Genomic DNA, 72089 nt, shown 5'->3' with positions numbered 1-72089 from the left:
TTAGGCAAATAGAAAGCTCAAATGAACTTGCGGTCCAATAACGAGGAAGAGTGTAAATAAGATGAACTTGAACATTGTTGTGAAAACAAAGAGGTACTTAACGTGAATTCATGGCAAACTATACGTCTAAAGTAGACTGACCTAGTTGAAAAAATGAACCAAATAATTCATGAGAGAATTGTTGCCATGATGAAGCACTCTAGTCTATCTAATGGCTTTCAGGCAATGATTCTGATGGAAACATTGACTATAGACCGTGGGATCCCAAAGTCAAGACAAATTGCTCAAATTTTGTACATTGTATTCAATGAGTTGACAATGCACAAAGGAACCCATTGCCCGATCAAATTTCGACAGGTAGCTTGTGCCGATTTGACTAGTTCTCTCGATGGCCCAACTCAACATACCCAATTAGCTACATGACAAGAAGCTAATCTTGTTATTCAAATCTTATCAACAATATCTTATTGACAAGAATCTAATCTTACCGACCACTTTAGAAGAGATCATCAATGATGATCTTATGAGTCTGGTCCTACCACATTGATTCAAGAAACTGTCTCATCCACCCGACCACTTTAGAAGAGATCACTAATGATGATCGGATGAGTCTAGTCATACCACATTGATTCGAGAAACTCTCATCCACCCGACCACTTTAGAAGAGATCATCAATGATGATCGGATGAGTCTGGTCCTACCACATTGATTCAAGAAAATCCACCCGAAAGATATTCACCTGACATTTTTTACACATATAGTTGAACCTTCCACCTACAAAGAAGTTATGACAACATCTTATGTAAAATTGCAACTAGCTTTAAGTCTAAGGTGAAATCCATTTGGGAAAATAACACATGGGACCTAGTCCCTAATATAAGCCTAGGTTAATTGCAAACGGTAACTTTAAACAAAAACACTAAGTCGATTTTGATGAGATTTTTTTCACCAGTGGTGAATTCGATTCTTACTCCAATTAGTAGTTGTCGAGGATTTAGAGCTTCTTCAACTAGATCTTGTAATGACCTTTCTCCATGGTGATCTCGATGAGGAAATTTATATGGAGCAACTAGAAGGTTTGGCGTCACTTAGTTCAGAATATCTAGTCAGCCAACTCAAGAAGAGTTTATATCTTCAGATATTTGATTGGTAAACAAGACTTAAGAATTTGATTTGGCTTGACAAACCCTCGATTAGAAACAATTGACTTGGTCAGTTTTATAAATTTTGATAGTTAGTTGGAAATCAATCTCCACCTATTTCTTCTAATTCATAAGTGCAACAATCTTGTATAGATCCAAACTTCAAGAGTAAACGATGACCTCAATGATTAAAGCATAACTAAAGAAGCACCATAGTTGACTAGCTGACACCTTTTGGCAGATCGTTCTAAATTTGGCCTTGACCCTGTTTATTTATAGTTAGGGATCTACCTCTTTGCGAAGAATCCAATCCATCATTTAGTATCCAAGTGTATAGAATTTTAATATCACTTTGTTTCAGAATGTGTCATCAACAAGATTCTAACACTCAATAACATATCTGATGCCATGACCAAAAGTCTTCCAATAGATCAATTATGAACTTTTGTGTACTCAAATGGGTTTGAAGCTAATTCCAACATTGAGGAGTTGAGTCGACTACATATTATATGCCCATTATGGGGGAGTATTAAATTGAAGTGTGTGAATGGTAATGGACACATACATATTGTGCGGGCTATTAATGTAAATAGCCAAAAGGGTTAACTTAACCCTAAAATGTATCCTTGATATATCGTTTTGAAGATTGAATTCGTTATGTAGAGAAAGTAATTCTATGTGCGTACGTTGTGTTACACTCACTCACTCACTCTTTCTCACACTCTCATTGTTCATGCTCCCATTATGCCTCTAATTAAACATTCTAACCTAAAATCACCTACTACAAGAGATAATTTCTCTTCTCTTTCACAACATGGAGTTCCTCCTTATTTGGCGAGGTTCCACTTGTAGGTCCACATTTTATGCATGAGAGAAAAGTTGGTGTAGGCTAACCAATTTTTGTGTATGTATGTGTAGGTATGCATACTTACAAACGTGTTTGTATTTATGTATGTCTATTGGAGAGTAAGAAGGAAAGTTGAGGAAAGTTGCAAGAGGGGTAATTGGGGAAAGTGTGAAGCATTATCCTAGCTCATGTGATTGAGCCTAGGGTTGGTGTTGGATTGCAGGTTTGGCAATGATTTCAATTGTCAACGTCGAGTAACAATGACAATTGGTAGATTTCCACTTGGTGCTAAGGTACCCGATTCAGAAAGTATCTCTCGATTCTCATTTCAAACCGCAACTATGTATAGTTACGGTTTAAGAATTTCTTTGGAAATAACGATTTAATGTTGTAGTTTAGATCAAATTCATCAAATATTTTAAGGGGTTTACAAAATATTTCTGTTATGCAAAATGTGAGCAATTAAGATAAAGAATGAATTGAATTAAAAGAAGTATAAAGGAAAAGATCCTTGAGTTTTCGTATGACTCATTTACAACCTCATCGCCTTTTGTCATCGTAACTCTCTTAAGCACCCTCATTATTTTCTATCTCTTGGTAATCCATGTGTCGACAAAGACTTGGCGCTCCAATCCCAATTTCTACAAACTTGATAATGTGCTATCTTGTTTATTTCATAGCATTTGGAGCTCTTATACTTGATATGATAAAAATAGTGGCATATCCGCGTTGTTTTCATCACTCTAGCATTATAACTCACATAGGGAAAAAGTCACATTTTCCCTTCATTGGGCCTAAAAAGGTTTAAAGCCCTTAACCGTATCATTCAAGTGGTTAACTCTTACCATTTGAGCTATCTTCAATTTTTACACAATTTACATGTCCTTCCAATTATGTCGTTTCTAACCTATTGTAAACTTGAATTCCGATGCTTTTGTCCCATCATAGAGGCCTAATCATGTGAGAGCTTTAAACATGTCCAGTTTTTGGCAGGAAAATAGGAAATTTCATAATCTCTATGCATACCTAGGAAACAAAGTAACAAGAGAGATTCAATACCTTGTGCGGAATAGTGAACAAGCCCCTTATTATAGGAGTAGAGTGGGGAATTTTTTGGAAAATTTCCCTCACTTACAATAAATCACCCATATTTAAGTAAAGAATAACAATTCCAATACATTGGATACTTCGAATATATACATATACACATGCACACATGTGTATGGTAGTACCACATCACAGAGGCATACATATAGATATCTCATTGTTAGAGCTTTACAATTTATATGCATTATAAATTTGTCCCCCAAGTTTCATTTTATGCATGACCCATTTTTCGGTGTGCTATGTTCACATGACATGTTTTTTGAACTCTAGCACGTGCACCACCGCAAACTTGGAGGCTCCCTAATCTACAACAATATCTTTATGACACAGTTGGTGTAAGATTGCGTTATAATTTTATTCAGCTTCAGGTGGAAGTGATGTGCCACAAGCATAGGCGCCCATGGATGTGGATTGTTGATGTGGTGAACAAGCCCCTTATTATAGGAGTAGAGTGGGGAATTTTTTGGAAAATTTCCCTCACTTACAATAAATCACCCATATTTAAGTAAAGAATAACAATTCCAATACATTGGATACTTCGAATATATACATATACACATGCACACATGTGTATGGTAGTACCACATCACAGAGGCATACATATAGATATCTCATTGTTAGAGCTTTACAATTTATATGCATTATAAATTTGTCCCCCAAGTTTCATTTTATGCATGACCCATTTTTCGGTGTGCTATGTTCACATGACATGTTTTTTGAACTCTAGCACGTGCACCACCGCAAACTTGGAGGCTCCCTAATCTACAACAATATCTTTATGACACAGTTGGTGTAAGATTGCGTTATAATTTTATTCAGCTTCAGGTGGAAGTGATGTGCCACAAGCATAGGCGCCCATGGATGTGGATTGTTGATGTGGTGATGATGATTGCTCAACTGGGCTAGTGGGAACCCATATCCCTCCAAACAAAACCAAGTGATGTGGTTGTTGATGTGCTTCATTGCAACTCGAGCTTACTATTGGCCGCCTTGTATGAAGTCGGAATTTCTTCATATATTGATAGAAAAAAGGATACATTACTTATTGCCAGTATTGTTATGTTTCAACCATTGTTGGTTGCTAGATTTAGTGTGTAAGATTAGTGATGCATAAAAAATGATATTAAAACATATATTTGACATAGAAAAGTTATGAGATATATGGACTAGATGGAAGTCCATGACAACTTGTGCTTATTAACCAATGTTTTGATCAACCAAGCTAGAAGCTACTAGTCTAAATAGTGGAGTAGTAATCAAAATCATACCAAAGAGACGTTGTAAATTGAGGCTATGAAATGACTCATTTCCTCATAGAAGGACATTGTGTACCCTAAAGGCAACATGTTGGGAACATTCTAAAGTAGGTTATGACATGTCAGTCTTAGTTAACAAAGGCATTAGATATTCTATTAGGAACATGTAAGTGGCCACAATATAAACCATGAGCTAGTTGTTTGCAAAAGATGGAAAGTTCTAGTTCCTTGAATACATTGACCTAATTATATGTTGCTCAATATAATTGTGATACACCAGAAGATTACTTTTAATTTAACCCAAGTTTCCTTGAAAGTTTGAATAGACAGGCTTCACAGAAGTAATCGTGATGAGGTCGCAAGTCCTTTAATGTTGCCTTCATGTTGAGGGCCAACAAAATAGACATTTAATTTTTCTTTTAAAAATCTAGTGTATGATTTCAAAGGAACTAAATTTGATTTGAATGATCAATTTATAAGAATTACCTGAATGTTGCCTTCATGTTGAGGGCCAACAACATAGACATTTAATTTTTCTTTTAAAAATCTAGTGTATGATTTCAAAGGAACTAAATTTGATTTGAATGATCAATTTATAAGAATTACCTGAAGGTGGCTCTTTACTTCATCATTTGTCAATCCTTCCACATTCATGAGCTCGCGTATTTGTTTTGGGGTAGCTACTATTGACAAACAAAAAGCAAAGGAGGGCAAAAATATAAAATTATGAAACAAAATGATCAATTGTACATACAATAGAAATAGCTTACCATATATGTGTGTGTAGTGTGTGTGTGTGTGTGTGTGTGTGTGTGTGTGTGTGTGTGTGTGTGTGTGTGTGTGTGTGTGTTGAGCACAAGGTGTAGTAAAGGGATACATTAATGTCTATTTGTGCATTTGTATCATTGAACAATAATAAGCTTTATATGTAGTTTGTTTGGAGCACTGCTTTAATGTTTTGGATAGTCGTTTTGAACTCAATCACATTGTGGTCACTCACTCAAGGGGCTAATTTCTAGGTACTTGGTGATGCAATAGAGTGAACCATTCATTATTCGGTCATTGCATCTTGTTGTGCATGTGGCACATTGAGCTAGATTCAATACCAATTGCACACACTTTATTGCATGCATGGAGGCTATGATCCATGGTCAATTAAGATCATTGCAACCTTGCACACTAGCTGTATAATTAATGTTGAGTTATAATTATAATTGTACATCACTATGACATGTGGTCACATGAAATATAAATTAATGTTTTAAATGCATATATACTTGTATGTTTATTCAATTATGACAGGAGACACAAAAAATAATTGATGTTGGGTCGCATGAGGTGTGACATTCACTTATTGGGTATTGTTTGTAAAACTATTCAAAATTAAGTGCTTTTATAACTTGAGTAGGCTTGTGAAGAATTTTATTTTAGTTCTCAACTAGTCTGTGGCTATATTTAAAAACTTGAATTTTATCTATATATAATCTAAGGCGTCAATTATAAACGGTAATAGTGTTATAAGTACAATTAATTGATTAGGTTGTCAGAACTAAGCATATTACATATTGCCTTTTGTCAATCAAATATTATATACATATCATGGTCATTAGTCATGGATGAAGAGGTTAAGCATATTACATATTGCCTTTTGTCAATCCAATATGATATGCATATCATGGTCATTAGTCATGGATGAAGAGACTTGACTAGGACATTAAAGTCTAGTCAGGTGGTCAACATCACCAATATATCGACTTATATCTAGTGAAATCTAAGCTTAATGCTACTAGAATTAATGGAAGAGGGTAAATTTGATTAGAGAGGAAGGTGTAACAATTATATCGTCACGATGTGAGCATCAAGAATGAGGAGAAGTCATGTGGAAATTAATCACGTAATGGAAGGGTAACCAAAATTCATTGTTTATGCAACACTTTGGAGAAATATTAGGTCCGAACGAAACTTAAAGAGGTTAAGACGGCAACACGCGGAGTCATATTATATAGCTTGAGATGGTCGTGCAAAATTAGTGTTTGGAGAACTTGAGGTCATATGAAGTATAAGTTGGATACTCAACACAAGGGTGTGTTGTGTGTGTGGGGGGGAAGGGGGGGCACATCCTAATTTGGCGACACATCCTTCTTTGGGATAAATCAATCCTAGTAGTAGTTGTACCAACTTATTAGACCAATATGAGTCTTAGCACTAACATAACTCCTACTACTACTCTTCGTACTAGACTAATATGTCTCCTACCACTAACACTACTACTACTACTACTACTACTACTACTACTACTACTACAGTTAGTATAACCACATGGAGGCCCATTAGAAGAATGAAAAGAGAAGGGCAAAATGGAGTGAAAGAGGAGAGGGATGCATACATTGAGGGCCACCAAGCCTATGGAGAGCATGCAAGAAGAGTTGATGCAGCTCAGGGGACCAACATCTCCGAGGCTTGCGGTTGACTCCGGCCCCGCCCCCGCCCCCGCCCCCGACAACGCCGCCATTGGGAGCAGCAGCCCCTCCTTCTGTAGGGCCACCTACCGCCGCCGCTACCGCCATGGTCATCGCGGTAGTTGCATGTTGACATGAGCTAGATGATATTGGTAATGCTAATGGGCTACTACTAGACTTCATGATATTCAAATTAGATAAGAATGAGCTTGACATATTGATTGTAGGATGTCTTGGCTTCAATATCATGATGGACCCATCACCATCACCATCACCATCACCATCGACATCACGATGACGATGACGACGATGACGATGATCATCCTCATCATGACTGATATTACTGTTGTTATTATAGTCTGTGTTATCATTATGGGTGCTATTAGCATCATTATCTGCATCATATAATTGCATGTAGTTGATGGATGATGGTGCATTGCTATTAGTGGCATTAAGCTTAGCTGTGGTGGCTGATATGGCTGATGCAGCATATATTAATTAGAGAATTATAATTGTTTTAGCAAAAAAACATCAGAAAAACAAAACCAGCCCCAGCATCATCAGAATTTAAGCATACAACAACTAATTCAATACCAAGAATATGAATGAAAAATAGCTGCTACATTTGCTAGCTGTATATATTTTACCACCATCAAGAAGCCGCATGCACATCGGGAGCTCACGCCGGAAAGCTTCGATCTTGAGCCGCTCCATGTGGAGCGCACGCAGGCACCACTCCATGTTATCGTCGTTTACGATTGCGCCGTGATGGTAATTAGTGTTATTGCTCATCATGGTGTCATGGTAATCACTGCTTATACCTATATGATTATTAATAGTAGTAGTAGTATGATGGTCATTACCCAACATATGGCCAATGTTGTTATTGGTGTTGTGATTCAGGAGTTTAGTGGGGAGAAATTCGTGATGGTTATGGTGAGTACGGGTACTCGATGCATTAGTATTATTATCGTAATTAATCGTTACATAATTGGCATCGGGCGAGGGCATGGAACGTCGGATATGTTCGAACGAAGAAGAAGCGGATTCATGATGGTTCCTAGATATTACTGCATTAGGCCTAGGATTAGTGTCTTCATTGAGATCCTTGCAGTGATCTTCCCTAACAAACCCTAGGGTTAGGCCAAGGTCACCCTGCATGGCCATGCTTCTCGTTCCAAATTGTAAGCTTGTTTGTTAAATGCAGGAATTGTATGTAATCAATGCAAGAAGCAATGCGATATTGGAGTTGATCCCCACTCCCCTCCCCCTCTTTTCTTTTCTTTTCTTTTCTTCTCTTTTAGTTTCTTTTGTTTGCTTCATCAACCAACAATTCTTGTTGTGTGTGTTTTGTAGTGTGACCCTAGAATGAATGATGACCACAATAATGGTGGGTCATGAGCACCCAAGGGACTCTCTCTCTCCCTCTCTCTTTCTAAAAGATACTTTGGGAGTATACATAAACCTTTTCTTCTCTTAGACCCCTCTAAGTATGTGTGTGTGGCACTACACTTAGTTAAGCCCCCCAAGAGATACTCAATTGAGCTCATAATCTTCAACAATGATTTGCCTCAAATGAAGTTGAGAAAATTAAGAACAAAAACAAGAAGAAGAAATTGTTATTTGATGGAATTTCGAGTTTTTTTATTTAACGGTATGTAGTGAATATGCAATGAAATGAGCTATAGAAAATGGAAAGGACGGGTGTGCATGTGTGTTGGAGAGGGGGGGGAGGGGGAGGGATATTCTTTGTGCAACGCATTAAAGGATCTGTAGATTGTACACTAGAACTTTGTTCGCGAGTTACAATGTGTTAAAAGTGGAAGTTTGGCGAGTGGGAATAATTGGGGGACACACCTAATCATGTCTCCCTGCAAATTGGTGGGCACCTGGAGTCTGGAGCAACTTTTACGCTACCTTGGATTTCTAAGGTTCTTGAATCATTAATAAAAAGAAAGAGAGTCCCCCCTAGAGCCCCATGTATATCTCCTTGATGTGATTGGTGAAACAACATGGGTGCACGAGTGTGTTTTCTCAAACCAAACCACATACTTTGATATCCATATAACATATCCAACATTTTGAACACACCCATTACATTTCTTTCCCCTTTTTCCACTTTTATTATCATCATAGAATAAATCAAGGTTCCTTCACGCTCGATTTTGACCACTCCCTTGCAAACAACTTATGCTTATCATTTGAATGATCCTCGGTGATTCCACCAACATCATTTCAAAAACTATCCCTAGTTGAGTGCCCACATGCTCTATCTTCTACATTATGTGGCCATTAGAATATATATTTATGTGCACTAAATGGGTCACATTTACAAAAATCGATTGATTCGTCCACGAATTTTCTTGGTCACATTTACAAAAATCGATTGATTCGTTTGTCAATTAGATTATCCTCCCTAAACCCCTTTTTTGACTATATCATCATACCACAAGTAACCACTTCACACCCTCATAATAATGAAAAGTATCTTTAGACAATACCGTCCACGTTTCCACTATGGCCACATGGTACAAGGCATGTAAAATCATGGTTTCCTTGAGCTCGGAAGATTACAAAATATATCAAGACGGGCAATGCACATGGCTTGAAAGTATCGCACCATTTCTTGTTTGTACAACATCAATGTGCAAGTACTTGAGTATGGGTCTTTTATATAGCAACAATTCGGACGCTTATGTCATATTCTCTCATACACTATCACTAGCCTAGTGCGTGAGGGACCCTACTTAATCTTTTGGCACATAGATAATCATAAAGGAATCTAGGAATGTGACAATCTTCTATCCCTAGTGTAAAAGAAATGGCTATTCATTTCATTATTACATCTATGTCCACTTTACGAGAATGTTCTAGTATCGTGGTTCTTAATACACATAAAGATTTGATGCTTATACACCAAGTTATTCTCACATAAACATTTGTTGTATAAATGTGTGTTATGCATGTAGATACCTTTGAGGTAAATCGATGATAAAATTATGAATCCTGCTTGAATATGCGTTTTTCCTTTCCATGACGGTTACACTAACCTAATTAGGGGTCACCTGACATTGTGATACCAACATGCATCTTATAAACATAGATGGTAAAGGATCCTCAAGATTGTTTAAGGGAAACCAAACATGTTGGCGTGAGGATGTAGATAAACATGGGAAATAAGACCTAGGCTCCAATATATCAATAAGGTACTACTTTGCAAGGCTATGCCATTTCAAACATCTATATACATTATAACTTTGAGTGAATATTGAGATTGATCCACAATACCAATAGACCAAGAATCAAGAATATTGTAGACATGGGCATGAGATGGTAATATGCCATGAGCTTCGAGATGCCATAAGTGATAACATGGTATTTACCGAACCCGTTATCAAGTCTAATGTGGTTTGTGTAGGGTGTTCCTCACAAGTTGTGGATAACTCAACCTAAAAAGAGGTAAGTTAATGGAATAGTGGACACAATCCCCTTTTTGTGGGTGGAGCAAGAAGAAGATAAAGTGTGTTTCCATGACATAATTGTCATGTGTTGATTTTTGGGGCATAAACAATATCCATCATGTCAAGACCATTCTCTTCTCCAAAATCTTTTAGATTAGAATAGAATTCAAGGGATGAAGAGTGTGACATGTCAAATACTAGTGCAAGAATAAAGGTATCTTCATGATTAGTTTGTGTTAACGACACTATATATTTGAGGGGTTTCTAGATAATTTGACGCGTATTCAACAACCATATACACATGAACTACGGTATGTACATTACCTCCATAGCAATAAAGGTCAATGTAGAATGAAGTTTTAGATACCACTATTCTAATTATACACCATGTAATGAATCACTGGTGAATATGAAAACTTGGTGACCATTAAGATACCATTGCTAATCCAAACACCTAAAGTTTAATGTTGGTATGTGAGCTTAAAGAATGTCTAGTTGATGGTCTAAAACAATATTATATATTATGATGTTAGGCATGATTGTGATGAATGGAAAGGAGATTCTATTTCTTCTATGTGTCTAGATATGCAACTACATTCGTCAACAGGTAAAGTTAAATATGGTGTTGATACAGTCATCATCGAATTCTAGCTGCACATGGTAGAAATGTTTTATCTGAATATTCATCTAGTAGCAAATATCCATGTTGGCATCTAAATGTTAGTGTTAAGAAAAATATTCATAGTACATATCCATCAACTATATGCAGAGATCTTACTTTTCTACAATCAAATTTTCCTCTACACTATTGTACATATACATGTACATGTGTGTGTACAATTTGGAACGTTCACTTTCAAATGTCTTTGTGGTATACATTTTACATATGTACGTGTGAAAGCATTTATTCATTTGTAGGTGTGTGTATCTCTTAACGATACTGCTAGATAATATGGTTTCGACATTTTCCATACGAAGAGCTTTATACAATCGGCTCCGTCACCAAGGTGAGCCCAAACATTTTTCTGAAGAGTGAGCAACTCCCTTAGATTTTGCACTTGTTGTACCTGCTCCTCCAACTTCTTCTGGCCGGGCTCTACGCATGGTTGAGTGCCAATGGAATTGTTCTAAATTCTTAACATTGTTTTGTTTGAAACCCCTTGATTGAAGGTTTCCAAGCAAATATAAAGAGTCTAAAAGGTTAGATTAGAAAATGACAGTTTTGTTAATGTGTAAGAGTGAGTTAGTACACATTTGTAGACAAATAACACTATCCATTTTTTCCGGAAAAATCAAGCTGACAGTAAGCGCATTCCCTCTACTCTATTATTACTACTATAGGATCACTAGACAACATTATAGTGGATAGAAAAAATTATTATGTTATGACTACCATGTCACATTGTAGGACTTGTATTAATTAAGCTAGCAACTACATACTTTGAGACTAAATTAGCAACTATAATTTCTAATTGTTCCTTTCATGTGAGATGTAATCAATCATATAATAGTGTTTTCTTACAAATCTAAAAATGCTAGATGCATGCATTAGTAACTCCTAGGTTACAAGTAAACAGATACACACATTCACAAGTGTTTATCATACATCTAAATAATTTTTGTAAATCATTTAAAAGATCGAGAAACATGCGTATTTTGGTTACACAATTTAAGTTCCTTGCAATGCTAACTCAAAAATGCCGTCAACAATTGTGCATAAAATAAACATTCTAAAAAATTTCTTGAAGGTTGAGGGCACCACCTTCCTAGTCATGTCCTTTTAAACTTGGTTATATTGATAATTGCATGCATGTGACAATACTACCTTCAACACACATATATGTGAGGGTGTTTAAACACATTTAATCATCCTCCAACCATATGGTACATTGCTTGCCATATGCACACGCTCACTACGTGGTTACTCATGATGAGGACATCCTAACCTCACTGAGGGCACCTCAATGGCATATTGGTCTTAGGTTGACCATCAAATGCTTTATGTATGTGCTTAATTGCTAGCTCAAGGTCATTCCATGTTTAACGTACATGCTTACTAAAGTCTAATCAGCACATGTAGTCAATCACTGCATTTATATCCCCATTCCATCGTAGTCCAATATTTTGCCTTATATCACTAATTATTGTCTCCTCATTCCCAATTTGTTTTGCCTTCTCACATCACCTTCATCAACAAACATCTCCACTCAATATCTGATTTGAGACACAAAGCTCATGGCATTTGGAAATCGTAGGTTAGTGACCCGTGATGAAAACGCCTACATGAAGCATGGGAGTACAAAAATTTGGACACATTATGTGTACTTTTTCGCATGTTTCATTAATGAAACTAGAGCTTGTGAAAAAACTCTTGGACCTCTACTGCATTATTACATGTCCAAGATGATCAATGAAATATATTATGGAGTTAACATACAGTATACGATAATCTAAATGTGTCAACAAGGACTGAATGAATATTTAGGTGACAAGTTATCAGTGCATGTATGCACTTAAAAGTTTATTATGAGTGATAAGTTTATTGGCTAGGGATGGCTTGTGTAGCATACTCAATTTGATTTATGAATGTTGTACATGGTATACTAGATAGGAACAAAAGTTGAATAACTTTTCCATTAAGAAACTTCATATTTCAAAATGAAAAGCTATATACTCACTTTCATGCCAACTATCATCATGCATGCTCACATTCACTCACACTCACTCTCATTCTCACTCATCATGCAAGCCTTATTGTATCTATTATCCAAACAAAGCCTCTACAAAAGCATTGATTTTTTATTTGAGTTAACTAGAAAATTGTTTTAAATTGAAAGTCAAAACATTTTAATTTCTATGCTTGATATGTGTGTGCAAAATTAGATTCCATATCTTGAATTTATATTTGAAAGATTACAACATTGATTTATAGATGCCATATTAACAATTTGTTGAGACTACCAAAAAGTTCACAACACATTTGGCAAAGAAGTAGATTCAAAATCCATGCATACGAAGACTATGTAAGATGGTAGATGTATTCATGTGTGAGGGAGTGTTGGTGATTGAGAATACTCCACCTTTTGGTAGTTGGCAAGGAAAGACTTTGTTGAAACATAAGGCCACATAAAATCCAAACTACACTTGTGGATAATGATATTTACTGGGTAATGAAGGAAAACTAGCCACATGCCACATCTTTAGGGTGATTCTTAAAGGGAAACATGAGTTTTCAATAATCAACTCTCAACAAAACTACATTAGGTTGAGACTAAGGTCAAGTTTTGTTTTGTAGCTTGTGCAATAGCCAACACATGTTGTTGGATGTTTGTCATGTAGCATCTATAGAGACAATCCTATATAAGCCCTTGAAGTAAAACCTTGTTGTTTCTTAGGCCATTGTCAGAGGCATGTGTGATTATCATTCATATGTCCAGCTCCTTAATGGATTTTTTTCTTGATATTATACTATGATATTCTCATCTTCATATGCCTTGTTAGATACTACTTCCTAGCTAATTTGTCCACATGTACACACAAACACACCCCAACGTACATTTCTACATTTTCTTTCAATCTTTATTAGAACTCATTGCTTTTACATTTTGTAAGACATCAAGATCATTGAAATTGAAACTATATAACTAGTGAAATATTATTGTTATGCCCATTGAATAGTAAAATATGCATTGTTGCTTTAGAAATTATATGGTCAATATGTTCTTTTCTCCTCTCTTTCAACGATTAAGTAGGATCAAAACGATGTTGTGATTTAGTAGTTACGTCACTTCTCTCTCTACTATTATGGACATTATGGTCTCAGAAGTAAGTTTTAAGTATCAAAATAAGACTCCACTACACCACCTTCCAACACATGCAAGCAAGGTGAACCATTGGAGGATGGCAAATATATTCTATTACTATGCAACATGGCTATTTGAATGCTTGGATAATACCTATTTACACACATGCTTATGTACGCGACCTCCTCTCTCTCTCTCTCTCTCTCTCTGAAATATATAGTTTGGTGGGTTGTAAAGAATCAATGGTGATTCTTGTGTAGCGGAAGAGATGTGTGTTATGTGTATTTGTGAGAGGAAAGAGGAGAGGAGAGAAACACAAGATGGATAAGAGACAAAAATGAAGTACTCAAGAAGAAGGATATGTATATTAACAAGGACAATATGATAAATGAAAATGTAGCATTACAAGGAATCACAACCAACTTAGTATGAAGTATGAGGAGGGTGCTTTATATAGAGTCACCCTCTCTCTTCATTAACTTACAACAACCACTCTCTCTCTTGGGGAATGTGAAGACTCACAGTCATGGGGAATATGTAACTCATTAGTTATGTGTCATAGAATATGATTCTATGACACATAGTTAATGTGTAGAGAGTAGTGGTGTGACTCTTGACCTTTGAGTAATCATAGATTCTCAAAAGGTGTGTTCACACGTTGTGCTATGTTGAGCTTGATTCTCAACACACCCCCTCAAGCTCAACTCGGGTTGGTTCCTTTCGATTGATGTCCGCTTCAGTTGGTATCCGGTTCGAACGATCTCCGGTGTCCGCTTCGGCTCGTACCTGGTTCGGACGGTATCTGATTCTCGCTTGTACTCCCCCTCAAGCTTGGCAAGTCAGGGATCGTCAATCCAAGGTCTAACATGAATTGTCGAAGCTTGTCAGCTCCTAAGGCTTTGGTGAAGATGTCGGTCATCTGAAGATTCGTGTTGATGTGTTGAAGGTCGACATCTCCGGCATGTACGCGCTCTCGAAAGAAGTGATAGTGTACTTCGATATGCTTTGTGTGTGCGTGGAACACCAGGTTCCGAGCCAGATATATACTACTCATGTTGTCGCAGTAAATGGGAGTCGGATCCTTGATGGGGACACCCAGATCCTTCAAAATCCTCTTGAGCCATACGGCTTCACATGCAGCTACGGTTGCACCCTTGTATTTGGCCTCCGTACTTGAAAGTGCGACGGTAGGTTCCTTCTTACTACTCCAAGATATTGCTCCGCTACCGAGCGAGAAGACAAATCCGGAGGTTGATCGTCGATCGGCTTTGTAGCCTACCGAGTCCACGTCTGTGTACCCTTCGAGTCGTATTGGTGTGGTCGATGCGTAGAGAACGTCATAATCCATTGTGCCGCTTACGTATCATAATACTCGCTTAGCGCAATCAAAATGGATATCTCGCGGAGTTTGCATGAATTGGCTAAGGAGTCCGACTGGATAGCTAGGGTCGGGTCGAGTGATCGTGAGATAGATGAGGCTCCCGATCAGTTGACGATATTGGGTCGGTTCGCACTCATCTGTGTCGGAGTCATCAACTAGTTTGAGGTTTCGATCGAGAGGCGTAGCAACCTATTTGCACTCCGTCATCCCGAACTTGTATAACGAGTTGAGGATGTAGTGCCGTTGAGAGATCATAATGCCGGTCGGAATCCGAATTACTTCGATGCCAAGGAAGTAATGGAGCTCCTTCATGTCCGTTATCTCGAATTTTCCGGAGAGGAGGGACTTGACCTTGTTGATGTCGACTAGACTTTCACCTCCAATCACCAGATCATCCATGTATAGGATGATGACAATTAAGCTTCTAGAGTTGTGTCGTACGTAGAGGGAGTTGTCGGATTTCGACATTCGAAAGCCGATTTGATGAAGATATTGTGTAATCTTCGAATGCCAAGCACGCGGTGCTTGCTTGAGGCCGTAGAGTGGCTTCTTGAGTTGGCATACGGCTTTTGGATAAATGCGCGATTCGAAGTCGAGTGGTTGTACCATGTACACCTCCTCGTCTAATTCGCCTTGAAGAAAGCCGTTCTTGACGTCCATTTGGTGGAGGTGCCACCCTTTTGCCGCTACAAGTGCGATCACGGTCCACACCGTTGTCATCTTTGCCACCAAGGCAAAGGTCTCTTCATAGTCAACTCCATGTGTTTGTGTGTATCCTTTCGCTACGAGTCGAGCTTTGTAGTGGTTGAAGGAGTCATCAGCATTATACTTCACCTTGTAGATCCATCTACTTCCGATCGCCTTCCTGTGCGGTGAGTGGGGAACGATATCCCATGTGTCATTCATGCGTAGTGCCTGCATCTCCTTGTTCATTGCTTCGATCCATCGCAGGTCCTTCACGGCTTTGGAAAAGGTTTCCGGCTCCCATACTGTTGCAACCTTCATCATAAAGGCGTAATGGTATGCCATATACTCATCGTAGCCAAAGCGGCTTACGGGGTTCTTTTCACGGGTGGATCGGCGTAGCTTCCCGTTTGCGGATTCTAAGGCTTTCTTCACTCCATTTGTCTAGATGTCAAGGCATTCGAACTCACTATCGAGGGAGTGAGTCGATTCGTTGCCATCAAAATGAGCATCTTAATACTCCGGCATTTTGGAGCCTTCCCTTTGTCCAACTTTGGACTTGGTCAAGATGTGCTTTGATTGCTCAAAGGCTCTTGTGGTTCGCTCAGTCGGGTCGTGATCGGACTTTCTTCGAACATGCGTGTAAGGCGATCTTCATCCTCTATCTCTTGTTCGGCAGATTCCGGGTCGAGCGGAATCGGAGTCGAAGTTGTCTCTGGTGCGTACCAGGATGTGGACTCGTCAAAAACGACGTCTCGACTTACTCGAGATTTTCGAGTTGAGGGGTTGTAGCACTTGTACCCCTTTTCCTCCAGTGAGTATCCTACGAGGATACATTTCTCCGACTTCGGGTCAAGCTTTTGACGCTTCTCGTTGGGGATGTGCACGTACACAATGGAGCCGAATATCCGAACATGCAATAGGTCTAGCTTCTTTCCGAAGAACTTCTTGTGTGGAGTAAGTTCGTGCACACCCAATGTCGTACACCGATTCATGAGATAGACGGTCGTGTTAGCTACTTCCGCCCAATAAGATTTTGGCATGTGCTTTTTCGTTAAGCATAGCCCGTGCCACTTCGAGGATGTGCCGATTCTTGCATTCGGCCACTCCGTTTTATTGTGGTGTATGTCAACATGAAAACTCTCGTCGTATTCCTTTTTTCCGTAGAAACGCGAAAATTTGTCGGAGAAGTACTCATTGCCTCCATCCGACCGAAGACATCGTACATGTCGGCCCGTGGATTTCTCGACTTCATTCTTAAATTTTTGGAAGTGTCCGAACACTTCGCTCTTTTGTCGCATCGGGTAGATCCAAGTGTGCCTAGAGAAGTCGTCGATGAAGGTCACGTAGTATCGGCATCATCCGAATGTCGTCGTTTGAGCCGGACCCCATACATCAGAATGAATTACGTCGAGTACGCCTTTGCTCACGTTCCGCTCCTTCGGAAATGGGTGCCGATGTTGCTTGCCGAATTGGCAAGCGGCACACACGCCTTCAATCTCTTTCTCCATGAATGTCAAGAGCCCAATGACGACTCCTTTTGATTGCATTGCCTTGAGATTTTGGAGGTTGATATGGCCAATCTGCTTGTGCCATAACTCTATGTCGGAATCGGCTTTCATGCCCTTTGCGAACATGGCCCATTTCATCTCGTGTGAGTCGAGAATGAACATTCAGCCCTCTCTTCGTCCCAGTGCGATGAGTCGGCCCTCTTTTTCGATGAAGCAACCGCCTTGATTAAATCGTACTTGCATTCCTTGCTCTACAATTTGGCCGACGGAGACCAAATTCTTCATGATAGTTGGTACATGCAAGACATTTTTAATATAAGTTTGCTTACCTTCTTCTCCGAACAGAACATTGCCGATGTGTTGAATCGGGTGCGTAGTATCGTCTCCGGTTTCGACATACCCAGGTTGGTCCGACTCTCGAAGTTCTCAGAACCATTCTTGATGCGACATCATATGGTTCGAGGCACCGGAATCGACGAACCATACGTCTTCCGAACTGGAGGCATTAGTAGAAGTAGAGGCCGACATAGAATTCGCTCTATGTCTCATCACGAACATTCTGTCGCGATCGTCATAGTCGGAGTTGATGGCATAGTTGGTGAGTTGTTGGCTAGTGGAAGCCGACTCGCGTATCTTCTTACGGCATTCTTCTTCGTGGTGGCCGACTTTCCCGCAATATCCGCATTCGATTGAGGTTTGTCAACTTGGACCGGAATGGTGGCTCCCCCTTCTTCCGAAGGTTCCCCGATGGCCTCTATCTTGTTTCTGTAATTGAGAGTTGTTTTCGTAACCCGAGCCTCGTCCGCCTCATCCTTGGCCGAATCGGCCTCTTCTTGCACGGTTGTGTCATCTTCCTCCGTCCGAATACATGTAGAGCATGTGGCCTTCCAAGGCGTTGCTCCTCATTCGAACATGGTTTTCTTCGACCAACAACATAGATTGAAGATCGAAGAAGGAGGGTGGATTCTCCCATGCTAGTACGACGGTCCGCATCGCGACGAATCGTGGTGCAAGACCGCCGAGGCATATTTGCACCATCTCATCATCATTCACATTGATGCTTATCGAGCCAAGCGAGTCGCAAAGCTCATTGATCTTCAAGGTGTAGCTTGTAATGGACATATCCCTTTTGTTGAATGTTGTTCAACTCTTGGCGAAGTTGAAGCTTTCTTGCGGTAGTGTTGGCGGCGAAAATCTTTTGTAGATTCTCCCATGCTTCCTTCAGTGTCTTAGCTTCTCGAATGTACCCGAGCATGTGGTCGTGAACACATGTCGCCAAGCAATACATCACTCAGCTTACCGCTTGCTCCCACATTGCATAGTCGGCGTCTTCCGGCTTGGGTCGGTTTTCTTGTGCTCCGTTGATGTAACCCCAATAGCCTTGGCCAACAAGGTATTGGTGCATCTTGTACTCCCAAGATGCGAAGTTGTTTCGGTCCAACTTCTCTCTAGGGAGAGCGCTCCCCATTTGAGTATTTATTGTCGATGTAGATTTCTTCCTTCTTTTCGTTTCCTTCTCTCTCGAACATGAGCTATGTAGTCGCACTACAATAGCAATGAGCCAATTCTTCTTGAACGTTGGCGTAGAGCACAACACACGATCACGATGAGGCGAGTGGGCTTGATCGAGCTACCAAATCGCTTTGATACCATGTAATAAATCAATGGTGATTCTTGTGTAGCGGAAGAGATGTGTGTTATGTGTATGTGTGAGAGGAAAGAGGAGAGGAGAGAAACGCAAGATGGATAAGAGACAAAAATGAAGTACTCAAGAAGAAGGAGATGTATATTAACAAGGACAATATGATAAATGAAAATGTAGCATTACAAGGAGTCACAACCGACTTAGTATGAAGTATGAGGAGGGTGCTTTATATAGAGTCGCCCTCTCTCTTCATTAACTTACAACAACCACTCTCTCTCTCTTGGGGAATGTGAAGACTCATAGTCATGGGGAATATGTAACTCATTAGTTATGTGTCATAGAATATGATTCTATGACACATAGTTAATGTGTAAAGAGTAGTGGTGTGACTCTTGACCTTTGAGTAATCATAGATTCTCAAAAGGTGTGGTCACACATTGTGCTATGTTGAGCTTGATTCTCAACATGGGTTTTGAAATATACAGTTTTCTCTTGAGCTATAACCGTGTAATTGTCTTCCTCTCTCTCTCTCTCTCTCTCTCTCTCTCTCTCTCTCTCTCTCTCTCTCTCTCTCTCTTCTGTGCGCTTGTATCTCTCCTGCCATCTTTTTCTACGTTCTATATCTCGTTGGAAAGCTCTTTCAGAGAGATTTCTAACAAATGTTTATTTGCTCAATTTCGTTACCGTGATGAGAAGTTATGAGCATTTTTGTCTACAACCCTCTTTCCCCCGCAGTTCCTCAAACTCAAGGTAGATTTTGAAACCCTAAATTGATTGAAAGGTGCGTTCTACTTATTCTATCTTTTTATTAATAGAAAATATGCCAAGAGTAAAAGTGAATGATGATGTGATTGAAAACCCAAACCATCAAATTCATACTTTGTCAATGGAAAAGATGGCAGCTATGTATATCTCATTGCAAGAGACAGCGATGCATATGCAAAGAGAAATGTATGCTTGTAAGGAGAGAATTAACTCTTCAACATACAATGGAAATGCAAAAGTTAGAGATTTAAGTTTTGCGTGAAGAACTACATGCAATGAAGAACATGACTTTCAAATGCAAGATAATCGGAAGCCTGAAATAGAAAGAAAAATGTTGAGTCTTGAAGCAGAAAAAGAGATTTTAGTGAAGGAAAATGCCAAAATAAAATCTACAATTGAAGGGAAGGAAGATGTGATGTGACAAGGTGGAAAGATGTTCTCTTGAAAGAAACACCAAAAATTACGCAAAGGCATTCTAATACCATGGATGTGTTAGATGCTAAGGAGCAATATGAATCGAAAGAAGAAAGAATAATATTGTCATTAGAGGTATGCAAGAGAATGCATTATCTCTAGGAGAGAATATTACAAAATTCTTTGAAGATCACTTTGTTATGCGAGATGTTATTGTATATGCCGCACATAGGATTGGCAAAAAACAACTAGAGGGAAAGTCATCTCGAGCTATTGTTTGTACAATCCTTGATGAATGTAAAAGGGCAATGATTCTAGATAGTAGTAAGGTGTACTTAAAAGGAAAAAGTCTTTTTGTAACAGAGGATAGAACTCCACAAGAGCAACAACGTAGAAGGCAAGCATATGCATCTAGGAAAGCAAATCAAAATGCATAGCAAGCAACGACCTATGGGACTATAAGTGCTTCATGATTGAAAGTAATGTTTTGGAACTGTAGAGGATATCCATGGAATAAGGGTTTAGGACTCAATGATGTAGCTCAAGGTATGCATATTATATTTTTGGCTGAAACATGGGGGCATGAGGCAAAACGTATACCTAAGATAGACGGTTACCTCATAAAATCGATATGGCCTCACTCCAAAGGGAATATTGGGCATGTCGGGATAGCATGTATCTACCATGAGAGCTTAATAGATCATTCTATCAAAGTATGCGAATATGATGACTATAAGACATACATATGGATAGAGGTTAATTTGGGGAAAGAGAAGTTGTATATAGTTGCACATTACATTCCTCACAAAAACTCAAACTATTATAGTAGGTTTGGGTTAGATTATGACGATCCTTTTACAGAATTATGCCATGATATACTTTTATATGAGAATCTTGGTAAAGTTTTAATTATGGGAGACTTCAACGCAAGAGTTGGAAATTTCCAAAATGTGGAGACATTTGAATTGTCTATTGCGTGACTCAGAGCATTGTGTCGTGTCAGATTATGGAAAACTTTTGATTAATATGCTAAATTGCACAACCTTGATTGTCCAAAATGGTATAAAGCCATTCCCATTGTCAAAGTTAATATGTGGAAGCTTTGACAAAACAGTTTATCCAGATAGCAACAGAAAATAGAGACAAGGTTTAATGGAATCTTGAATCACAAAGAGTGGGAGAAATAGAGAGAGTAACAATAGAAACTTAATTCAAAAATTATAACGCTCTGTACATACAATGTGCTCAATCAGCAATTTTATACAAGTCCATAAAAGGACTGACAGAAGTACTAAGCAGTACTTCAATACTCATACGAGCGACGAACACTGACTCCCAAAAATATGCCTAAGTACTAGGCTAGATTCGTAGGCCTCTAACAGCCTATCGGTTGCAATCTGATCCGGCTCTTGGTTCCGGATACCGATCCAACTCTGGCTTATTCAGTTGATCCAGATCCAGTTGAGCTTGTCTGCTCAACACTCCCCCTCAAGCTCAACGTGAGGTCGAATCATAGTGTCACTGTTTGTGTCTGTTGGTCCTTGCCTCTGGCTCGACCTGGCATCCTCCCGCTTGGCTCGCACTCCTCGTCTGGTCCAGTCTTGCTTTCCTCGACTCATTCGGTTTCACGCTCCTCGACCTTCTCGGTCGGCTTGTTTGCTCATAAGGCCCTTCTCAGCTCCTTCGTTGTTGCGACTTTGGAGCTCTTCGACCCATCGGTCCCTCCGTATCGGTGTCGACTTCTGCTGCCTCCTCGTCTATTTGGCCTTGAGTTGATCCGGCTCATCTGAATCAACCACCTCTTCCGAACCGTTGTCGTGTGATTTTTCACACACGATAAGAAAATTAATGAAATAATTATTTTAGGTTAGCTTAAATGTCTTAGTACGAAAGATGGACGTCTTCAAGAGCTTCCAAACACATTTTACTACATATGAAACGGGTAACTAAGTATCAAGCTAGGTGACTATAAAGTTTGAGAAAATAAGGAAAACAAAACTGTGAGATATCCCACATAGTTAGGACAACATCGAATCCAACAGTATATAACTAGAGCCAAAACAAATTACTTCATATTTTTGTGTTTGGAGCATTGAATGACCAAGGTGAGCACAGCTGAACTGTGTGGATGGTTTGCTCGGAGCCGATTTTGGGTCACGGCTTGATCAGCCACGACGCACGGCTCGGTCGGGGCTTGCGCGCGCACGGAGGCGAAGCAAGGCTCCATCGAGATGTGTGCGCGCACAGAGGTTTTCCATGAGGAGAATTTATTTGGTGTTGATGTTGACTCCACATATGATAAAGGCGACAAATATATCAAAAATTCCTCAGAATCGGTAAGAGATGTGGACTTAGGACATAAGAACCCAAAACTTGACGAATTTTGATAGTGAAAGACAAGAAATCAAATGTGCTAAAACAAGGATAAAGCATCTTCCAAACTAGATGGCAATTGTAAAGGTTAGTGAAGATCGACATCTAAGTTATTGTGATGAAGTATGTTCACATATTGCATGTGAAGTATGATGGCATGGTCACAACATTGATCACTTGTGTAGAGATATTTTGTTTTTGTTGAGTTATCTTGTTGCATTACTTACAAAACAAAGAGATGCAATTTGGGAAAAGTCAATACTACGAATTTGGATTGTGTTGTTTGCTAAACACCATGTAGAGAAGGGCAAAAAGCCAACCGCGAATTCTCTATTTGGAAGGCCCTATAATTGTTAATAGGCACATATGACTCTAATCCTTTCCTCTTGAACCCATCCATTTTATATATGTACTTCATATTGAAGTGCAAGTATAGTAAAACCTTTTGCCAACTGAATTAAAATGTGCAATCCCTTCAGTATACTACCAATGTAAGGTCTACTATTAATGACAAACCAATATACCAAGGTGAATACATTACTCTAGACTCTATATAGACCACGCAAAGCAACCCCATCAACTAGTTTCATCCAAAGCCTCCACCAAAGATCACCCATTGCCAAAGTTTTCCATGTCACAAATTAGTGTTGCATATTTGTTTTCTAGTACTTGTTACATGTACAATATAACAATTGATAGCTAGTGGTGATGAATAGCCTCTAGATGACTGTGGTTCCATGTCACAAATTAGTGTTGCATATTTGTTTTCTAGTATGAGGAGTCTTGTTAGTACATGTACAATGTAACAATTGATAGCTAGTGGTGATGAATAGCCTCTATATGACTAGAGTGCCAAGAAGGATGCCAAGCCACCCATATTAAGTAAATGATGATTGTTTTTAATGCTTGATACCCAAACTACAAGATGGATAAAAAGGACTCTCTAAGCTTGCTAAATTGCTGAGATGAGCATAAGGTCTTCATGAGGCTTGTAACCAGATTGTGAGATATGAGAACAAGGTATTGTCAAAACTCCCAAAACTTTGAAAATACTTAAATGCCTGTTTCACGTAGGATTCCCCTACTCACACCCAATACCAGTAAAACATCCAATACGTTGATATTCAAGTGGCACACAAAAATCTTACATATTCTTAATGGGACGAATTTTAAGGCCTAAAAAAGCTTCTTAGACATGACATCAATCTCAATATATAAGAAATATGCAAGCATTATCCATTCATGTTTTGGGGTTACATTTTCTTCATTACATTTAACGCATACACTTTAGCATGAGTTCATTAAGGTAAAGAGAGAGTAGTTGATTTCTGTGGAATGAGAATGTGAATACTGGAGTACAGGAGCATCTTGAAATAGCATTGATATGTGGAGAGACAAATAACCAGAGTACTACAAACTCTAAAGTGGGATTATATCTAGAAGTGATGTCCAAGGTTTATGACATGTTATAATTTTTATTCCGTGCTCCAATAGTTCCCAACCAGAAAATTGCTTGTTTGGGCAACATGTACTGTTTGAATGTGAATGGCTTTGAAGACTGTCCTGTTCCACTTTGAAGCTTTTCACATTGCAGGATCAAACCTCCATTTATCATATGTTCTTAGGTCAGCATCACTAGCAACATTCTGCTTGTACAAAAGGCACTCTTTCTTTGTACTATTGTATGATCTCTGGTCCCTCATAAGAAACTGGCTGTACAATAAAATTAACTGGGTGATCAATATCTTCCAACCATGCATAGGCTTGTCGTGTATTCTTTTTCTTATACTTTGTGAATGCTCCTGTTGCAATTACAAAATGAGTTGTAAGTAATGCACCATACTGTGGATTGGATTAGCAGTTCATCATTCATGAGGATTATTAGCACATCATAAGCTGTCATTTCATTTACTCGTGCAAGATGAAACATAGGCAAATAAAGAGCTATTTACCTGATTGAGGAGAGCATAAACTGGCTTTGTAGTATGTGCAATGCCTATCTTCTTCTTCAGAATATGGTGGTGCTAGGATATCGAGTACTGCACATGACGTCACAGCTCTAAAAGAATGCATATTTCCACCACTTGTAGGATATAGAATAGTCGATCCACAAGGGGCTTTCATCACCTTATCTGTTACTAGCTTGGCTAATCTAGCTGCTAAGTCAAACGTAGACTCTTAAGCGTGATTGAAAATGTCAGGAGCATTATATTAATCAAGCAAAAGAAGATTCCAAAAATGGAACTTACAGTGTGAAGAATCCGGTCGAGATAAAGTCGGATGTTCAGACCAGTCATAAGCCTTGACATGCATTGACCCGTACAAGAGTTTACTTAACACAGTCATACCTGGGTGATTATGTAGTGGTATCACTGCAGTGGGAGGTAAGCAAAATACTCCTATCTACATTACAAAGATTAAAATTAACACTAACCATTCTAAAATTTTAACACAACTTTTTTGCCGAAAACATTGAATATTTGAATCCTTACCAAGAAATATTCACACTCAAATATTTGAATGTAGGAGATTGGTGGATTTGCTTTGCCCTGTTGACCTCCTATTCTATTCAAAAACTGCGCATTCTCAAATCGCTCCGTGATCAAGGCTTCATTTAATCCAATATCCGATGGTTTGATGTTGTCTACATGTACCAATATCAGAAATTAAAGATCATGAAATTCATAAAACTCGAAGAAAAGCTAATGTTAATGCTGCATACAGCTTTCAATAGAGATCTCAGATAGTGAAAATTGTAAAGATACACTCTCCCTTTCTGTGCATTTTCAAACAATTATTTACAGAGCGAAACACATTCACATACAAAAAAATATGCAAATGTGTAGAGTAATCGCATGAACAAGGCTATGAATCCAGAATTGGAGTTTAACCTCAGTCTTATGCTGCAAAAAATAGTTACGAATTAATAGGTATTCCCCCTAAAGTGGACAAATTAAATATCTTTGATGAAACATAAGGAGTGCAAAACCAAAGAAATAAATCAAAAGGAATGTAAAACTAAAGACATTAGCCCCAATTTATTTTTGCAAATAAGTTCACTACATATTTACCTTGGACTCCATAGTATCCAAGTCTATGTCTACAATGTCCTCAATTAATCATGAGTGGAAAAATAACGAAATTAGCCTCACAACAAAGGTGCAAAAAAAAGTTCGCCACACATTCCCTCTGGATACCAATGATCTAAACAACTATAAGTGTAATGGATTCCAAGTCTCTCTACAATGCCTAATTTGAAAACCCACAATCAATTGGGATTTGGAAGGTCTTCTTTCCAAATTAACTGCTGTCAACTCCTTAAATTCGCCATCATTTTCTCTACTCCTTTCTCTAATTATCCTCTTTCATGATGTTATCATCGCATAATAACAAAAAGTATTCAAAGATGGAGAGCTTTGAATCATCCTCGAATGAAACAGAAGATCCATGAATCACTAGGGTTAATACATAAATTATGGCTCCACTTAAATTACTGTTCTATTTGACCCACACACCTTGCTTCCTTGCTTGATGAATCACTAGGGTTGATGGATAAACCAATCCTCCACTTAAACTACTTCTCCACTAAAGTTTCGATGAAGATGTGCAATGTAAGAACGTTCTCAAATTCCTGGATGTCTTTTAACTATCTTCATGAAAACCTCCAGCTTGTAAACCTAACGTGTTCCAGCTACAAAATGTTCGACTTCCATATCCAGGAATGCACACAAAATCTGGATCTATCCACCGTCATTTGTATCTCACCGTTGAATATAGAACCTATCTACCATCTTTCTCTTCAAATGCCATTTAGGCCATGTATGACTCTTCTTCAACCCATTGGTCCTTCCAGCAACCATACTGATTGAGTGAGTTGATCTTATTCTACCTTTGTTCTCAAGAAAACCTTTCTGCCTCATATCATGTGTCTGAATGGTATCAGCAACAAAATGTTGAACTTCAAGAATTGAAACAGTGAAATCTCTTGCTCCTTTTGAGCTCCATTATTTATCTTCCTTACACTTGACAGGCTTTCCGTTACTCTTTTGAGATGAATCTATCTTCTCCTTGGAAGAGAACAAAGCCAAGACACATGTTCAACCTTTTGACAAAGCTAGGCTCTCCTTCTCTTGCTTCCATCACAAGGTTGCCAAATGTACTATACACTTCTCTTGCTTCATTCAAAACAGGTAAGCTTGCAAAGGATGCACTAATTACATTTTATCTTCTCAATATTCCATCTTCACAAGCCACAGACTCTTGCGCATTGCTATTGGAGTCAAGAAGACAAGTTAGCAATGCCATTGCCATGTCTTCATCACAAATCAATACACCTGATCTTCTTCTTCTTTTATCGATGCACCAGTGAAACTCTTCCATAAATGCAAGTTTTGTGATGTATTTTGGACTAGTCTGTCTTCTGCAATGCACCTTTAGGAAGCTTCTTCGAAAGGAACGATGGGGGACCATAATGTGCTTAAAACTATTGCCTTTACTGATCCAACCATTACGTAAAGCCGATACCTAATGAGGATTTACTTCCAGAGCTGTGATCTCACCATTTTTTTTCGTAACAATAGAGAAATCGACCAATTGAGGTGAGGTCTTTGTAGTAGCTCCTGAGATGGACGCCGTCTGTTTCCTCCAAGTTCGGTTGCATCTTCCAGAAATAAACTTTAGAGTTTCATATGTTTGTCATATTTGATAAGGAAACAATGCAATCTTTTCCTTTTATCTCGGACTCCAAGCACTAATAATATCATGATCATGACAAGGTAAACACGGTTCCATTCTGGACCAACTTCTACTATATACAGAACACAGGTTCATATGTATAGCAGTTAATCATATTCTAAATATTTCTAACGGTTCAAAATATCAACAAAAACAAGTAGCCTTTGGTTTTTACGCACAAAACCAGTACTTGTCGTTCTTGTTGAAAGAAGAAGATACTAGACATGCCTTTCAAGTTTAAATCTGCACGGATGAGGTGAAGATCATTTGATAAAGAATTTACATCGATGGATGGATTAAATACGTCGAGCAAACGCTTCAGAAATCAAAGTAAAAAAAGCATTTTTCCAGCATTACGAAGCAACGACATTAAACACGAGAATCTCTCCATACCTAGAAGAGATCGAACCATGTCGAGACCTTCTGCTGAGAAAGAGCCTTTAACCTGTGTGAAGGTTGATTTACAAGCGTTGTAAAGACACTGGATCGCATTGCTACACTCAGGCTTTTCATCATCCAATGGATTCGTCTGATATTCAGATTCCAGAGAAGAAGAAGAAGCCATGGCAGTTGGAATAGTAAAGGTAGCAGACTGTGCGTTCTGCATCAGTTTCTCCTTACCGCACATGATCAGGAAAGACCGGGTGGTAGGGCAAGAATCTGCAAGTTTTTCCTTCTAATTAGATGGATTTTAGCGGGGGGTTAGGGGGTTAGGGTTTCTGCGATGGCAGGAACTGCGAGAATTAAAGTTGCACGATGGGGAAAAGGGAAATTTAGGGTTCTCCGAAGCAGAGACGTGAGGCTAGGGTTTTCGTCCGATGATGAAGAGGAAAAGGGCTGATCCAAGGAAATTAGGGTTCGGTGTGTTGAATGACGACGGCAGCTGCGGCAGCAGAAAGGAAGAAGAAAGGACGACGAAAATTTTGAAGAGAAAAGACAAAGAGGCCGAAAATAAGTATGTAATTAATTAATTAGTTAATTAATAAGAACAAAAATAACGTAATTCATGAAAAGGAACTTTATGTATGTATATGGTTCTTTCTACTCTACTACATATGTAAAAAGAAGTTAACCAAAAAAAAGGAACAAAATACATAATATATTGTAGTGAAACTCATGAATCAATGAGAGGCACGTGCGAAGCGGGTGTCCGGCACGTGCCAGTTTCTTATGAGTTGGCCAAACAAAAATCAGCGTGCGCCCACCAGAAACCTCTATACTTCTTCTTCTTCTTCTTCTTCTTCTTTTGCCAAAACCAGCGGCCACTCCAGAGTCCAAACAAACAAAAAAACCACAACCCATTAGTATCTACATATGTATGTTATATGTACATCTCGTATTTATATGTACGTATTTATATGTGTATGTATGTATCTTTGTTAGCTTTTGCATGATTACCCCTCACTACATTTGCACGAGGTTGGGATGATCTCGTGTGTATTGGGACATGATGCTCCCATGTACCATGTTGCCTGTTGTTCTCCCTAATCCACCTAATAGGAAGAAGACTTTAGGATTTTATGGGGAATAAGGATAGTTTCATTGTTTATGAGGCTTCGAACATAAAATTTCTTCGCCATAGGAGTGTATGTGTGTAGGGCCTTAGGGGAAGGTATGAGAGGAAAGTGTGGGAAGGTCATGACTAGCACCTAGGCTCGGGGCGAACCTAGGTTTGACAAATCAATGTTATGTTGATTTTCTGCCACCCCACTCTTGGAAACGCATTTTTTGTATTGGTGCATCACTAACCATTGCCTCAATGGGGCAATAGGGCCATTGCTTGCTCATATTATAGCTACGCCAAAATAGTCCTTAGCTAGGGACGAAATATCGCTTAATCATGAAGACACTTTACCATATTTCCAAGCACTTGATGAAAGAATGAAAGAACGAGAAATCGCCAACACAATTTAGCTTTTACTAGTCCACTTAATTAGATACAAGCTTTAGGCATAGGGCTCAAGGTGGAGAAAGTGATTTAAGGAGAGACATAATGACTCGAGCTTTAGTTCTAGGGAGTATGTTTAATTGAAAAATAACCTTTGTAAAAGGTTCATAGTTTCACTTTTACACTTCAAAGTTCATAGTTTCACTTTTACACTTCCTCCATCATTTAACTTAATTACAACTCTATCCTTTTTAAATATTGAAGGGTATAAAGGTTTATAAGTAATTACTTTCTAACGCATTTACAGTGTTGTATCTCTCACTATTGCCCTTCTTCTATTAGGAATCTTGACTATACCCACTAGCCAAAGCATAAGATGTGAGATGTCCAGTGGATACTTAATTAACTCCATCCCCCCACCCCCCAAGAAAAAAAAAACTTAATGGGTACTACACAATCTTGGGTGCACTAATGGAGCAGGTATACCACCTTAGGTTATAAGATATGTTATAGCAAAGCCACATTTTACTTTAGACCTGTTGAGGATGTCATGGTCCTCCTCTTTGGTCATGAGTGTCACTTCTCAACACATATAGAGGACAATTATCGCCATCTATTTTTGAATAATGTGAGAAAACTTTGTCATTCTAAATACTATCCTCTTTGTCATAGGTTTAGGGTTCGGGGACTCATGCCATAATCCTAGGTAATGGCAATTTTTGGGGTAGCATAACAGCTCGAAATGTGTGCATCACAAATGTTCGACTTATGACTTTTGTTTGAATATCCCATTGCGGGCCATGAAAAATTCTTGAGGCTAAGCATCACAAACACCTTGCACAAATTGTATATTTATGTCATGCATTGATGTAATAATGGACATTTATGCCCATGGATGGGCATTGCATGTATGGCAATATATATTCTCTTGGACAATGTATCCAGAGGCTCACTCTAGTTTTGTGGTATGGTGAATGGTCACGGGGGGTTGTGAGATTATTTTCGACCCCGAGCTCAAGTTCATGGTTTCCCAAGCAAAAAAGTAAAGGTTCTTTCAAGAATTTATCATGCCTCTCTATTGCCAATATTGGGTGAAGCAAAACATGGTCTAAACTAGAATGACTATAGAATAGAGGAGGGTAGATAAATAAATTTAGGCTCCTTTAACTCAATGGCCCCAAGATTTATGGCCCTTTTGGTGGGTTTTTACAAAGTCGTCATTGAATCATAGAACCTCATAATATCATGCAAGGATGCTTGAGGTTTTGGCATTGGAAAATGATCGGGAAGTTTTTCAGGATGGGGTCATTCAACTTGTGAATTAATTGATTCATGTGTTTTTCATCTGTCATCTTGTCGTTGGTGCCACAAATGTTGTCTAGTCTTTTAATCTAATGGATAGAGTTCCCAAATGTCTAGTTTGCCTCTTGTCTAGAGAGAAGAATAGGTTTATGGGATTCAACTTAATTTTCGTTCTCGCAAAGTTGGTCAATGTTTATTCTTTGACATAAATTATGTCATTCTGGATTTCATCATAAAGTGTGCAAAACCAAACTTTTTCTTGATTGTCTAATTCTAGGCCAATAGCAATAACTCTTGTTCCAACTGGGAGTGGTTCCTCAACTTGCGTAATACGTTTGAATCATTCTATATGGTCACCATCATTGTCGATGTCATGTTGTGGCATGTGAGAAGCGACAAAGAAGCTCAAATGTTCAGTTTCACATTAGGTTGAGATTTGAGTCGAACTAACAATTGAGGGAAAATATGAGAATGTGAATATAGTTCCATTGGTAAGAGCTAAGCATTGCAATAACAAGATCAATAATTTGATATAAACTAAAGGTGGCAGACAAGGAACAATGATATACAATGAACGAGAGATGGCAAGGAAGTATGTGATAAATTGGGACTCAATGATGTACATTTTGCCAAAATCTAGCACCCATGCAAAGATAAATCACATATATGCTCAAACGTAGAAGAGATGGTGCATGTTAAAAGAGGAAAAGCAATGTTGAAGGAGGCAACATATCTCTATGATATTTTGGAAAGCTCCAAAATATTATAGCTCATTTTTGGGTTTACATGCTTGGGTAATCAAAATGCCTAGGCTTTGTCAATGAATCACGATGAGTGGTAGGAGGCCTATGATGACCGGAAGGGAATGTTGCCATCATCATTTGTAGTCTCACCATGCTGAAAGTGAAGGATTCCCCTCTACCACTGTCTCAATATTACCTCTTCTCTCTTCCTAAGCTTGACACCCTATGTAAAAGGGTTTCCTTAATCATGTACTTCCATCCCAAATATTTTATAACCACTATTCAATTTATGACTCTATCTCTTTTTCCATAATGAACGTTACACTCCATGTTGTTACGGTGTGCTATCTACAAATAAAATTATGAGTGGTACAATCAATAATGCAATTTGTGCCAATGGAACTTAAAAACTTTATTATTAAGCAAGTATACAACGAAAATCTATCCATCCTCCCAACCATTGATGTAGAATACTTAACATACAATACGCATCAAATATGTATGCTAAGCATAGTACGTAAAATTCGTGATCGTCTGCCATATCATTCATTTTCATACGTTGGAAAACGAACACGAATGATATTCAAATATTCGTGTGTTTTGGTATTTTGGTAAGGTGGAGTGGTTCTACTCAACACCAAAGTGTTTATTCAAGCCAATGGTTAGACTTTAGAAAAATATAGGGGATCGGTATAGCTTGTATGTTTAGCCTTATGGCGGTTTTCTAATACTAATGTAGTATCTTTTTTTGGAAAAAAAATAAATATTCGTGTGTTTTTTTTTTCCTTTTTTTTTTTTCTTTTTTCTCTCTTTCCCCCCCTTTTCCCCCTTTTCCTCTGCACATCAACGTAACGTTACGCTCTCCTCTCCTCTCCCACCTAGCCTCGAACGATCTGCATACCAATGAGATTTAGGTATATTTAGGGTTAATAATAGGGTTTAAAGTTCTATAATGAAATTTCTGTAATGAAATTATTCTATAAAGCTTGTAATTGCTTTAATTTGTCTATAATTTCTATCATTTTGAAGTAATTCGTGTAATGTCTATACACACACACAAAGCTATGTAGTACAAAATTTATATGCACAAAAATTACAATAAATAGATTTATGAAAAAAAGCATATTGTTATTAAAAACGTAATGTGTTTTTTTTGCAATTTTTAAAATTTTTTTACCGTGAAAAAATATTTACCTTATAGTAAATCATTTATCCAAAAGTATGGTATTTATCATTCTTCGAGGGTGCTTATCATTCTCGAATGATTGAATCATTCTCGAACACGAATGCACGAAAAAATGGTACGTATGGTTCATACTATGATGCTAAGTATTCTAATATTTTTTTGAAAAATACATAGAATACGTATTTTACATATAAAATACATAAAATATTTAGAATACTTGTAAAATACGCTCAATACTTCTTAAAATCTAAAGCTTTTTTGAAAAACCATAAAATTTAAAAGTTTTAAACATTGAATATGTCAAATTTTTAGAATACATTGAATATGAGAAATTTTGAAAAATGGGAACTCTAAAATGTAGAATATGTGTAGAATACTTTAAAGTTTAGAGTATTCTAAAACGTATTCTAAATGTGGAATATGGTTTTTAATAGGTATGCTACTTGCAATTAACCCTAGCTATGGGCTTGGTTTCGGCTCAAACCAAACCGTTAAGCCATGTTTAACAATTTTGTTGAGATATCAAAATCAACTAAGTTTAATCATTTAGCCAACCATGTAGCTTAGTAGTTACATATAGATTCTAGTTAGAGTGTTGACTATAAAGGCTTAAATAGAATTTTGTTCCTTGTACTTAAGTGAGGTATTTTCTAGATCCCCCACTACCAAGTATGTACATTTAATGTAGGACTTACACCCTTGTACCTATATTCTTCTCACACATGTGCACCTTTGCACATGAGATGTATTTATACCTCATTGTGAGTATTTTTGTTGATGATGCTTATTAATAGTGAAAAAGGTCTTCTAGCCACAATTTGTGTTAATGATCCCCCATTGTGTTTGTCTCTCTCACTCTCTCACGCGCGCGCACACACATACACACATACACACATTCGTATGTCACATAGTCTTCCGTTGCTTAATCGCATATGTGATTAATTACTTGATACTAATTAACCCTTAGTTAAGTACCTAATTATTTTCAAGTTTATTGGTTCCAATATAATTAAATGGTTGGGTTTGGTTCTAAAACTTGGGTTTATTGATTTAATGGTTTATTAATTAACTTTTTTTATTTCCTTAATACTTTATTAATTTAATGCTTTAATAAATATTTTTAGGGAATTGGTAAATTCACAGTTTTTTTTGTATTTTCATAGTTTTTTTTTGAGTTCAGAAATATGACTACAAATGATAGTCAGATTCCATTCCCCCCAAAAATGGTTTGATTTTTGTTTTCTATAAATGGTTCAGTTCAATTCAATTTGGTTTCAACAGAAAGAAATTGAACCAAACTAAAACCAGCCCCCCCTCTCTAAATACACATCATTGCCTCGACTTGACGAGGATAATAACAACATCCATATTCAAGTGTACATGCATGTTTAATACATTAGTAGAAATTCTTTTTGCAAAAGGAAGGCAATTCTGATTCAAATATGTTCTTTACAATTCCTCCTTGAATATATTCTTTACAATTCCTCTTCCCACCTCTAGCCACACTATTTAGGTGTGGATCATGGCACAAATTGTTAGTATTTCTAGCTACACTATTTAGGTGTGTTGATGGGTCATAGATACCCAAATGTTATTATTAAATATTGTATGAAAAGGCTCACACTTATATGTATTTTCATATGTATACTCACTTTCAAAAGTGAGAAAATGGGTAGATTTTTGTTAGTGAGAGGAACAAAATATTGGAGAGCTCATACTTTTCTCTTGGCATTCTCCATCAATGCACCAACATTTTTGGACATTATTGCCTTCGTCACTAGCCATGTGGTGTGAGTCCAACCAAAATTGGGGCCATTTGGTGAGACAATTAGAGATCGTTTTAACCAATTCCGAGTAATGGTTTCATTTTATCCAAGCAAATTAGTAGTGTTTTCTCAACCCTAGCCCTAGTGAATACATTAAGTGGTACCACCATACATTTTCCTACTGCCTTAGATATTGGTGCCAACTCTTGATTCAAGGATCGAGATTTTGCTTTGACACACAAAATAACTTTAGAAAAGCTTCCTTGTCTAGCTTTATTACTAGCTATAGATAGACAAGCTATTGCTTCGGGCAATATAGTGGAAGTGTCTGAACTAGTTTGAGCGGTCTTAGAAGAATTAGCATGTGTAATAGTCTCGAACATTCGGTTGTCCTTGGTTTGCCCTAATTTGAGATGCATAATCCAAAGATTAATTGGAAAAACCAAGAAATTTGTAGTAGAAAATGAGTTAATGCACAGGTTCAACCCATAGATACTATTACGAGCATAGCCATAAATGATCCCATGGTAAGTTGTATCGTAGTATTCTTTACATGACGATAAAGTGTGAGGGTTAATTGAGAGTGTAAAGAAGGGAGGATTACTTTTAATCCTAGGAATTGAGACAACCCACAAGGGCCAAGTGTGAACTTGCCTAGGGGCCTTAGGTTTGGCTATAAATATGAGCCCTAACTATCCTCATTAGTCACATCATTTGACTATGCCAAGACTGTGATCGTGTGGTGAACGAACTCTTGTAGCAAGCACGCTAGTACCAGGTACGACTCAATGCCATGGCGGTGGTGTGGGACGCCGATCAAGGCTCAAGTCCGTCTCGATCCCTTCGCTCGGGATGGTCGGGTGGATCGACACCCTTCTTTCTCTCTTCCTCTATCTACTTATCTCATATTTCCTTATTTCCTGCTACATTAGGATTAAGCTCTAACATTTGGTATCCGAGCATTTTTTTAATGTTTTTTTTGTTGTGATTTGTTTTGGATTTTGATTGATCGATGTTCTTTCGAGCTTGATCTAAAAACGCATCAACAAAGGAACTTTGGTACTTCCTTCCTTTTCTTTTTTTCTATTCTTTTTCTTCCCAATCATGTTTAAGTCGATATGTAATACGTTCAACCATTCAATTATGTTGTAGTGGTAATAGTTTGGTTGTATAAAACGTACATATGCTACGTATGCGTATGAGGTCAATACCTCAATTGCCATATATTTGATATGCAATTTGTGTAATATGCGTTAGAGGTCAATACCTCAATTGCGTATTATGTAGACGTACATATGTTATGTATGCTTATGAGGTCAATACCTCAATTGCCATGTATTTGATATGCAATTTGTGTCATATGCGTAAGAGGTCAATACCTCGATTCCATATTACTTTCATCTTATTTTTTTTATGTTGTGTGTGTAGAGGCTATATGCCTCGATTATGTTTCTCGATTACATCATTTGTTGGTTTATGTTTTGTTGATGATTCTTATATATATACACGTCTAATCGTATAAATGTCATAAACATATATATGTGTATATTAGGAATTTATTACATGATATTAGTATATTGAAGGTTGTCCTTTTAGGGTAAGGATATTGGAAGCCATCTTCACATTTTTTGTAGAGATCGATGCCGGCCACAACCGGTTCTAGATTCATGTATGAGAGGTGCAAACATTTAAACCGATAGAAAACATAAGAAACACAAATACAAAGACAAGGTATTTTAACGTGGAAACCCTAATAGGGAAAAACCACGGGAGTTCCCGAAGTTTGAACTGTTTCACTTTGATATGAGAGGAATACAATGAGATTCGCATGCAACAACCTCGAGCTCGTCTTCTTCGTCTGATGGAGGCTACAACAGAGATGTAACAATCGAAACTTGGCACACATATACAGAGAGACTTTACCAAATCCCAAACCAACCACCCATTCTAGTGCCTTCTACACCCCGACCTACCATGGGGACACTTTTCACGACCTCTAGGGTCGCGAAGGTCATAAAGAAATTACAACATAGGAAGGACTCCATGGAACACACAGAATTGCGAGCAGAACACATCATAAATGTGCGAGAGTGTCTAGCTACATTTCTAATTCTAATCTTCAAGTGTGCCCTCACTGAGGGTTTTCCACCACAATGGACTATGAACACAGTGACCCCCAAACATGAAGGGGGGAACCCCATGGACCCAAATACATATAGGACCATTATGGTAGGTCATACCCTTGCTAAATTATATGGTGCAGTAATGGAGGCAAAGCTTAGCGATTATATGGAGACCCTAAATCTTCACGCACCAGAACAGGCTAGCTTTAGGCGAGCCTTTTCCACTATTGATCATATCTTCACACTTAGATGCTTAATTGACCAGACTAAGGCTCGCAAGAAGAAATTATATTGCTCTTTTGTGGACTTCCACAAAGTCTTTGACATGGTCCCTAGATAGCGGTTGTTTGATAGGCTTAAAAGCTTGAGGATACCAGATGACATGGTTTGGGCCATCTACGCACTATATGAACAAGTGTCTGGGTGTGTCTTATGCCCATTTGGTCTATCCAATTGTTTCACTAGCACAATGCACTATTGGTGTAAACCAAAGTTGCCCCCTATCATTGACTCTTTTTGGGATCTACATTGATGAGATCACAGATTTTATTGCTCGTAAGGGAGGCAACGGAGTAGTCCTTGGGGATACGCAGTTTCATATCTTGCTTTATGCAGATGACATAGTTTTGCTCTCTGAATCCGAACACGACCTACAAAGGCACCTTAATGCCTTAGATGACTTTTGCGCACGAGGATTGATAGTGAACCAAGGGAAAACTAAAGTCCTTATCTTCCACGCATCGGCCCAAGTTAGAGCTAAGTGTCACCTAACTATCTCCCATAGCCCAATTGAGGTGGTTGGATCATATGTCTATCTTAGAGTCACTTTCAGTGCCTGCTCAAGTAAATTTTCGACAGGCAGTGAAGGATAGACTTACGAGAGGACATGCATCCCTCTCACTCCTAGAGAGACAATGCCATGAAGCATACTTTCAAGAGCCACAGACTAAAGGGTGGCTCTTTGACTCATTAGTGACCCCCTCCCTCATGTATGCATAAGTGGTTTGGGCTCCAAGACTACCATCTTTCATGTGGACGCAATTAGAGAGACCATTGGTGATGATGTTATCACGCCAACTCCGAAGCAAATCGACAGTACCACATGACATTATTAGGGCTGAGTTCACTTTACCCCCGACGTTAGTAGATGCCCTTTTTCAACTTGTAGTCTTTATTCACAAGATACATAGCCAACCACATGATAGAATATCTCATCAAGCCTTTAAGGCTTCTCGATCACTGTATGAGTCTAATTATACTAGCTCATGGTATGGCATGATAGTGAGTTGGCTTCTTGCGAATGGTTTAGACATTAATAACCTACCTCCCCTTGGGTACAACCACGCGATTGATAACACTTTAATCTCTCATGAGGACCGCAATTGACAATCGGCAATGGTTCGGTTTGAATCGAACCGAACCGCTAAACTGCGGTTTAACGACTTAACGGTTTCAACGGTTCGGTTCAGTTTCAACAGTAAAAAACCGCGGTTTAAACGGTTAAACGGTTTAACAGTTTTTAAAAAAATAAAATAAAAATAAATTTACAAAATTGTTTTTAAACAATCTTTTCATTTTGAGACCTTATTCTCACATTTTAGAAACATCTTCAAAAATTTCAAAAATTTCAAAAATTAAAAATTTGACCTATGTTGAAAAACCAAAACCGAACCACAAAACCGCGGTTTTTACGGTTTAATGGTTTAACAGTTTGAAAAAATTTAACAGTTCGGTTTAACGGTTTCGTGGTTCATTTCGGTTTGGTTCAGGTTTCAAAAAATTTAAACGGTTCGGTTTGGACCCTCTCAAACCAAACTGAACCGTTGCCGATTGTTAACCGCAATAAAGTAATACGCCAAGAAATATCGCAAATTTACACTCGGTATAAATGGATCACCCCACTAGAGCCACTCCCATCTAAAATGTTGTACTATAAGGAACAATCCATGCACTTCTCTAAGTTAGGTTTTATTACGGGGCCAAAATATCTAGATGTATTCTTACCACATGCACTAAGGGTTGCCATTGGACAACTTAGATTATCATCTCACCAACTTGAAATTGAGAATGGTCGTACTAATGGAATCCCTAGGAGGAAAGGATATGTAGGTTATGCCACATAGAGATAAAGGATGAGTACCACTTTACATGCAAGTGTCCAACCTACACTGAGATAAGGGCAAAATACCAAGACATACTTGGTTCCTCTCCCACCCTCCCCAAACTATTAGATACTCTAGATATAAAGAAATTAGGCAGATACATCCCAGAGCTAAAACAACACAGAGAGAATAAGTTACAAAATGTTGACAATAACGTTGACAATAATGTTGCTAATATTCACCAACATGTAACAAATGAAGTTTTTCAAGAATAGGGGGAGACAACGAATTTTGACACACCTGCACCACTCAGCCTTTTCCTTGATGAAGCAGAAAACCAAAGAAGAACCAAACGACCTCGGATGCCGAGTTTCAAAGCAACTCGATGTGGTGTAGAAGCAATAAAGAAAATAAGGGAACGTGAGCTACACCGCCTAGAAGCCATGGTTGGGGCACTCTCTACACTGGGACCATGGGTCACACCCACACCAAAACCCTTTGACCTCCCACTTCTTTTCGAGAGGCTTGGGTGGAAATGAAATTAGGCTTAGTGCAAAGGCACTTCCTTTATCGAATATACCACGTTTTGTAAACTACTAGAACTCTCTTAGCTTAAGTTCTATTTTTATTTTATTTTATTTTTAGTTCTGATGATTGGATAAATACCCGTTTTGTTGTAAACCAACTGTCTCATGGGTCAATTTTGGCCTTAGAAGACATTAATATATCTTTCTTCTTTCTTTCTATCTCTCACGCTATCTAACTGTTACACAGTCAAGAACACTCTACACTTACGAACTACAACTACATAGTTTTGCCCTAGTTATATTTATACTTATATAACTTTGGGTGTATTCACAAATCTGGCCCAAGTAGGCGCAACCGAAACATATTTACATATGTATCCTTTTTTGGATGTCGATTCGGACACTATCCTGGTTACCAATCCAGATCCGAACCCGGTCTCTCTTTTCCTTAGGATCCTATTGATCCGGCTCGTGATCTCCTTCCCATCTAGAGGGATCTTGTTTCCCAACAAACTCCCCCTTCACTCCAGCATGGGGTGTTGCATCAACCCAACCCGACTTCGAAACGCGTCCAGTCTATCTTCCGACAACACCTTCGTCAACATGTCTGACCCGTTCTCTACTATGTGCACCTTCACTAGAACAAAGTCATTTTCTTCTACCCTCTCTCTAAGACAATGGTATCTTCGTTGGATGTGCTTAATCTTCGAGTGGTAGGCAACATTCTTCGCAAGATGGATGACACTTTGGTTATCGTGGTAGAGTCAGAATTCTTCTTGCCGAATCTCCAACCCTTCGATGAACTCCTTCATCCAAGTTATCTCCTTGCCAGCTTCTATTGTAGCCATATACTCGGCTTCTGTGGTCAACAGCGCCACGGCCTTTTGCAGCCTCGACTGCCACAAGACAACTCCCCCTGCATTAGTCATTACATACCCGGACGTGGATTGGCTGGTATCTACATCAACTGACATGTCCGAGTCGGTAAAGCCTTCCAATAAGGGGTTACCTGAACCGAATCGGAGGCACGTGCTTGAGGTGCCTTTCAAGTACCGAAGTATCCACTTGACCGTTGCCTAGTGCTCTTTGCCAGGATTGCTCATGAATTGGCTGACATCTCCAACAACATATCCGATGTCCAGTTTGGTGCAAACCATCGCATACATAAGGCCTCCGATGGCTGAGACATAGGGAATCTTTGTCATCTCAGCCTTTCCGCCTTCATCTTCGAACTTTATCTCCCAGACAACTTGCTGTTTGTCAGTACTGTCGAACCGACTGGTTTCACATTTTGCATGTTGAATCTCTGGAGCACTTTTGTCACGTACTTTTCTTGTCATAACCACAATAGTCTCTTTGTCCGATCCCGGACAATGTGCATCCCTAGGATCTGCCTTGCCGAACCCATATCCTTCATTGAGAATGACCTGCTCAAGGCCTTCTGTACAATCATAAAATGGACATGTAGGTGACTATAGCATATCTCAAATTTGGCTAACACTTGGTTGTTTCTTATCCACGGTAGATGCTAATATTAGGAAAGGAGAATTATCCCTTCTTATTGAAGATGGACACGTTAGTCCACCCGAGAGAAGAACGTAGTCAACGGATTCGGTTATAATGACTACATGGCATATCATTATGCATTCATGATGAAGGTGGCAACAATCCGAGAGTTAAAAACATTTTCCGAAGCCGCGAAGGACCCATGATGGGTCAGAGTGATGAATGAGGAGATGCAAGCACTCTCCAAAAATGAGACATGGGATCTTGTCCCCTCTTCACCCCATCAAACGGAAATTGGATGCCAGTGGATATTCAAGGTGAAGCACAATGCCAACGGCACCATCAATCGATATAAGGCCCAACTTGTGGCAAAAGGGTATGCACAAACACACGGGGTCGACTATTGTTAAGTAATTATGTAATTAACTAGGGTTAATTAGAGACTAATTATATGGTTACGTTAAGCAGCGGAAGATTAGTATGATATGTGGGTGAGAGTGTGTGAGAGGAAGTTACACTTGAACACAAAGATAAATGGGGGATGATTGACTATATTGAAAAGTGTCATCAACTACAAAAATACCCACAATGAGGTATATATACAACCCATGTGCAAAGGTGCACATGTGTGGGTAGAACATAGGTACTTATGTGTAAGTCCTACATTAAATGTACTAAGGAGTGGAGGATCTAGAATATCCCACTTAAGTACAAGGTCCTATTTAAAGGCTTAAGGTCAACACATTAACTAGATTCGATCTAGGTAACTACTAAGTTACATGTGTTGACTAACTAGATTAAACTAGTTGAGCTTGATATCTCAACACGCCCCCTCAAGCTCAAGTGTGAGGCGTCCAAGGTCCGGTTTAGCTTCCTTCGGCTTCGTCGGCATCGGTGCGGCTTGCAACTTTCTTCGCGGTGTTGCACGGCTTTCTTCGTGTATTTGCGGCTTTGTTGTGCGGCTCTCCGCGGCTTTGTTGCGCGGCGTTGTTCTCCCCCTCAAGCCTGTGACGAAGGCTTGGATCCTCGGGCTCTTGTTTGGCCACTACCTTCATCGCGAGGGCATAGTGATGGGCCATATACTCGTTGTAGGTGTAACGAGTGACTTGGGTTTTCGCTCGTAATGAGCGGCGGAGTTTCTCATTTGTCGATGTGAGCGCCTTCTTTACTCCGGGTGTCCTCATGATGGGTACACCGAACTCACTGTCTAATGAGCGAGCCGAATCATCCGAATCACGGTCGTCGGGGTGGACCTCGACTTCGTATTCGGGCATCTTACCTTTGCCTTTGTCCGATGTCGGACTTGGCCGCGACGTGTTTTCATTGCGTGGAGGCTCTTGTGGGCCAATTAGCTCGGTAGAGCTTGGATTGTCCGTCGGTGGAGGACTTGGCCGAGTTTCGTCGTCCGAGTTGGCGTTCAACGCTTCCTCGATCGGGTCGGATGGAGTCGCATCGGGCTTATACCAAGATGCCGATTCGTCGAAAACGACGTCGCGACTTATCCGCACCGCTCGGGTTGAAGGGTTGAAGCATTTGTACGCCTTTTTCGTGGACAAGTATCCTATGAGGATACATTCCTCCGACTTCGCGTCGGGCTTCTCTCGACTTTCGTTTGGGATGCGTACATTCGCAATGCTTCCGAACACCTTGAGGTGTGAGAGGATGGGCTTTCTTCCAACGAAGATCTCGTATGGAGTAAGCTCGTGCACGCTATTTGTGGTGCATCGATTCATGAGATAGACGGCCGTGGATGCCGTTTCCGCCCAATAGAAGTTCGGCATGTGCTTCTCACGCATCATGGCGCGTGCTACCTCGAGTATTTGCCGATTCTTTCTCTCGGCTACTCCGTTTTGTTGGGGAGTGTGTCGGCATGAGAATTCTCTACGAATGCCTTCACCTTGGAGGTAGGAGGTGAACTCGTTGGAGAAGTACTCCTTTCCTCCGTCCGATCGTAGGCATCGAATGTGCCGACCGGTTTCTTTCTCCACTTGGCTTTTGAGCCTTTGAAAGTGGGAGAGCACTTCGCTCTTCTTCTTCATCGGGTATATCCACGCGTAGCGCGAGTGGTCGTCGATGAAGGTGACGTAGTAGCGGCATCCGCCGAGCGTCGGCGTTTGAGCCGGTCCCCATACATCCGAGTGTATGACGTTGAGGAGGCCTTTGCTCGCGGAGCTCTCCTTCGGGAATGGGAGTCGATGTTGTTTGCCGAGTTGGCATGCTTCGCACACTCTGTCGACTCGTTTCGATTCGAAGGCCGGAAGTCCGATTACGACTCCCTTTGATTGCATTCCGCGAAGCCGTTGGAGGTTTACGTGGCCGATTCGCTTGTACCACAACTCGATGTTTGTCTCGGTCTTTGAGACCTTTGGCGTACATGGTCGATTTTACCTCGTTTGAGTCGAGGATGAACAAGTGACCGTCTCTCCGTCCCTTGGCTATGAGTTGGCCGTCTTTCTCGATGAAGCAACCTTCATTGTTGAAGTGGACTTGCATGCCTTGCTCCACGATTTGGCCGACCGAGACCAAATTCTTTGTTATTGTGGGCATGTGCAAGACATTCTTGATGCAAGTTTGCTCGCCTTCTTTCCCGAATGGGACATCGCCGATGTGCCGAATGGGATGTAGAGTGTCGTCTCCGGTCTCTATGTAGCCGGGTCGATCCGGCGTTCGCAAGTCGTGAAACCACTCTTGGTGCGACGTCATGTGGTGCGAGGCGCCGGAGTCTACGAACCACGTGTGTTCGGAGTTGGAGGTGCTTGCGGAGTTTGCGGGATCGGAGGCCATCATAGAGTTCGCTCTATGCCTCATCACGAAGAGTCCGCCGTAGTCCACGTATTCCGCGTTCGCGGCGTAATTTGTGAGTTGCCGGCTTGTTGAGGCCGACTCGCTTCGTCTTTTTCGGCACTCCTCTTCGCGATGGCCGATTTTGCCGCAATAGTTGCACATAGGTGGCGTCGTTCGCCGACCTTGTTCGGCATGGAAGCTCCCCCTTCTTGTGAAGGTTCCTCAATGGCTTCCGTTTCCTTGTCGAAATTGTGAATTCCCTTCGTGGGATAGATCGAATTGACCTCTTCCGCGTCGACCTCGTCTATGGGCACCATCCGTATCGGAGAAGAGCATTTGTCCTTCCGATGTGTTGGTCTTTGGTTGAACGTGGTTTTCTTCGACCAATAGCATTGATTAGAGGTTGAAGAACGAGGGAGGGGTATCTCTCGCCAAGATTGCCGTTCTCAACGGGTTGAATTGTTATGCGAGGCCGCCCAAGCATACTTGCACCATCTCGTCCTCATCGATGTTGACGTTGATGGAGCCAAGAGAGTCGCAAATGCTCTTGATCTTGGCGGTGTAGTCCGTCACGGACATTTCTTTTTGTCGTATGTTGTTCAACTCTTGCCAGAGTTGAAGCTTGCGCGCGGATGTGTCCGCGGTGAAAATCTTCTTGAGATTTTCCCACGCATCTTTGGGCGTCTTGGCGTCACGAATGTGGCTAAGCATGTGGTCATTTACACATGTTTCCAAGCAATACATTACCCGACTCGCGCCTTGCTCCCATGTTGGGTAGTTGGCGTGCGTGGTTTCGGGTTTGTTTTCTTGTGCGTCGTTTATGTAGCTCCAATACCCTTGGCCGACAAGGTATTGATTCATCTTGTACTCCCAAGATGAATAGTTGCTTCGGTCTAGCTTTTCGCTAGGGAGCGAGCTTCCCATTTGTTTGTTCATGTTGATTGTTGTGTCTTCCGTTTTGTTTTTCTTCTCTTGGTCGCATACACGTCCTTCGTAGCGGCATTACGGTAGCGGATAGCGAATAGCCGGGATTTGTCGTCGGCATCTCGAACACACAATCACGAATAAGCGATGGGCTTAGTGGATTTCCTAAACCACGCGCTCTGATACCATGTTAAGTAATTAGGTAATTAACTAGGGTTAATTAGAGACTAATTATATGGTTACGTTAAGCAGCGGAAGATTAGTATGATATGCGGGTGAGAGTGTGTGAGAGGAAGAGAGAGAGAGAGGAAGTTACACTTGAACACAAAGATAAATGGGGGATGATTGACTATATTGAAAAGTGTCATCAACTACAAAAATACCCACAATGAGGTGTATATACAACCCATGTGCAAAGGTGCACATGTGTGGGTAGAACATAGGTACTTATGTGTAAGTCCTACATTAAATGTACTAAGGAGTGGAGGATCTAGAATATCCCACTTAAGTACAAGGTCCTATTTAAAGGCTTAAGGTCAACACATTAACTAGATTCGATCTAGGTAACTACTAAGTTACATGTGTTGACTAACTAGATTAAACTAGTTGAGCTTGATATCTCAACAACTATGAAGAGACCTTTGGCCCAGTGGCAAAGATGACTACCATTCGAACCATGATCACGTTTACAATAGCAAAAGGGTGGCACCTCCACCAAATGGACGTGAAGAATGCCTTTCTCCAATGTGAGTTAGAAGAGGAGGTGTACATGGTACAACCATCCAGATTCATGTCGGGTATGGATTCAACTGTTTTTTGCCGACTCAAGAAGCCTCTCTACGGCCTCAAGCAGACACCGACAACATGGCATTCGAAGATAACCCACTATCTTCACCAAATTAGCTTCAAAATGTCCAAGTTCAACAATTCTATGTTCATCCGGAGCAACTCCAAAGGACAACTATTAATTATAATTTTTGTGGACGACTTGGTCATTGGAGGAGAGCACATTTGTGATATTGAACATACCAAAAAGCTACTCTCCGGCCGATTCGAAATGAAAGACATGAAGGAGCTCCATTACTTTTTAGGGATAGAAGTAATTCGAACTCCTAACGGCATCATGATCTCCCAACGACACTATATTCTCAATCTTCTTAACAACTTTAGGATGACTGAGTGTAAGTTTGTCTCTACCCCTCTCGATCGGAACCTAAAGCTAGATGCCAAGTCTGGCACAAAAGAGTGTGAGCCGACTTTCTATCGTCAGCTAGTTGGAAGCCTAATCTATCTCACTGTCACCCGACCCGATCTCAGTTACTCGGTCGGACTCCTTAACCAGTTCATGCAGACTCCGCGTGACATTCATCTCAACTGTGCTAAGCGAGTACTAAGGTATGTGAGTGGGACCATGGATTACGACATCCTCTACAAATCGGTCTCACCGATTTGACTCGAAGGTTACACCAATGCCGATTGGGCCAACTACAAAGTCGATAGATGATCAACATCTGGATTTGTCTTCTCCCTCAATAGCGGAGCCATATCATGGAGCAGTAAGAAGCAGCCGACAATCGCATTGTCGAGCACAAAAGCTGAATACAGGGGCGCGGTCGTCGCCGCATGCAATGTTGTTTGGCTAAAATGAATCTTGCAGGATTTGGGTGTTCCCATCAAGGATCCAATTCTTGTGTATTGCGACAACATGAGCAACATTCATCTGGCTTAAAACCCAATTTTCCACGCTCGGACTAAGCATGTTGAGGTGCACTATCATTTCATTCGAGAACATGTCCTGGCCAGAGATGTCGACCTGCAACACATCAACATGAATCTGCAAATGGTTGACATCTTCATGAAGGCCCTGGGAGACGACAAACTACGGCAGTTCACAACAAACCTCGGTCTCTCGATCACCGACCAGCCGAGCTTGAGGGGGAGTGTGTATAAGGATCCATCCAACATGACGTTGAACGAACCAAAGCGAACACAAGAGTGAGCCGGCCATCCAAAGTCGAAGCTGGAGCCAACTCAAAGCCGAAATTCTATGACACATATTTAGTGTAGTTAAGTCTCCACCTCTCTTTAGTAAGTGGTGGTTGTATAGAGAGAATGTGACTACATAACCACCTTTCTCTTCCTCTTTGTAACTGTTGGTTGTCTTATTCTTGTCAATATACAATTTTCTTGTTTTCTGTACATTGTGTTCTCTCTCTCTCTCTCTCTCTCTCTCTCTCTTTATTGCTATTGCTATATCGCCAATTTCCTTCCATCGTCACTCTTGCTGGCTTGCTCGCTCTATCCACTACTATCTCTTCTATTCCCTTTCATAATCAATCCTTCTCTCACTCTTCCTATTGTTACCTTGCCTTAGTTTTTACATATATACTCACTTTTTAAAAGTGAGAAAAGGGGGGAACATGTAGATTTCTATTAGAGCGTTGTCGTGAAGATCCGTCACTACGCGCGGATCGTGAGGCGGAACCGCTGGGGTTTTGGACCAGAAGGATTTAGAGTCGATACAAGCTTTGGCGAGAAAGTACTTAAGATAGATTGGGAAAGAGAGAAGTTGAGATTACACGATTGAGAGAGATTGATTGAACTTTTAACTTTAGATTTAAGAAACAAGTTACACGATCAATTTGATAACGAATTTCCTCTTCTTAATTTTCATAAAAAAAAACCGTGTTTTTTCTTCTCCCCCTTCCCTCTTTTATAGATGCTCTCATGCATATGATGCATGTGAGGGTACAAGACATGCATAAATTGCATGTTTGCCATTTGGCGCTTATGTATTACATATGGTGCATGATAACCATGTCACTCATTTTAGTTCTCATGTATGAGAATTTACATGTAAAAGTACAATGATAGAAATATAATTTCAACTAAATAGCATGGTAAGCCAATTGACTCCTAACTTGGAGGTGCAAGGTTCGAATCCTTACTTGCCCTCCTTGTATATGTAAATATGTATATATATTTATATATTTATTTATCTAGTCACCGGACGCCGGTTCGCCGAATGCCGACGGTTACCGGTGCCGTCACCGGATGCCGCCGCCGGATACCGTCGGTTACCGGTGCCTCGCCGGATACCGGTGCCGGATTGTCGCCGGATCACCGGCTCCATCGTCGGTCCGGTTTTGGTTGGCCAAAACCCTTTACGAGTAGCTAGCCCACCTCCACTCTTAGTTCAAGTTACCTTGAACTCTCTATGCTCCACACATAAACACAAAGATAATATCTTTTGCTCCACCTTATATATGATGAGAGCTGTATTTGTCGTGCCTATGTGGGATATCTCACAATTTTCTCCTTTCCTTTTACAAACTTTATACCCTCATATCTTGACATTTAGTTGTCCGTTTCTCGTGTAATAAAGTGCATTCGAAACCTCCATCATTTTGTACTTAGATATTAAATCTATTTAAAATGTTATCTTCACAATTATTGTACTACATGATTCATACTCGATTTCGTACGTTTTATGGGATTTTCACACTATTGCCGAAAATCTTCACGACAGCGTGAAACAGAATTTTGGAGAGTTCATACTTTTCTTCTTGGCCTTCTCCATTAGAGCTTCTAAGTACATCAATTAAACAACATTTTTGGACATCACTACCTCTATTACTAGCCACTTCGTGCGAGTCGTTGGGTTTAGGATATTTTCCTCTTTACATAGTACTCTAATATATTTAGAATAGAACTTTGGGGTACGAATGCATATGATGATAGTGAATTGTTTTTGGACTTGGTCACGTGGTTTTTATTCGCTCCTTGAGGATTTTCCACATTTAAAAGTTTGTGGTATATCATTGTTGTGTATTTTGTTTTTTTCCTTCAATAACTTGCATACGATAATATTTGGCTCTTAATAAGTGATGAAGTGCTATCGTGGATCCTATCACAAATGCCCATGGTGATGATGGAAAGCACAAACAATAGAGAAGGGGATGCAACCATGGCACCATAGTGAACAGGAAAGGAGGAAACTGTAGCATAAGAAGAAATAGAAGAAGAAACCCCCATGGGGCAGACACTATAAGATGAGGAAACAAATATGAAAGCAACCATAGGAGGTAGGAGAAGAAGAAGCATAAGATGAGGAAACAAATATACTAACAACCATTGGAGGTAGGAGAAGAAGAAGTGATAGGCAACTATAAAGGAGTGGTATAAGGAAACTTTCTTGTGTTATGGTTGTGGTTATGGCATAGTAGAGAAGAAAGTCTATGTTGTGCTCAGCTTATTAAGGACGTATAAACAAATAAAAGAAGAAGAAAGCATGAGAGAGAGACAACTTTTAGTTATGCTCCTCCTCCTCCTTCAACATCACATTTTAACCCATCTCTCATTAACCAAATCCTCAATAATGGCGATGTTGCGATGTGGCATGGCCTAAGGTAGAAAGTGGAAAAAGGGAGGATCCACTCACATCCATAAAAATACATGCAAATATGAAAAGTTAAATATAATAAATAAAACCATAGACCTTGTACTAAAGGTGTATCCAAGGAATAAACACTGATTAAGGACAATTGATTCGTTTTTCTTTTTCGAGGAAAGATAGGGAATAAGCACATTTAATGCGAAAATTGGGCGCCTCTTTTCTCTATAAAAAGAGGAGAACATGGCTTACTTTGGGTTGCTCATTTTGGTTCAGGAGTGCGTGTACCATTAGGAAGTTGCCTATTGTGTAGTTTGGGGTGTACCATTAGGGTTTGAGGTTGCGTGTCTTGGAGCATACCATTAGGAAATCTTCGTTTCTTCTTCAAACTTTAGGGATTCTTTTGGTTCTTGTCTCAACTTACTTGAGAGTTTAGGGTTTTCTTCTTCGCCAGATTTAATGGTCCTTGTTGTTGTTGTCAAGTGTACATTGAGACCAATTCTGTACCAAGGGTTGTTACGTGTCGGTGGATTCAAAGAAGGGGTTAGGCAAACATGTTCATCAGTCGTTTAAAGGGATGCTACTTTGATTTGAGGCAAGATCTCAGTGGCCCAGTTGACTCACACCTTCACTGGAAATTCGATTGACTCCCCCCCCCCCCCCCCCCCCAACTTTTGATTCGTTTAAACTTAATGGCTATCTTCTAATCGTTCATTGTATCATTTCTCGTTACTGCCATTGAAACTAATCGCTATGTACAATTGTAACCCTACTTTATAAAGGGATTTTTCTTCTTAATCTAGTGTTTCAGCCTTCACCCTTGTGTTCCTTGTGCAAATCACGTATTTTGGTATTAACCTTGTATGTTAATCATCATTTGACTCGTTGGTCCCTTCTCGTCCTATGAGCATTTGACTCTAAAGAGCCTTTGAGTTTAGAGAACCTTCGAGTCTGGTGAGCCTTCACTTCTAAACAACCTTCACATATGAAGACCCTTTGAGTCTCAAGAGCCTTTGACTCAGGCCAGTCTTTGAGTCTAAAAAGGGCTCTTCAAATCTGAAGAGATTTCAACTTTGAAAAGCCTTCGACTTTGACAAGATTTCGACACCTAAGAATGTTTGAGTCGCCTAATGTCTGCACCTTCCAAGTCCTTGCATCCTCCATGGTCCTTGTGTTATCCTGCACGAGTAGCACATGCATGGGCATTTACGCGACCAAACATTGTGCCAACCAACCAACTACCATAGGCATCCACCACCCACATCACATAAATGACACTAGAAGCAAGGTATGCTCATCCCGCTCGACGTGCAATAAACGCCCCAATCAGTAAATATACCCAACAAGCCAATAACATAATATAAGTAGTAGAGCCATGCAATTGCCAACTTAATCGTTGCTGCAATACGTGTATGTACACCTTCATCACACGATAACACCGCCATCCGCAAGCATTCCAATGACCATAAGGAACCCAATGGAGCCGCAACTATGCCAAAATCTATGCAAGGAAAAGGCATATTATATATATGCATAGAGATTAGTTCCACTACGATTGTAATTGTAGGTCGGGTTGTCATTGCAAATTTGGTGTTGTTGGCCTCAATGTGGTTTATCGCATCTGCTTGGTTGTTCTCTAGGTCAGCAATCATGAAAGTTCAAAGCCTCATACGTAACTTCGTTTGGGGTGGAAAAAATGGATCTCGTGTAGTGGCCAAGGTGGCATGGGATGTTTTGATTAGGCCAAAAAGTCAGGGAGGGTTGGCTCTAATAGATCCCTTGATACAATCTCGAGCTCTCTTGACAAAGTTTGTAGTCAGAGGATTGTTGCCAGGGACAGAGGCATGGAAGGATATGTTGCTTAATCAGCTGATGCAATTATCTCCCAAGATGGGAGGAAACTGGTCGCCGTCTTTTAAATGGATGTTCTTGACATATATTTAGACACCGAGACGGAATCTAACATCCAATAGATTTCTACTAGGGATCGTCAGAGCATGGGATGCAATCAAGATTTTTTTACGCAAGGACATGCCTAACACATTGGATAGTTGGATGAATCAACCGCTTTTGGCTAATTCTCTTGTTCGGGATTCTACTCGAAATGTATTGGGCCTTAGACCTTGTCTTGCATGGGGAAAATTAGACAATGGGTCAGCAACATCAGTAAGATCCTGGATTCATTTTTAGCAGATGCTAGAAGTGGATCGCCTTAAGTAGTTACACTCGATATATGGGGCGAAGACAATGACAATGGATATTTCAACATCCTTCTCTCAGGCCTCATCACGACTTCAGCCAATGAAGGAGCATATGTGGTTTGGTTGCCTGACGAATGGCATGATGCTCTTTGTTAAAGGAATTTCTACAGACGGGTGTATTTTTTATTTCCATATTCAACAAGATAATAAATTGCAGCCTTATACACCCTCTAATAATTTGCTGCAAAACCTGCTTGCTGCTAGTTAGGGTGATTGCCGAATCTGGTAAGAAATGGCTCTTGGATCCACAACCGTCAATAGCCCATTTGTCGAATATGCTTTGGTTATATGCATGACAACCAAATAATAGGCTAATGTGGGACCCAAGGGGATGATCTTGGACTAGTCCCATGATGGATCCAATGCAAAAAAGTTCTGTTCTTTCAGTATATTGTGAAAATTGGTAGAACCTTACTCATGTCTAAGAATATTCCAACTCCTGCGGCTCAAAAGCACTGGAATAAGTGGGGTGTATCAAGCAATCACTTGAAGGCTTATTGGAAATGGATTTGGTCTTTTAGTGGACCAACAAAATACACTCTCTTTAGATGGCTTTTACTACATGCAACACTACCAGTAGGTCAGTCTTTAAAAGGAAACGTGGCACCCGTTCTTAGACAATGTAGTTATTGTGGTGACTTGCAGGAAACTACCAAGCATGCTCTCTGGTCATGTTCAATAGCCCAACAGGTATGGAATAAAGTTCTTTCTTTATTCCTAACAATTAATGTAGGTTGCCTATTCTCCTGGGGATCAACGATATGGGGGGTTCTCCATTCCAGTCTCTTATTGTATGAGGCAGATGATGCTCTAGAGGCTAAGACAGTCGTCAACAGGCATCTAATGTCTGTCTCCCCTTTTCAACAACCTCGAAAGCAAATGTGTGCAGCCCATGTATGGAAAACAATATCCACAGTTACATTATGGACCTTATGGAAGTATCTGTGTAAAAGATGATATCATTCTATAATTCCCCTTCTCTAAGATATATTACTAGAATTATGGGACAACTTATTGGTGGTAGTGCGTGGGCAATATGACAATATGTTGGGCCCTTCGGAGGTTGTTCTTAAGAAAAGGAAAAAATTATTGCAGTTATGGAGGAAGTTGCCTCTATTCACGGTCTCCTCTCAAGGACCTATATGAAAATATCATCATCCCTAACCCTTCCCCTGATTATCCTTTTTGTATATAACACTCTCCAATTGTACAGTTTGTAGCCTTACGACGTTTTTTCTTAATACTAATGAAGGAAATCTTTATGGAAAAAAAGGAGAAGTTCCACTACGATTGTCATGAAGTTATGTGCCCTAACAGTCAAAATGCTTTCAATCGAGCGCACACCAAAAGACGATACGTATGGCTGGGCGGGCACGCGGCTTTCCATTGGAGCCTTCTCGGGGCGGTCGTCATGGATGGAGCAGGTGTGATGACGACAGCCATCGTCACCGGTGCGTCACGTGCGTGCGTGCGTCATCATCACCCCCGTCACGTGCTTCGTCGCTCACTTGAAAATATATTGAAGAAGAAGTCGGTAAATTCAAATTAGTCCGGTAAAATACTCTCTCTCTCTCTCTCTCTCTCTCTCTCTCTCTCTCTCAGACTTTCCCTGTCTCTCACTCTCTGCCGCTGTCGCTGTCACTGTTACTGTTAGGGTTAGGGTTAGGGTTAGGGTTACTGTTAGGGTTGGTGCCGGTGCAGCAACCGACAGACAGACAGACAGACAGACAGACATAAGCATGGCTCCTAAGAGGAGGAGTACTCGTAATTCTTCTTCTGCAAAGGCTTCTAAGGAACCTCCTCTTCCACGCACCTCTGTTGTTGGAGAAGAAGGCGGGAAAGAACTTCATGAAGTAGTAGACGACGGTGATGAAATAGAAGAAGAAGCAGAAGAAGAAGCATCTAAGAAACCTTCTGCAAAGAGAGCTAAACCTGTTGCTGAGAGGAAGGAGCAGCTGGTTTCAAAACCTGTTGCTGAGCAGAAGCTTGCTCCTCCTCCATCCAGGAAGAAGAAGAAAGTTGAGGATGAAGGGAATAATGAGAAAGAAGAAGGACGTGAGGAGAAAAAGCAGCGTGGGAGAAAACTAACTCAACCAGCGTCCCTCATCGTTGAAGGAAAACATGACGATGATGATGAAGAAGAAGAAGAAGAAGAAGGAGAAAATGAAATAGAAGAAGAAGAAGCAACTAAGAAGCCTTCTGCTCTGAGAAGTAAAGCTGCGAGGAAGGAGAGTAGTCAGGTGGCAAAACCTGTTCCTCCATCCAAGAAGAAGAAAGTTGTGGATGAAAAGATCGACAGAGGCAATGGTGAAGTTGAGAAAGGCGAAGGACAAAAGGAAAAGCAGCGTGGGAGAAAAACAGCTCAACCAACATCCCTCATTGTCCAACAAAAAGAAGAAGAAGAAGAAAATGAACATAATGAAATAGAAGAAGAAGAAGAAGTAACTACAAAACCTTCTGCTCAGAGAGTTAAAGCTGAGAGTAAAGAGAGTCAGGTCGCAAAACCTGCTCCTAAGAAACTTCCTCCTCCATCCAAGAAGAACAAAGTTGTGGATGACGAGAATAACAAAGGCAATAATGACGTTGAGAAAGAAGAAGAACGTAATGAAAAAAAGCAGCGTGGGGCAAAAACAACTCAACCAACTTCCCTCATCATTATTGAGGCGAGGTATGTGAGCTTTCCTGCTTTACTGAACTGTTGGTTAGCTCGTACTTATAGATAGGAAATTTTTTCTTGGAGGGTTTAATTTTGCTAAAAGTTATATAAGTTCTCTGTTGTGATCCTTAACCAAAAATGCATTTTAGAGTTTTGCTTATGCTAGGTAGGTCTATAGACATTGTCCTTTGGTTATGTGTTAGTTTAGTGTATTTTCGTCGTGTGTTTGTGTTTGTTTTGATTTATCTGTGTGTAGACACTGTTTATGCTATCTCAGTGGAAGTGTTTTTCTATTTTCGGGAATGTTTTAGCTAGATAGAAGTTTATCTGCATAATCTTGGCCATCTTATGTATGTTTTAGCAGCCATTTTCATTTTCTTAAGAGTTATTCTAGGTCTTTTTTTGCATGCAGTACTGTTGGGTAAGAATGGTCGTTTTATAGATGAGAGATTAGGCATTCTTCACATAAAGGTAACCGTCTGTCTGTCCATGTTAGAATAGCCTTTTCAGGCAGGATTGCCACAAAAGCAATCAGACCCAGAATGTGTTTTCTTATTTAGACCAATGATTTGGTTTCACATTTCAATAAAATTCTCGATTTCGTGCATATTTTTGCCTTAAAATTATTGGTAACTCTTACATCACAATCAATAACAAATGATGACATCTATCATAATTGTTGAATCTGGCTCATTTACTATATGCTACATTAGACTTTGTCTTCATGATGCCATTCATATTTTTGGTTTTATATGGTGCTAGATCATTGTGGTCTCTAATATATGTGCATATTTATTGCTTTTTTCCCCTACAGCAAAGAATGTAATGTTTTCAAGACAAGGGCTGCCAAGGTTCAAGAGGATCTGACGAAAGCTCTTTCTGGGATAGAGGTGGTTGTGAATCCTGATAAGGTGATTTCTCTTTCTGCTAATCGTTGTTCTGTTGATACATACATTACATGCATGCATCCATTCATAGTTTCATATCCATGCATTTTTTATTGTTTTGACGTAGGGCACTATCCGTTGGATCATTGTTCATACACAATAATCTTACCGATGCATTTTTATGCTATGATAATGCATTTACATGCATGTATATACATATATATACATATATATATACATAAATAATAAATATACACACATCTACATATTTATTTGGACGTAGGGAACTAATGTTTGTACATAAATAATAAGCTCACATAAGCGTTTGTATCCTATGATGATGCATCTTTGCTCTATGTTTTTTTAATATCGTATTCACTGTTTTCTTCAGCCTAGGAAAGGATGCTTTGAGATACGGGATAAGGAGGGGAAAGTCTTCATCTCTCTCCAGGTACGTCTGTTGTCCTGAACTTCCATTTCTTTAATTGTGATTCCATGTCCAGGACCGCCACATTCAGATAATACCTTATTGTCAAATCTCTCTTGTTTTTGTAGAACATGCCAAGGCCCTTTAAGAAGCTTCGGGACACAGACCTAGACAATCTTGTCAAAGAGATAGTTGCACAAGTTCAGAAGTGATTCAACCATATTTAGCAACATCACAATGAACCATATTTTTTTGTGTATGAGAGTAGGCTTATATTAATCCATGGTTGAAAACTTGTGATGCGTCATGTATCTCTCGATCATCTTAATGGCGTTCTCCTGTAAGTGCCATTCCAATCTCGTTTTGGGCAAATATATATGTATGTATGTGTACATGTTCTTCGATCAATTTCAATTTTGGGCATTTTGATTGCTATTTAACATTAGGATTTGTAGTCATGCTTCTTTTTTCTCAATCATGTACAGTTGATAACTTTAGAATAGACCCACAGGAATGTGTGTGTGCTCTTTTAACTCAATACAGGAACACGTTAAGTTCCATTCAATATTCCTCTATTTATGGAATTTTCATTATCTTTGAATCAATTCCATGCCTGACACATGATCGCTACCAATAGATAGAAAATATGAACTTGATGCTATGACCACAATATGCATTCTGTCGATTTATTCCTTGTTATAGAGCTAATGTAGTGAGTGCTATTGGGCAAGCAGAAGTTAATTTCTAGATCTGCAAATTCGTCCAACAAGGCGATCGTGCTGTTGTGGATGACCATTCAGTCCCTCTAAGAAAGGCTAGGCTGAGGCAGTTTGGCTCGAGAGTAGGTCAGTTGCTGGTAGCAACATGGGGAATTTTGGAGTGGCTAAATCTCTCAAACTCATTATTGATGGGAGGATATATGTATGCTGCATTCTAATGTCACTAGTTCTGGCACGAATATTTTGCACACAGCTCAAAGGATGGCCATTCATTTTTAGGATGTGTTCCCGAAATAGAATAGTAGTCAGTGGAGAAAGTGAGTGCGGCACTCAGAGGCAACACCCAGTGTTATATATTATAGGAATCTTACTAAGAGTTCTAAGGCAGGCTTGTTCTTTACTTCAAGCCATTGAACTGTATATGCAAAAAAGAAAAAGCAATCTCTCTTGCTCGAGATTTGCAAGATTCAATTGAACTCACAACTTTGTTGGATGAAGCTTTTATGATTGACAGACATTCTTATTGAAATTTAAAAGTTTGTGTGGATATTCACTTTCTTCCAGGATGGGTTGTAGAAACTTGAAAGAAACTTGATGCATAGATCTAAATCAATTCACATGTATCAAGTTAGCTAGTTAGAAAACATCACAACTCTTGATGTAACCTGCACATATGGAACAACAATCCAGGGATTAACGCATAACAAACTCTGAACCTTCATATTTTGTATATACCTGTCTATACCCCTTTGAATAATTATGATACTCTTTACAAGTATGCAACACACAATCTCATGTGCCATGAGCCTTCATCCATCACCAATTGTTGGAAGAATGAATTGAGAGTCTATTGGCTTCTTATGAATATTATGTTATATGTTGCTAAGTTACAGATGAAATTAAGGAGGGTGGTGGGATTTTTGTGTACCAGGGGTTGAATGTTGTGATTGATGCTAAATGAATGAAAATTGATTCAAGAGTGAAGCTCTCATTAATGATGTAATTTGATGATACTACTGTTATTATTCGAGAAAACTCAAACTCTTGTTGTCAAACAACAAGCAGACATAAAACCTTTGTACAATCGCACTAAACTCAAACTCAAAATCTGGACATAAAGGTAACAAATCCCTTCCAAAAGAAACAAGAAAGAGAAGAAGAATGCAAAAATGTTCTCATGGTGATTGGATTTTTTAAACTTACTTCTAATGCATACAAGAATGAATTGAAGCCTGGATCCAAATGATTACCCCACGTTTGCCACTTTACTCTCATTGGAACTCATGATTGATTATGTCAATAAAATGATGCTATTCTATACTCAGCTTCTTGAACATATGAAGCTAATCGATAAGTCGGAATTATGAGTAGGACATTGTGTGTCTGTGTGTTCCATTGGGTTTTATGTTCGGACGGTAATAGTTACAAGGCATATGCTCCCACCCAACTTCATCCATCATGTATATATGTATACAATATTATGGATGACTCTCAATTAGTTAGTGAAGACATAGAGAGAAGCACATACCGACCAATGCTTGGGCATCGTTTGTGTGTAAGGCCTTAGGTGAAGGTGCGAGAGGAAAGTATGTGGAAATTGTGATTAGCGTTATTGAGGCTTGGAAACGAACCTAGCTTCAACTAATCAATGTCACCTGGGTGTTTGATGTTCACCCACTTGATGATGAGCAATAATAAGTGTTGGTTTTATTTTCCAAAAACATTAATTAGTAGAACTTCTGCATACATGACGAAATGATTAGGTTGAAAACATTACAATGGCTCTAGCCATGATGACCTTGCATGGTAAAATCTATATTTTCTAAGTGTATTGAGTTGTGTGAAGTGGTAATTATATCCAATGAGATCATCATCACACATGCAACATAGATTCCAAGAAGCACCATACCATTTGAGAAAGAGATTTCCAAATGGTTGGTAAACAAAACATTGGACATTAATTCATGTTCGATTATGCTCTAGTCAATGTCCATGTGCTACTCGTGCTTGCTGGGAAAGTGGCGGGCGCCATGTTATTTGGTTGGTGAGAGGCGCTTCTTCCGCCGGCTACAGACAGAAAGATTTCGGTACTGGCCCCCTATATTGTGATTATGTAACTTGTTATGGACACGAAAGCTACTTCATGGTCGCAAATGAATTAAATTACTATATGTGCGATATCGTGAAGCCATGCACAATCATGAGAGGCACTCTGACTAGTAGCAATTCCGATGATCATTTTGAGGCATGTGTGTTTCTAAGGGGGGATCCCATAGTCTCTTAATGGGCTTGGATTTTAAGTTTGTCCTAGGAGAGTATTAGTGAAGCCAAGCTGGATATAAGCTATTCCACAAAGAATGGTTTGGACACATCTTGCTAATGGCTAATCAAACATTTAAAATACACTAGATCCCAATGAAGACATACATAGATGACGCAGATTAAAAGAGCACATATACCCTTGCTGCCATGCTTTGGGGGTCACTTGCACAACCTTGGCGTGCACGAGGCTTGAAATTCGTGTTGAGAACCGGTCCTATTGGGTGCTGTGACAATTTCTTCGGACGTGAGTATGACGTCAATAATGATGCGACAATCGTGTAGTCGATACATGTGGCACTCGACAAACTCTGGCATTCACATACACCAAATTAGCTTCGCAAATCATTCCTAGTCCTTCCATTCCTAATCCTTTCATTCCTTATCATTTCACTCCTAATCATTCCATCCCTAATCCTTTCATTCCTAATCCTTCCATTCCTAATCATTTCACTCCTAATCCTTCTATTCCTAATCATTTCACTCCTAATCCTTTTGTTGTCCATGGGCAAAAATGGTAATTCAAAGAAACATAAGAGGAAGTAGGTCAAAGTAGGTGAACAACCGTAATTACGAACAACCGTGAGGAACGAAGACATCTGCAGTATGCGCAGCCAAGAACGGGAAGAAGCAAAGCGCGCCGAAGCAAAGAGGAAGGGAAAAGCTATAAAAAGAAGCAAAGTGCGAGAGAGGAGAAAAACGAACGGAACTATAACCCGTGATTATGGGATTCTGAGGGTCTAGGTCATACTATCACTTCGCTGTTAATTCCAGCCATGAGCTGTGTAACTGTATTCATTACCTACTCGTAATACATATAGTTTTGGGTCTATTTCTTGTGTTGGTGTTATGTGATTGTTGTCCCTTATGGAATTGATGTGGTGAAACACTCTCTCGGAAGAGACCTCCTCTTACGTAACGTATTTGAAATCTTGTTTTCTGGTATCGCCCTGACTACCACGTACCACAACTGTTGGTCTGATTTTGACTAGGAAATCGAAGGTGTTGCCTCCGGAAGGGAAGGCAACACAATTTGGCACACCCGGTTCACGTTGTGCAATACAACGAACTTACGTTGGTGGTCATCCTAGTCGTCATTAGGACGCCAAACAGAGTTACTTGCTCTCGGCCGCCGCCCCGCCCCACACAACACTCATCCCCGGAATTGCAATCTTCGCGATCGGTGATCCCGGACACATAGTCGCAGATCGGTCCTGACCTTGTTACCCCTCCAAGTCCTCTAGAAGTCTCACCACAACTGGAGCTCAACCCATTCCTGGCCCTACCGGAAGATCCAGAGCTTGACATAATGCCATACCACCCCTATGCCCGCTACACGAATGGCCTGGACACCGACGGCCACATCTGTTCCTTTCTCAACACATGGCAAGCCAACCATTCGACATAGCGACTCACCGCCAAGGAGGTTGCCGCCTCCAAAATCGCTGAATTCACTCTCTTCATCGACGGCCCCGCTGCACAGTGGTATTCCCGGCATGATCCTGGGGAGTTTACCACGTTCCAGGATGTCCGCACCCAGTTTTTGGAATTATTCCACCAAGAGATCCCGAAGCAGGAATTGCTTCGTCAATTTTATACGATTGGCCAGGGACCTATCGAAACCGTGTCCCAGTTTGTTTGCCGGTTTCAAGACTTGTACCGCCAACTCGCACAGTATGTATTTGTGAATCATTTGAAAGATATGTTTCTGGTTGGTCTCCATGAGCCTCTACGCATGACGTTGGCTCTTACGGATTTTTCTCAACATACCATCGAGCAAGCGGTCGCCCACGTCCTTGTGTTGGATAGGGCACATCATAATAATTCATTCGCTATGGGCACACTTCAAACCACCTTACCAATGGCCGAGGAAACTCAGTTCCGGCAAGCGCTGCAATGCACGATATGTGCCCAATTTGGCCACTCCGCTCTTGATTGTCCCTCACGACCACACTACCTCATCTGCCATTCAAGGGTCCATACGGTGGAGCAATGTGAACACTGAATACAACATGCTGAATTGAACGAACACGGCCCCAGTCCACCAAATTGAGCCCCGCGCCAACCACACGCAACCTCAAGAGCAACCACCTCCATGGAATAAAGAGCCGACACGGCCATGGGAAGACGATAGGCCCCACTGCAACAAGGGGGGCAATTCCGAACTGGATTGTTACCATAGGGATAACCAGTATCGGTCAGAGCCCTCTTGCTACCCCAATCAATCACACCACATGAATGATCATTGGCACTGTCATCAGGACCACCACCACTGCTGTAGGAATTACAACAACAATGACTACGATGCACCTCGGCATTCATGGTATGATCGACAGAATAATCGTGGTTTCCAAGCTTTAGGGAACTGACGTTGTCGTAGTGTATTTTGTACACTACGTGAAAAACGTATATAGTATTAGATTCAATAAAAAATGAAGAAATAGAAGAAAATAACAAAATAAATGGAACATGCATAGGGCAAGATTCGAACCTTGCACCTCCATGTTAATAATGTAATGTCTTACCATTACACTAGCATTTCATTAGTGTTAAAGCATAGATGTCCCACATAGAAAGGTAAATTCACGCTAGGATAAACATTAGAAAAACGCATAACAAAAGAAAAAGCTACACATACACATCTAGCGTGCATGATAAAAAACGCACAAGTTAGAAAAAAGCATGATCACTTTAGATAAAGCATATAGTCTATCTATAGGAAAAGCATGGGGTCTATAGTTAGAGAAAAAGCATAGATTACTAAGACTTCCTCATCACTACATAAGGATGGGGAGCACAATGTAATTGTGTGTGAAAAATATTTGGAAACTAGATATGTTTCTAAAAAACACCAATTAATAAACTATACTCGTGGGATTCACGAGAATTCTATATCATTCTCTTTCAACCGAAGTTTATATTCTTATAACTCTTTCTTACAACATATTTATATTCTTATTAGCCTTAAAACTCTCTTCTTCCTAGTCCAAAACCCCAGTGGTTCCCACCCGACTCACGCAAACGATCCGGAGCCGAAAGGCACGACACAGTTGGTGAACCCGACGTGAAGGCGGGTGGCAAGGAGATGGAGAATCAACAAGAGGCGATGAACATGATGATGATGATGTTCGAGAGAATGCTACAAGAACAACGTGCGATGTCGGAGATGAAGGCGGCAGTAGAGCGGCTTCTGCGACGAAACGGGGAATTCAACGGTAAGGGTGTGTCACGCTACCTACGTGAATATAAGGCGGAGATGATGCAATATCGGATACCGGAAGGATTGCAAGTGATATCCTTTAGTCGGGTGGCCACGGATGAGCTACAAGAGAGAATCCACAAGATATGGCAACAAAACTCGACATGGGAGTCCTTTGAAGAAGCTTTACGGGAGGCATATGACTATGAGAGATGGACGGGACGAGATCGACGAGAATTCGACGAATGGGTGGCGTCGGAGAAGACTCACCGAAGTGCAACGCAAGCGTTCCTAGAGTTCGAGCATCGTTTTGCTCGACTCTCGGAGCGGGAACGAAGATTGGTGGGAGAAGATAAAGTCTTAATGTTCGTAAGATCGATCGATCGGAAAGAAAGGATGGACATTGGGATCGAACTCGAAGATGATGACGGTGCGAACGGCCTTACCGAGGATTGGGCCAAAGTCGAAAGGGTATGCCGAAGACATGATGAAAGGAAGCTGAGAATCTCGTCAACAACGACATGGCCCATGAAGGATGGTCGATTGAGGAAAAACGATGAAGCCAATATGAAGGCCGAAATACAACATGATGGTACCACGGGAGAAAGAGTGGAACAAGACACCCACTCGTCTTGTGAAAGAACGATGGCGAAGGATAAGGCCGATAATTCAAGTGTAGAAGGAAATTTCGGGATACAAGTGCCCGAGACATCGGGTCAAAAAGGGGTAAGCATAATAGATGTTTGCATAATTGATGCAGATAAAGAGTGTGAAGCGGATGTGATTAAGGAGGTAACCACAAAAGACGAAATCGAATCGGAGGTGGCTATGGACGAATCAATGGCGGATTGCCATATCGAGACTTCCCCACCACTGATTCCAGAGACTCCGGCGGTTGCGATCGAAAGGCAGCGTGAGACCGAAGAGACGGAAGGTGGCGGAGAGAAAACGAATGTCGAAGCCGACGAATACGATGAAGAGATAGCCGAGAAGAATGCTAAGGGTGAAACTACGAAAGAAGGTAATACCGAGGATTCATGCCAACAATATCTAGAGACTTCGGCGGTTGTGTCCGAGAACCAACGTGAGACCGGAGAGACGGGAGATGGCGGCGAGGAAGGTAAAGTCGGAAGTCGGTTCGGATGGAAAATGATCCATCCGAAATTCCAATCTAAAAGAAAGTGCGACAATGCGGAGGTCGGGTCTACGACGGGAGAAGCGCGTAATACAGAGCACGCTCTACGGCGAATAAAGAAACGCGTGTTATGGCGAATAAAGAAGCACGCGCTACGGCGAGAAAAGAAGCATGCATTACAACCACACGAGGACCGAACAACGAGCACATATCGGAGGACCTACGTGGCGAACAACGGAAAGAAGTGCCGAAAGTCGAACCGGACAAGGCAGGTGAAAACGAAGAAAAGAAAGCAAATCCGGACGAAAAGAAAAGAAAAGAAACCGACCCGAAAGAGCACTGAATCGGTAAAAACCGATCAACCGAGTCCGGATCGACCGAATACAAATCGGAAAGGAAGCCGAACTAAACGAAAGACGATCCGACGAGACCGAATCGGAAGTAAGCTAATCCGACTAAACCGAAAATCCGAAAAGAAGTCGAGATTGATGAAGAAAAGAAAGAGGGCAAGAAAAGATACTACCGCGGATGACAAGGACCAAGCGGGCCATGCAAAAAGCGAACATAGAATATGGTGGATCGGATGGCGACAATGGTTCGGGTGGAAAGAATGGGTCTACTCAAAATGGAGAGACAAAGTTGACATAGCGGGACAAACGGAGGATGAAGGAGGAGACTAACAAACACCAACAACTTCGGCACATACCGGAGGATGTGCGGGTTTGGAGGGGGTGAGTGTCGTAGTGTATTTTGTACACTACGTGAAAAACGTATATAGTATTAGATTCAATAAAAAATGAAGAAATAGAAGAAAATAACAAAATAAATGGAACATGCATAGGGCAAGATTCGAACCTTGCACCTCCATGTTAATAATGTAATGTCTTACCATTACACTAGCATTTCATTAGTGTTAAAGCATAGATGTCCCACATAGAAAGGTAAATTCAAGCTAGGATAAACATTAGAAAAACGCATAACAAAAGAAAAAGCTACACATACACATCTAGCGTGCATGATAAAAAACGCACAAGTTAGAAAAAAGCATGATCACTTTAGATAAAGCATATAGTCTATCTATAGGAAAAGCATGGGGTCTATAGTTAGAGAAAAAGCATAGATTACTAAGACTTCCTCATCACTACATAAGGATGGGGAGCACAATGTAATTGTGTGTGAAAAATATTTGGAAACTAGATATGTTTCTAAAAAACACCAATTAATAAACTATACTCGTGGGATTCACGAGAATTCTATATCATTCTCTTTCAACCGAAGTTTATATTCTTATAACTCTTTCTTACAACATATTTATATTCTTATTAGCCTTAAAACTCTCTTCTTCCTAGTCCAAAACCCCAGTGGTTCCCACCCGACTCACGCAAACGATCCGGAGCCGAAAGGCACGACAACGTCACTTTGACAACCCTCGCTGCGATAATCAATGCACCGATAATTGGCGAACCCCACAAATCGAGTCTCGGGGCAACCCTCCACAAGCATATCCCTAGCAGGGGCGGGAAGACCCGCCACACAACTTAGCACAACCCCAATTCGAGCATGGCGAGCCTAGTACCTCGACAACAACCACATGCTTGAATTGTAACCAACCCGGCCACTATGCCAACCAGTGCCCTACCAACACTCGGGGAAAAGCACTAGTTGTAAATATGATTACGGTTGACGTGCAACATGTGACTACACGTACCAAGACCCAACAATCCTAGTGGGATATCCAGGACTCTGTTCGACAACACACTAAGGACTGGGTTGACGCAGCCAATAACGCCAACATCGACCGTATGCAAGCCCAAATAACAGAAACAAAGAAATGAAACCCCGGCCAACCGCAAACCACAAACCCAGATCTACCCAGCTTAAGCACTTTGGATCACACTAATCCCGACCCAGTTTAGCAGGTGCTCGTGGATTCCCAGATATCCATGCCGCTGCACAAATTGCTACACATGCTGTCAGGCTTCCAAGGGATGGTTCATTCCCTCACAAACGGTCTGGATCCGACTCATCCCTTCGTCAATCTCACGGCCCCAACACTAGAACCTCCCCTTATGGATTCCCAAAATCAGGAAGTACAACTCATCATCCACAGTCATGAAATTCCTGGATGCATTATCGATGGCGGGTTAGGTGTAAATGTCATTAGCGAGATCCGCATCACTCAATGGGAGCCATGTCCATTTTGGTTACGAATGGTAGATACGAGATCGGTGCGGCCGATAGGGCTCCTACTGAACCTGGAATTTATTTTGGGAGTCCACATACCTTCACCGTGTCCGCAGTTGTCTTATGCCTCGATGCGCCAAACGCTTACCCATTCCTGTTGGGAAGACCGTGGTTGCGAACGACCAACATCAAGCAACATTGGCAACACAATATGATTTCATTTCGGCGGCTTCGACGTTGGGATCTCTTCTATCACCGGTATCAACCGGGTGCTTTGCTGCTACAATTGCTTCTATTGTTTCCTTGACTTCCTTTGGGGGCTGCTCCTCCGTTTCGGCGATTGTCCCCGGCTTCCTTTGGGTGCTGATATGTCGTTTGGAGTTTGTTTAGCACTAGCTTTTCCCGTTCCGCCTCAAACTGCTGCTTGTTGAGCTCCAACTTTTCCTTTCCCGCTTCTTCCAATAACCTTGCCGTTTCTACCGCCTTTGTCGTCTCCTCTGCCAAAGCTTCCATTTTCTTCTCAAGCTCGTCCATTTTTTGTGCCAGGTCCATCCGTGCCTCCTTCAGCAGCTCCTTCAATCTATCCTGTTGCCGGTCGAATTCTGCTTCCCGCCTCTTGTAATCTGCCTCTATTTGCTTGTGCTCCCGGTACAGTTTATCAAAATATTCGATCTTTTGCTTGGGTCGTCGATTTACTTGGGAACGCAATTGGTCGTCCTTGAATATGTTCACGTTCACAAGTGGAAGGATTGCGCATTCCACTTGTAGAATCTTCTTGAAATGAAGCAAATATACCCTCTCTACAAAAATTGGATGCACTAGTATCACATGTTCCTCAACTTGATGAGAATTTGCAAATATAAAAATACATGATAGGTCTACGAGTGGAGATCATTAGAAATCATGCAAGTTTGGACGTGTTGATAAGTTAATGTAGGCATAATAAAGTTCAACAATGGCTCAATATGTCACTATTGTGCGACAAGGGAAACGCTAAGTTAAAGACTTATATTAATTAGGTAAGTTTTACAAAAATATGAGGTGTACTTGTATCCATACTAATAAAATGAGTTATAATTTATACTTTGACCCATATGTGCATGTATATAATTGTGGACAATGTAGGATAGTGAACTTTAGGATAATGTGATTGGAATAACTAACTTATTAAAGTATTCAATACTTGTATTTAAAGTTGATCTAATCTATTCCTCAGTTTGTTCGAATGGGATCAAACCATATGTATATAACTGTGGACAATGTAAGGCAGTGAACTTTAGGATAATGTCGTGGAAATAACAAACCTATTAAGGCTTTCATACCTATATTTAAAATTGATCTACTCTATTGCTTAGGTGATTCACACAGGATCAAACTCTGAATGATAACGCAAGTGGAACTACAAGCGTATAAAAACATGCGGATAACGCTAGTGGAACCATTATCAACACACTACACAATCTAAGCAGCAATGGAATAGAAACATAATAGTTTTAACAATAGAAGATAAAGATCCATAATAACAACATGGACAGTCATGGCAACAATTGTAGGGCCATGTTATGTTAAGATTAGCTTGGACCAAAATAAGCCTCAATTTAAACTAATTCATGTTTCTCCATAAATTTGGTAGTCAGCTATGCACGCGGTGAAACCAATGTCATAAATCTACTAACCAAGTATATAAAAATAAAATTGAAACATATAGAAGATTATAAAGAATAGAATCCACTAGGTAAAACCCAAAATTTGTATTAATAATGTGAAATCCAAACAAATCGTCAGTGTCATTTTCTTCATAGAGTCTATTACATAGCAATCAATTCATCAACGTCATTTTCTTCATCATCTTGTGTAGAACTCTCTTCGGCTATACGTGCATTGGCTTCCCTTGTTAGCTGAGCCAACAAAATATCTTTTATAAGCTCATCATCAAGCTCTATTAGCTCCCCCGGTTCGCCGACTAACGGAGGAATAGGCTCTCGCGAAGCAGGTTGAAACCTTTCTGTATTAGCGAGGTTCTTTGCACCGACCTCCTCATCCTGGTCTGAGCACTCCCACAAAGCCTTAATCCGCATATTAATAAATATAACCTGCTCCTCGTCCTTGTCCAATGCAATTGTATTTCTAAAGAGCTTCAATGCACATGCAAACGTCGTTCCTGTGAAGTAAGTAACAAGAAGATTTAGTTGTCAAAAAAAAAGATTCGGTATTGGTTATCTCAAGATCGTTACCCTAGTTCGAGGAATACCTGTGCCAGAAAAGAGATCTAATATCCAGTCTCCTTCGATAGAAAACATCTCGATCAAGCATATCATAAGTCGCTGAGGTTTTTGATATGGGTTGACAAGTCCCCGTTCTGTCGTGGTGACATGTCGCAATTTCCGTGTCACTACTGGATATACCAACAGATTTGAACCTCCCACTTCATTAGAATGCTCCTTGATTCTCTGTTTCTTAATTTCATTGAAGTAGCCAACCGTGATGTATTCAATGGAATTAACGAACCGAAAAGTTGGCCCTCTATTTACATTGGTTTTTATCCTATAAAAAATAATACATCGAGTTAAGAATAGATTGAACAACCTCAAGAAATGCAATATAGTGAATGACACCTATAAATAATCCTTACCATGCAAGGTTCTCGATGCCATGGCAACGAGATCTCAAAGCTTGAGCTACCGAGTACCCTTGGTCCATACTATGAAAGACAACTATTCGCCACAAGGATGCAGTCGTTAGCTCAACGAAATCCTTGACCATCTTCTCCAATTGTTTAAACCTAAATAGTTCATCGTCGTATGATGACCCAACCATTCGAAATCCATAAGGAATATCCGCAATCATTAGCGTATATTCCTTCTTTGGCACTTTTTGGATCAAGTCGACGACATCGCCGCAAACCACATTGTAGTAAAGATCTCTCGTAATATCTTTTTTGTGGCTAAATTTTTTAAAGGAGCCATCTTCCTCCATTTCGTACGCCTTGACTAAGCAACGATCCTTTTCTTTTTTGGCTCGCTCGAGATGTGCAAGGAAGGATGTAGGGAAATCGTGTATATCCTTAACTTCTCCTTGTTTCTTGCCACGACACGGTTTCTAATAGAAGCAATAGGACATCAGGTATTATTATACAAGCTCTACATATGATGAAAGTGTAATGAAAAACCACCAATAATAACCCAATCCTTGAATGCAATAAAATACTCTGATAACGCCTTATATGAAGACGTTAGAGGATAATCCTCGGTCACTTGTTCCCAAGTTATACATCCAAGTTGTTTCATCATAACTTCTTGGATCTTCATGTACACCTTATGACTGTAAAATTAGAAATCAAGATTAGAACTTTGAATTACACCATATAGACTACAATTTCAGTATTTGAAAGACTTATTGAACTCAGTGACCATTTCTTCAAGGCTTAAATCTTTCGCCACAACCCTTAACAAAACAGGCACAAGAAGCTACTCGTCCTTAATACCTTGCATCGCTCTCCACAGAGACAACTTCATGTCGTCAGCCGCTTCTTCAATTGTCAAGTCAATTTTCTTGGCGGCTTGTGACTTTAACTCTAGTTGAGGGTCAACCTTACATTTCTTTTGTCGTTGACCCTTTACCTCCTTATTCTCCCACATTTAGAAGATTTGATCCTGTAGGTCCCATACTTCTCCATCTCTAAAGGCCAGTTGAAACCAAGACTCATATTTTCGAAGACCATTGGACTTAACATTATCATCTACAACAATACCGACTTCATGCAGACATTGATGTCGTAGACCTGGATGTAGCTTCACACCAAACTTTTGTTTCACGTCCAAATACTCGTGGTGGAAGAACCGTATACGCTCAATCGACGACATTTTCTACCTATAGTCATTATCATTATTATGGTCCCATGCCAACAGCTTGGCCTCTTCAGTTGTGAGCCCCACATAAATTTTGCACTCGGCATACTTGAAGAAGAAAGTTGTTGGATGTTCTCTCACAAGTTGCCGACGTGCCTCCGCTGAATGCGATCCACCAATGACAAAGTAATTATATTGATCATGCTTTCTAATATCAAAATCTTCAATGGTTTCACATTCTTCAGGATCTACCATAACAATAAAAGGCACCACAGTGGCATGAGGATTAATTTTCATTTTTTTCTTGAGATTTTGTACATGCATGCGGTGTGGCTCTCTAATCTCAAGTGGTCTTTGACCTGTTTTGTCATCAATAGGGGGCCGATGGATGTGTGTTATAGGCAAATTAAACACTTGCCCTTTCCTGACCAGTTTACGCTGCATTAACTCTCTCCTTATCTTATTCTGCTCGGATGACAACACACCCGATGCCAGCTCAGCTCCTGGCGTCCCCTTAGTGTCCTCCTCTTCGTTTTCACTTGTTGAATCAGACTCCGACATTTTCGTTGTCTTCTTCTTTGGTGGTCTTGATTGTACTTTAGATACCCTTTTTGTGGCCTTCACTGGGGAGGGCACTTCATCTCTTAGAGTTACATGGCCTTGTATATAAGGCCTCAAGGTAACAATAAGGTTTTGTGAGCTTTCAAGATCTTTTTTGAACGCTTCTGGCCCACAAGATTCCTTTACTAGAAGATCTTCTGAAAGGAACACTTTATGTACCCCCTTGGAGCACTCTATCATTACCAGTATGTTGGCCGAATCTGCATCTTCGTAGTCAAATCGTAGAATACGGCCATACATAAATGGGGTTTCCTTTCCAAACTGCCCCTCCCCCTTCTTCTTTGCTGTATACAATATGACTTTTTTCTTTGAGTCGACATATTGCATACACCATTCCTTGTCCGTTAGATCACGGTCAGGAAGGTCTTCACCTCCAGTTGCTGCTACAAGTTTCTTTTGGCTGACGTCAATGTGTGGTTGAGATTTTGACTCCTCGTTGAAGAGAAGCTTTTTTCCTCTCTTCATGGACTCGGGAGCTACTAGGGTCTGTGTTTCGATTGGAGAACCCTATATGCGAAGCTTTATTTTCTTCACAGGTCGGTCCAACAGGTTCTCAAACGACCTATTTAAGAAAGTACATGTGAAAACATAAGTTAGGCGGTCACGTAGATTAAGGTTGTATATTAAAATATAAATAAGTAGATGAAGAAATACACTAGCAGGCGATTAGTGGTGAACTATAAATATCAATCATGCATTTAGAGTACATGGTAGTCCTATATTCAAATATCGTAATGAGTATACAACTTAGAAAATATATATCGTAATGAGTATACAAGGTTATATATTGTCTTGAAGGGCAGGTATGACTTATATTGATTCCATAACTACATTGTAGATAATTTGCATATGATAGACTTGAGATTGGTATCGTAAAGGTAATTTGTGGGTTATTTTCTACTATTTTAGGCTATAGTAGGTCATAAAACACTTATAATTAAGGCCCAGTTTTTTTTAAAAGTAAGGGAAGTCGACATAAAAAAGACTGATTTTGACAGCCAGTTTGATATCTTTTCCACACAATACTCAATTGTTGCCCCAAAAACACAAGTTATCGAGTAAAACGCAAAAATAATCCAGGAACTCGACACACGTTATCGAGTTCATGTTTTAAACACAAATATTCCACACCTTAACTTTAAACAGGAACTCGATATGCCGTATCGAGTTCCTGTTTAAAAAGCAAAGAACACACAGGAACTCGATACGGCGTATCGAGTTCTTGAGTGACAAAACATATTTACAAAAATGTCCACAGTGTCAGAGGCTTACCTAGAGTCCTGGTGCTCAATTCTCTTTGAAGACATGGTTGAATTTGTGGCAGTGGAGATGGAGATCGCGCTTTCGTGCTTCGTGCTCTGTGTGCTCTTGTATGGTCTTGTGTACTCTTGTGAGTGAAATATGACGAGGTCTTCCTATTTATAGGGATTGACCACAGTGGTTAAAGTAACCTAGTCACCCTAACCAAGGTTGGTAAGTTTAAGGTTAGTTAGTTGGTAACCACAGTCACATTAACTAGAGTAACTTATGATTGCATTAATGATTACAAAGTCATAATAACTTACAATGACTTTAAAGGTCATGAAGGAGACAATGATAGAGGTTCATGAATGTACCAATGATTGATTACTAAAAACAACATTTTTATGACTCTCAATTGCTGTGTATTAAAGATGTGGGCATGAATTAACCAATGATTGATAAGTCTAATATTTACAATGGTGAGCATTAATGAACCAATGACTGAGAGGTTCTATATCAAATATGGGTGCCATTAATTAGCCAATGATTTTAACTTTAATCCATCATATTTATGGGTTGGTAATGATTGGATTTATATTATACTTGATTTAACTTCATATAGACCTAGTTTAAATAATTATTGATATTTTAAATACAATTACTATATTAAAAATAATATTTCTATGTATTGTATTAATATAATATTAAATAATATAGACATTCTATTGAGGGGGCTTTTGTTTAGAGAGAAGTTTATGTTTAGAGAGAAGTATATGTTTAGAGAGGAGCTTATTAGTTTTTTGGCTTAGCCTAAGCACATAACTTACAGAGCCCTATCTAGACCTTAAGCCATGAGTGAAGATTCACTGTTCTCGATTGAAGAATATTGTTTGTCATCAGACTCATCGTTTTCTACTGAAGAGTATTGTTTGTCGACAGACTCACCACATTCTATCGAAGAATATTGTCTGAGCACCTCTTCACCTACAGGGAATGTAAATAATGACACAAGTGAAGAGTTCTCTATTGAAGAATACGATATTAATAAAGATACGGAGAATGAAGGTAGTGCCAATGAAACATCGAATAACATTGGCGATGGTCACAACAAAGAATTAGATTGTAACAAGGTTACACCAACCTCTATGCAGGAAGAGAAATCTGGAAGCCCTATGCATATTAGAAGAATCCCACGAAGAATTCGTCTAGCTAGATTTAGCTTGGTGACATCAGATAAATAGATTGGATTTGATGTCAAAAAAATATGTTGTGCCTGTGGTTGTATGTCTATGATTGGAAAATCAAAGTTGCGAGAATTAAGGCGATACTATTTTTCGATGACTGGTGATGAGCAAGACACTTACCTCGGGTCACATATGCAACATACGGGGATCAAAGTATCATTCGAGTATTATATCTTCCATACGCAACAGATATGTAGAGTTGCATTCAAAATTGCGTTATGTGTTAGTAACATGCGGCTACATAGAGTACAACAACGTCTACTTAGCGGGGATCAGATGCTCAATTGTAAAGAGGTTCCAAGTATGAAAGGTGCAATTGGAAGACATGCTATTGGTTGGATGAAAAGTTACTTTCAGTTAAATTGTGAAGTAATGCCCACTACAGGTAGAATGCACCTTTCTGATAATTATACACGTTGGGAAGTTTATGATGTTTATCGATCTGATATGGTGGGCTCACGTAATAAGTCTATCACCTATAGCCAATTCACAAGATTATGGAGAGCTCGGTTTTCAAATGG

General features: G+C 40.0%; 3 protein-coding genes across 6 annotated transcripts; 1 reads left to right on the top strand and 2 right to left on the bottom strand.

Annotated features, from left to right (window-relative positions):
• Positions 1–3596: 3596 nt before the first annotated feature.
• On the bottom strand, positions 3597–8286 carry LOC147853191 (uncharacterized). 2 transcript variants are annotated; one of them, XM_087333284.1, is made up of 4 exons: positions 7459–8286; positions 6739–7290; positions 4959–5032; positions 3597–4105 (listed from the first exon to the last, which is right to left on the bottom strand). In XM_087333284.1, exons 1-4 carry the CDS (start codon positions 7976–7978, stop codon positions 3908–3910), a joined length of 1344 nt encoding a protein of 447 aa, XP_087189410.1. In that variant the 5' UTR covers positions 7979–8286; the 3' UTR covers positions 3597–3907. The 2 variants fall into 2 exon arrangements, with proteins under 2 accessions (XP_087189410.1, XP_087189409.1); XM_087333283.1 differs by having other exon boundaries at positions 4959–5035; positions 7459–8281.
• Positions 8287–24061: 15775 nt separating this feature from the next.
• Positions 24062–28409, bottom strand: LOC147853190 (plant cysteine oxidase 4-like). 2 transcript variants are annotated; one of them, XM_087333144.1, is made up of 5 exons: positions 27976–28409; positions 25341–25492; positions 25098–25251; positions 24801–25007; positions 24062–24650 (listed from the first exon to the last, which is right to left on the bottom strand). In XM_087333144.1, the coding sequence occupies exons 1-5, from the start codon at positions 28208–28210 to the stop codon at positions 24526–24528; spliced, it is 873 nt and encodes a 290-aa protein (XP_087189270.1). In that variant the 5' UTR covers positions 28211–28409; the 3' UTR covers positions 24062–24525. The 2 variants fall into 2 exon arrangements, with proteins under 2 accessions (XP_087189270.1, XP_087189271.1); XM_087333145.1 differs by having other exon boundaries at positions 24801–25004; positions 27976–28407.
• A 24387-nt stretch (positions 28410–52796) lies between these two features.
• LOC147853189 (selenium binding protein) lies at positions 52797–55513 on the top strand. 2 transcript variants are annotated; one of them, XM_087333690.1, is made up of 5 exons: positions 52797–53337; positions 53593–53755; positions 54558–54654; positions 55022–55081; positions 55186–55513. In XM_087333690.1, exons 1-5 carry the CDS (start codon positions 52827–52829, stop codon positions 55267–55269), a joined length of 915 nt encoding a protein of 304 aa, XP_087189816.1. In that variant the 5' UTR covers positions 52797–52826; the 3' UTR covers positions 55270–55513. The 2 variants fall into 2 exon arrangements, with proteins under 2 accessions (XP_087189816.1, XP_087189815.1); XM_087333689.1 differs by having other exon boundaries at positions 52797–53755.
• Positions 55514–72089: the final 16576 nt, after the last annotated feature.

Source organism: Azolla caroliniana, unplaced genomic scaffold (assembly GCF_043228905.1).
Source record: "Azolla caroliniana isolate FFs.n. ecotype wild unplaced genomic scaffold, voAzoCaro1.0.p SCAF_17, whole genome shotgun sequence".
Classification (NCBI taxonomy): Eukaryota; Viridiplantae; Streptophyta; class Polypodiopsida; order Salviniales; family Salviniaceae; genus Azolla; species Azolla caroliniana.
Note: the sequence above shows the minus strand (reverse complement) of the source record. Positions and strands in the feature narration are given on the sequence as shown.

Coding starts and splice junctions, on each gene's coding strand:
- LOC147853191 (XM_087333283.1), bottom strand. CDS start 7,978: ATGGCCATGCAGGGTGACCTTGGCCTAACCCTAGGGTTTGTTAGGGAA. Junction 5,036..6,738: donor TAGGCTTGGTGGCCCTCAAT/GTATGCATCCCT, acceptor GTTTGTCAATAG/TAGCTACCCCAAAACAAATA. Junction 4,106..4,958: donor AAGTAAAGAGCCACCTTCAG/GTAATTCTTATA, acceptor CAATATATGAAG/AAATTCCGACTTCATACAAG.
- LOC147853190 (XM_087333144.1), bottom strand. CDS start 28,210: ATGTGCGGTAAGGAGAAACTGATGCAGAACGCACAGTCTGCTACCTTT. Junction 25,493..27,975: donor CATGGTTCGATCTCTTCTAG/GTATGGAGAGAT, acceptor TGGTACATGTAG/ACAACATCAAACCATCGGAT. Junction 24,651..24,800: donor TTTATGCTCTCCTCAATCAG/GTAAATAGCTCT, acceptor TAATTGCAACAG/GAGCATTCACAAAGTATAAG.
- LOC147853189 (XM_087333689.1), top strand. CDS start 52,827: ATGGCTCCTAAGAGGAGGAGTACTCGTAATTCTTCTTCTGCAAAGGCT. Junction 53,756..54,557: donor CTCATCATTATTGAGGCGAG/GTATGTGAGCTT, acceptor TTTCCCCTACAG/CAAAGAATGTAATGTTTTCA. Junction 55,082..55,185: donor AAGTCTTCATCTCTCTCCAG/GTACGTCTGTTG, acceptor TTGTTTTTGTAG/AACATGCCAAGGCCCTTTAA.